The 72,089-nt window shown below is 46.5% G+C and overlaps 1 protein-coding gene across 1 annotated transcript; it reads right to left on the bottom strand.

Annotated features, from left to right (window-relative positions):
• Positions 1–302: 302 nt before the first annotated feature.
• Positions 303–52,634, bottom strand: CAPN13 (calpain 13). The gene is given in 20 exon segments (XM_078057422.1): positions 303–329; positions 890–945; positions 1,961–2,089; positions 4,114–4,189; positions 6,035–6,103; positions 7,672–7,730; positions 7,842–7,899; positions 11,189–11,240; positions 11,596–11,640; positions 12,643–12,845; positions 16,710–16,722; positions 18,341–18,479; positions 20,093–20,238; positions 21,432–21,506; positions 25,144–25,229; positions 29,377–29,451; positions 30,255–30,391; positions 30,394–30,422; positions 35,421–35,557; positions 52,437–52,634. Coding segments are annotated over 20 exon segments (1,809 nt in total).
• Between the last annotated feature and the right edge of the window lie 19,455 nt (positions 52,635–72,089).

Consider the following 72,089-nt stretch of genomic DNA (forward strand, 5'->3'; position numbering starts at 1 on the left):
AAATAAGAATTTTAAATCCCTCACTCATGACTTTCAGGCCACACTCTTTCATAAATGTCCACTGGTCATTCCACCCATGGTTTGAATGAAGCCTGCAGCATTGGCCTTGAAATTCAGAGGCCCTGAGAAGTTGATCCCTGGCTCACACAGATAAGGGCTCTGTAATCTCTAGGGAGGCTGCTCTTGGGGCAAGAGTCTTGTGTGCAGTTCCTGGAGGACACAAGGAGTTGTGCTCCTAGAAGGAAATTATTCTAGAACTGCCATGTCTTACCTGGACTCTGGAGTCTGCTCTACTCCCCGCTTCAGTTGTACATGACCAGGTTCATCCAGTGAGAAATAAGCATCATCATTATGACATAGCTTAAAATTTGTTCGCTTAATACAGAGCAGGGCAAATGGTACCCCCTTCCTTGAAAGATCTCAGTCTAGTCTCATCAAACATTTCCAGATAATTCCAACCCAGCAGGGGGTCTCAAAGCCCCCATCACAGCATATCTTTTGCTACTCCCTGAGTAGCTAGGCAATGAGAGGGATAGCTGAGGTCGACCAGCTGGCTGGGCCAGGAGGCTCTTTCTAAAGCTCAGTAGGAATAAGTTTAATGTACAGTGAGCTCAGCAGGTGTTCTTCATTCCCTCTTGGATTTATGACTCCCACATAATCCTCTGCTTTACTAAGCTATTGGAAAAAAATAAAATCTGTCTGCCAAGATCCTAAAGCAGCCTTGGCAGCCAGTAATATATAAAGGCCATAATTGGAGGCGGGGGGACAGCAGCTTCGCTGGCCTTTGACAGACTATCCAATATCCTCAGGGAGAAAAATTCCCCCTGGAATCAGGAGAGGAGAGGTGGCCTGGGCTTTGTCCTGTGTCTGGGGGAGGAAAGTACCTCACCTCCATTTCTGTCAGGTAGAGTCATTTTCCATCCTCGGAGAGGTTCCGGAAAGTCTCTAAAGAGGAGGAGAGGAATCAGGACAGGTCAAGGGAGATAAAATCAAATACAGTGATTCTATGTAAAGTACTGTCTCACTCTCCACAGTGTGCCCAGCCTCCCTCCTGTCTCTTCCCAGCCAAACCCCACACCTGTGGGACAGCTCTCTGTGACCACTCTGGCCCACACACGCCTCTCCCTCTTCTTGTGCCCTTGCACTCTGCACCCTTCCACATACAGCTGAGGGGTTGTATGGGCCTGTCTTATCAAGTGTTCTATGGGCACAGTTTGGGGAACCCCCCTTGTCCAACTGAGAATTCTCTGGAGGTTTATGCCTCACCCTTCTCTTTTATGCTCCCAGGGCTCTGTTCTCTCAGTCTTTATTAACTGCCTGGCTCAGAGCTGTGGGGTTTGCAGAGGTGCCTCATGCCGGGGATGGGATGAGGATTAGGATGAGGCCAGACCCCACTTCTACCCCCAACACAACTCTTGAGCTATAGTATGGCTTGGGGTTTCACATAGGATTTCATTGGAAAAAAGGGGGTAGGCTGCTAAGAAGTGTCCAAACGTCTGACCTACATAGTTGAATTTCTGGAGCCTTGGGAAAGCCCCCCCTCTGCCCCCACCTATTCACTTGTGTGTGAATTCCTTCAGCAGAGACCCTAATCATTCATTGCAAGACTATAGTATAGGTTTAAATGGTAAACAACATGAAGAGGGGACACAGTGAGTTAAATTAACCTTGATCCTAAAAGATGTACTAAATAGGGTGATGAGGAAATGAGAGACCTGGGATAGGGGAATGTCCTGGACAGAAAGAGTACAGAAGGGATGCAGGGGACCCAGGCTGACTATACCATTACACAGGCTAAGGTTGGCTCTGCCTCTTGGAGCAAGGGCTCCTCATGCAAGACTCCAGCTCACCCCGCTACTGAGGCCTTGCCTAGGCCTGGGGCAGGATTGCATTCCTGATCCTCTCCTATGTTTCTTGGTCATTGTGAAGGTCTCCAGGATGTCACCCAGGTGACACTTACTCACCATGGCTTCAAGTCGCAACAAGAGGTAGACCAGGCTAGGGAAGCTGACCCTGCCACTGTTTTCACTGTACCAGAGGGTCATGAGATCCAGCAGCTCGTTGCTGATGGAGGTCCCTGCAAGGAAGTCTGGGCCATGGGGTGGGTTAGTGAGCCGGAGGAAGCTGGGAGCAGGTCCGGTCCTCTGACATGCAAAGTCTGAGAAATGCGCCTGGAGTGGTGGCCTTCCACCACTGTTTCCTATTTAGTCTGGCCCAGGTGCCCATTCATTCCACTTCATATTTTTAATGGTTCTCTTGTTGCCTCCTTCTTCTTGGCTGCTGGGCCCCAGTGACATTGTTGTGGAGTTTGGCCAGATACCAACTCCAGATACTCAAGACACTGACTGCTCTGGGGGTACTTCAGCCTTCATAATTATTGGATAATTCCCATGTGAACAGGGAGCTTCCAGGACACCTGGAGTTTGCTCCCAGCCCTGCATCCATCAGGCCTCTCCCCGTTGGTGACCTGGTGAAACCACCTTGTTTCCCAACCCCATGACTGCATGTGGGTCTTAGGTGTGAACGCCGCTAGTGTGAGCAAGTGTGGTCCCTGGAAGTGGGAGATTCAGTCCTACGTTGGTGGATTAGGAAAGAGACTGGTCCTCAGAGAGGAGACCACAGTCAGAAGGTGGCCACAGGTGGGTGAGACAGAGGCACCTTGCTCTCTTTGGGCCTGGTTGTCCTACATGTCTAATTATGAGGTCTGGGGGGCACCAACCCCACAGCAGACAACAGCAAACTGGCAAATGGCCATGGCTGCAAGCTTTGGGGGGCAAGCAGAACCTTGCAAGCCAAACCATCCATCAAGGGGGTGAGCCTGGTGGCCTGTGGGCCTCATGCACCAGAGATATTTGGTGTCTCCAGCAGCATTAATAAAATAAGAATTTGAATGCCTTTAGATAGGCCAAGCACTCTCCAGCTCACCATATTCAAAAATCACCCTCTTTTCTTATGGTCAGCTCCATGGCCCATTTCAGTTATCTGCTTGGTCTTTGAAGAATTTTAGTTGGATTCCAGCTATTCTCTATCTGTCTCCCTTTTATTATCCTGGAGTCATCAGTGTGGTCTCCTATCAGATTTCGTTTTTTCTGTAGCTATTCAGGGGTTTCCAAAGTGCGGTCCACAGACAAAGAGCATCGGCCTCACATAGAAACCTCTTAGAAATACAAATTCTTGAGCCCCACCCAAGCCCTCCTGAATCAGAAGTTTTGGGTGAGGGGTGAGGCTCATCAAGCTGTGCTTTAACAAGCTTCCAGAGGGTTCCGGTGCACGCTCAAATTTGAGAACCACTGCCCTCTGGTATGAAGAACAAAGGGGAGGACAGGTGCTAAGGCAGGAAGATGCTTCTCCCTGCTCTCCAGGCTGGGGGCCCGCGGGAGGGAGAACTATGGAGCATCTCCTTCCGGTGTTTACCTGGGGGGACTCTGATCTCACATTTTCTCAAGGAAGGTGGCAGTTTTCTGACTTAACCTTTGTGTAATCCATTTCACCCACCAGTATAGGGCAGATCATGACTCCTGATCACAGGGTAGTTGAGACAATCAAATGAGATGACATGAGTACAAGTTCTCCCTGAACCCTGAAGCTCTTAGGCGTCCTACAGTATCCTTATCATCATCCTAGGACTGAAAGCTCTTGCCTTCTTGAAGCAGACAGATGACATTTGATTTCACTTAGCTCCAAACCCTCTGTGAAGACAGTGCATCCACCTGCTCATGAGGGTTGAACCCTGACAGCCCAGAGGTTGAGATGGAAGTGTGTTTAAGGCAAGCTTGAGTTCTGAGAGGGTATCAATGACATGGGGTTGTTTTCACACAGAGCTGTTTGGAGACAAAAGGTGACTGGGAAAATTGACTGTCACACAAGAACTCAGGTTGGGGAGGATGGAGTCTGAGTCCTGAGCCTGGAGGCCCATAGAGGCTGGTGTTAACTGGGGAGGACACAGAGCCTACTGCTCTGCTCTCTCCTGACTGTCCAGCTTTGCTGCACCAGCCTTGCCTACAGCATGCGAGGGGTGTGCACTGCTCTCTCTCTCTCTCTCACACACACACACACACACTCCACCATCACCACGGCCCCAGTCATGATGACTCCAAATGGCCCCTGCTTTACCTGTATCCTTTATAGCCTTCCACAAATCCAAACTCAGGAAAACTCCAGAGCGATTCTGGGTGTTCTGGAAAACACTCTGATTTGGGAAAGGAAGCAAGAAGTCCATGTGAGTGCCCTCACCCATCTTAAAGAGGAAGTCCTGGGGAGAGAGAAGTCCTGGAAATCCCTTTTCCACCCAAGGAAACTGCTTCAATAAACCTTGAGTGGATCGGGCTCAGGGGCAGCTCAGCTAAGGCCCCAGGGAGGCAGCAGGGGGAGCCACCTGGTAAAGCCAACCACCCTGGCCGCACGCTGTGGGGCTGTGGGTTCCTCTCCCAGGCCTGCACCTTCCTCTCTCCCAACCTCCTTTCTGTCCTTCCCCACCTCCTAGACTGGGCTCCCGACACATGGCAGATTCCTGTGTCCGGGAGGTGTGGAGCTCTCTCAAGACTTTGCATAGGGTGGTGGTTAAAAGCACAGAATTTGCAACCACACCACTGGGTTTAAATGCTGGCTTGACTATTTACCAGATGTGTAACCATGGGCAAGTGACTTCATCTTTCCAGGCCTCAGCTTCCCCACCTGCAGTGCAGTGCCAATTACAGTACGTGCCTCATAGGATTGCTGCTAGGGGTCAATGAACAAACGGTTAGGAAGAGCTTAGGAGGGTGCCTTGCACGGTAGTGAGTACATGTAACAGGCAGGTGGGGACCGCGTCCTGGGTCCTGGCCCAGCTGCAGGAGGTAGTGGCCCTAACACAGCCTTGTCCAGGGCGGCTCTCCTGCACCCCGGACTTTTCCTCCTCTCCCTGGTTCTCACCCGAACCCTGATCAGCCCTGCACTTCCCGGGTGAGAAACAGAAGCTCGGGCAGGTGACTTGCTGGGAGGAAGCATGCAGCCGCCCCGCGACTGGACTTGGGGCTCCCCGGTTGGGCCTCTGCTCAGCCGCCCCACAGGAATTGTTCCAAGGCAAAATACCCCCAGCAGGTGTGTGACCCACCGATTCCTGGGGGCAATGATCACTGTGAAATAGCAGCCCAAGAACGTTTTCCGGCCTTATTTGGCTTTTGGTGAGTATATAGAAAGCCCTCGATCGGGAGTCCCTCACTCATTCGGTAATTTATTACTTTGGTCATTTGTTGGGCCTTTTTGAGTGCCTGCTGTGTACAAGACGCTAAGAAAGGTGCTGGGGGAAGCAGATGAACATGAGGGTGCCCCTGCTCTGCAATCTAATGGGGTGGGGGGGATAGATCAGCCATTACAATGCCCTGTGAGTCCCCTAAGTCAGGGACTAGGTGATACATCCTGGGATAGCCCCACGAGAACACCTTATCTTTTATTGTGGGCTCAGGGGGACGTAACCGGGCCTGGGGGCAGGCGAGGCCTCCCAGGGAAGATTCCTGAAGCTGGACAATCAGGGTGCTCGGTCCTGGCCGGGATCCAAGTCTCACAGCTGGGGGCTGAAGGAGTGAGTGGGAGGAGTCCAAGGGCTCCTCCTGGACCCAAACCAGGGTCCCTGCTCCAGGGTCTTGTGTACAGCTCTGATGAGCTTAGACCTTGTCCTGAGAACAATGGAGAGGCCACAGGCCACATCTGTGATCTTGTTGTACCTGGCAGATAGGACGGCGAACAAGTGCACAGGGGTAATGTCTCAGGGAGCGGGGGGACGGGGGCACTGGGGAGGGGTGACGCTGGCTGGCAGTCTTAGCTACCATCCATGGTGACCCCTCTCTCCTTCAGCCTCCTAGAGTACCCTTCACCTGCCACTTGCTTGGGCATTGCCTCGTGTCTTCTAGTGGTGCGTGTAGTCTCCCTGAACAAAATGTGAGTCCTCTTGAGGGCAGGGCTGGGTTCCTCTTCTTTCACGCCCCTCAACCTGTGCAGGTAGGGCAGCACCCAGTAGAAATTTGCTAAATGGGACACAAAGAGAAAATGCCGGTACCTGGCAGTGGACAAGCCGGCCCCACAGCCTTGCAAACTCCTCTTGATCAAGCCGCCCGTTCACTTTCAGCTGGAGGGGAGTTAAGAGTGGACTGTGCGGCGCGCGGGGGGCAGAGGCCCTGCCCACAGAGCCAGGAGCAGTTCCATCCATCAACTAGTAGCACCGTCAGTGCAGTGTCACCTGGACGTGGCCCCACCCCAACTGGCCCCCCCTGTGTCTGCAGGGGCCTGGCTTAGCTTCATTTTACAGAGGAAAACGGGCAACTGGAAGGGGAAAGAAGCCCTGAGAAAAGGGGGCCAGCATCACGTGCATCCAGGGGAAGAGAGAGCCTGGAACACAGCCTGCACCGGGTGGAGTGGGGCCCCTGGCAGGGGAGAGTGGGGAGGATCATGAAGGGTCCCTGCAACCCCTGAAGCAGCATGTGGGTGCAGCTAGGTGGAGGGGAGGCGGTACAGCCGGCCCTGGTCACCCCGTAGCACTACAATGGGTTTAACAAGAGCTAATTCGAGGAAAAGAATCTATCTCTGAGTGCTGCAGGGGAGCAGTGGGTGGGTGGGAAGAAGGGTAGAACAGACCTGTCTGCTTTGCAGGGCTCTGGCAGACACCACCTCCCCCGGGGTGACCCGCCCTGGGGTTGTGGGGAGCCATGGGGCCCTTCTGATTCACCTGTGGGGGTTGGGCAGTGTCTCCAGGTGATTCCAAACCAGGGCCAGCAGAGACAGGGCTTGATTTGCGATTTCATCAAGAAGCACTCTTGTTCAACAATGGCCGGCCTCCCATTCCCACTTGGGCCTTGTTAACAGTGGAGGAGCCCGATCGGTCTCACTCTGCATACACTGAGGGGTGGGTCACAGGGCGCAGCTGGGAGCCAGGCTCTCCGGGGGCGGGCAGGGGAGAAATAGCTCCTTGGAGGTGGCGGTCAGGACGGGAGTCAGGAGCCCTGGGCTTGATTCCCAGCCTGGCCACTGGTGCCCACGGACAGCTCGCTCCTCCCGCCCCGACCTCCGCCACCGTGGCGTGGTAGCACTAACGGGGTACGGCTCTCTGTAGACCCAGGCGTTTTCTCCAAGTTCCAGTGGTTGTTCTCTTTACTGAATTGGGGCTTGTTGAACAAGGGATTTAGGGAAGATTCATCCAGGGTAAGGGGAGGGTGAGAGGAAAACAGCCCCCATCGGTGCTGCCAGGAGGCAGTGCAGAATGATGTTAGGACACAGATTTGGAGGCTGCAAACTCTTCAAATCCAGGCACAACTTCGGACTGGCTGTGGGATTACTTAATAAGCTGCCTAGCCTCTCCGAACCCCTCTCTCACCGTGTGATAGATCATACTTCTTACATCATAGGGGTTATTGCAAGGACTACAAGGAAAGTATATATCCCAGTACAATTCTTGGCATGCCAAGATGCTTGATAAATGATAACCATTGGCACTGTTGCTATGGTTGTTCGGGACAGGTAGTGAGTTAGCATAGAATCCACAGGAACCCAGGCTCTTGGGTGAGCCCTTAGAACCAAAGAAGAGAAAACACTGTGAGTGAAAAGCATTCCTAATGTCCTAATGAGACCCCCAGGGAAGCCCAAAGAGCAGACGGGCTCATAGAGCTGCCAGAGAAGGGGAGAGAAGACTGCAAAGGATACATCCATCAGAGCCACTGTGCTCCGGCACTCATCCAAAGAGAACGTGTCCCCTGGAGTTCCTGGGGCTGGAGAACGGGAAGGATGGAAATGTTGGGGGTGGGGGTGACACTAGACTGGCTCAGCAGTGGGGATGAGGGTGGGGCCAGTAGGCCTGTGGGGTCTGACCTTACCTTTCAGGAGCTCCTGGTTGAGAAGGCTCTGAAGCTGGGTGGCATCCATGTTCAGTCCCTGATCCAAACAAGAGAGGAACGCAGAAATCCCGTCAGTGCTCAGGAACTGAGGGGCACACCTGCCTTCCTCTGTAGAAGTGCTCAGACTTCCAAGCCTTCTGTTCCCACCCAGTGCCCATCTAGCCTGTCATGAAGCCTTTCCCAATTGCTCCAGGTCATGGCGATGCTCCCCCCCTGAACGTCTGTAGTGCTCATCACTCCTGACATTTGATACCACGTGTGGGTCGCCTTGCACTTCTCTCTTCCTTTACTGTTGGACAGAAAGCAGTAGTTTCTTCCTCTCCACCATACATGGCACTTGGGAACCCCTTGGGAGAAGTGTTGAATGAATCAACTCAGCCTTGTAGGTGTGTTTTCCCATCTGCTTCCAGAAAGGGATGGAGAGAAAATAGGACTGTTGAGAGAGTGAGTGTGAGCATGAGCATGTGTGTGCACGCAGAGGAGATGAAAGTGTCAGGAATCTAGGCTAAGAGAAGCTGATCTAATTGAGCACATTACTTAGCATTAGTCTTCCTAGCCACTGAACCATAAAGGAAGACAAGGTTTTCCTTGGATTAAAAACAGGAAGCAATGGAGGCTGAGGGGAGAGAAACTTTTCCCAGCCTGAACTTCTGAAGTTGTTAACTGCATTCAGTTTTCTCCCAGGGACATTGAGCAGCTTTGTGGGGGGCGTCTTCCACGATGATTCCACAGAGAAGAAGAGCGGTGCTGCGCACGGCCATTTCTCACATGCAGGCTGGTAAAAGCTGAGGGGGTGATGTGACGTCAGCACTCTGGGAGAGCTTCACGTGGGGGAAGGAGCCAGAGTGAGGTCCCTCAGCAGATGGCTTTGCAGAGTGGGACTGGGTCAGGGGGAAGAAGGTGTCTCTTTGGGTTCTTCTGAGAATAGACACCCCACAGACCCACAGACATGCTGTCCTCGGGGTTGGTTGGCCTCACCACCTAACTGACAGCAAAAGCAGCCCCACAGCCTGTCCTCAGGGGAGAACCCCTTTTATTGCCCCTGAGAAAAACATGCTGCCAGTGTTTGAAATTGGCCCTCAGGCCATGCCTCCAACATCTCATTGGCTGGGTTACATCAGAACAGTCACAGTGTGTGCCCACTATCAGCAGAGTTTTTCCTCAAAAGAATCATGGCACCTAACTTGCAGAGCAGTTGGCAAGGAACTCTAACTTATGTGGAGTCACCAACTAGACTATAAGTAGCTTTGGGACATGGACCATGTCTCCTTCCTTCTGCATGTCTCTCTACCCTAGGACAGTCCCTGACCTGGACCAAAATGTTTGAGGAAATGAGGATAGGAATGGAGATGAAGATTGCCTTAAACAAATACCCAAAGAATTGCACGTCTGTCTCCAGCACCTCAACATAAGATTCCCTGAGGACTGATGTTTTGCATTCCCAAAGCTTAGTGTGGTGCTTGGAATATTTGGTACATGTTTGCCAATTGAATAAATGGATAGATGGCCATGACTTGACTCAGAGGCTGAGCATGTCCTTCCTTTCTCCCAGGCAACCCCTGGGTTATAGTACCATCACCACTGTCATGGCTGATGTAGGTAACTCATGGTAGTGGTAGCGTGTCATTGAGTTCACTTAAGGCTAGTTAAACAGATACAAGAGATCAGGAGAGAGGACTCAGTGAGTGCGTGCACAGACATTTTGCTTTCAACTTTCCTTTGCGGATACAGCCTTTGAGGACAGTTCACAGGTTGTGCAGAATGATGCCAGGTTGGCCCTGTTCAAGGGTGCTCAGCCAGGGGGTGAAAAGGGGGCGCAGTCCAGTCTATTCCACTTCTGAGCTGTGCACCTTGGCACAGAGCTGCATGTGTCTTTTAATTCCTACAAAGGCCCCATCTAGGCTACCAGTTACCCTCAATGAGGAGACATTTGGTGGTTGTTTGGAAAAACCCTGATTAGAGGGAATCTGTACCATTTGTCATATGACAAATTATATTTTTTAATTCAGATGTGCAGGTGCATGAACCATGTTGCGGATTTTGCCATCTGCCCCTGAAGGAAGCCTGGTCTCAGGTATCCTAATTAGGTCCTGCTGATTGCCTCGGGGCAGTAAACTTAGTTTGGACATCTGCTCTGGGGAAGCTAATCTGTTTTAATTCAATGCAGATTGCCTGAGCACCTTCTCGGGGCCAAGGACAGTGATAGATATTGGGGACAAGGAATGCATATAATGCCATCCCTGCCTTTGGGAGCTCACAGACTGGGGATAATCATCTGGGCAGACCTTGTCTTGCATCAAGTGAAGTGCCTTCTGAATCAGCCCAGATGTGGACCTGAATCCTGGGCCCATATTGATTTCAAGGAGGTCCATATTGAGCGGCTCCTTAAAACATATTCCCCTCACGACAGGCACATTCTTCATTTCTCCTTGCTTTTCCCTCTGGGCCCAGGCTGTCTGAATAATTTCCTTTTAAGCTGCTTCCTAGTTACCCCATTAGCCCTCTGAATGCCTGGCATCCTTCCTGTCCTTGGCCTCTGCCTGGCCCAAGACTGGCATGGTACACATGGTCATATCTATCTATCTATCACTTTGCACTTCCCAAACCAACATGACTATTAATGGCAAAAGGCCCATTGTGCAGAGCCCTTGGCAGCTGTTTTTATCCTGGCAAGTCAAGGAGTTCTTTATAACGGTTTATTAAACCATTAAGAAAATCCTTTGTGCACATAGGTGGCTTGGCAGGAAAAACACGGCTGGTGTTTTCTGAAGCTGGCTGGCTCCCGGGAGGAATGATGCCAAGGGAAGTGGCAGAGCAGAAGGAAAGATTTCAGGGGGTATTGCCAGTTATTTGTTTAAAGATTTATTTATTTATTTATTTTTTAATAAAGATTTTATTTATTTATTTAACTGACAGAGAGAGAGAGAGACAGCTAGAGAAAGAACACAAGCAGGGGGAGTGGGAGAGGGAGAGAGAGGCTTCCCACCAAGCAGGGAGCCCCATGCGGGGCTTGATCCCAGGACCCTGGGATCATGACCTGAGCTGAAGGCAGCCGCTTAACCAACTGAGCCACCCAGGTGCCCCTGTTTAAAGATTTAAAATACCCCCCACCCCCATCATTAGCCCCACCCTCACCAAGCTCTGCATTCCAGCCCAGATGTCACCCAGCTAGGATGCCACTTCTATCCAGGGCTTGGTAACCAGATCGGATCTGGAGACATCCAGGGAGAGAGGTTGACAAAATGACCCACCAAGTCACTTTTCTTCTCTGTATCCTGATAAGGGCCTGGTGGCTCCATCACTCATCCCCGTGCTAAGTACTGTACCTGTTGATCATATCTGTGGAAGATGCTTTCTTGGGAGCCATTTTCCGGAAGACTTGCCCGGATCAAAGGGAAAAGAGTCAATATCAAATTTCTGAGGAAAGAAGCTATCTGTCTGGTACAGCAAAGGCACAAGAACCACTCCCCACACCTGGATCTGAGTCAGAGGCTTCATCCAGCAATCAGATAAAACTTGTAGGGGAATGAGAACACCAAAGTTTGTGGAAGGAAGATGACTGGGTCCAGCCTGACCTTGGAGGCTTGGTCTTTTCCCCCCTGCCCCGCCCCTTTGAGCCATCATCAGCCCATTACGGTGTCTCTGTTTTCATTGGTCAGTGCTGAGGTAAGAAGGAGACAGAAGTTCTTGGGGATAGGATGTGGCCAATGAAGCTGGCCAATCAAGCCTTCACATACCTACCTTTGGTGCTGTAAGGTTGAAATTGCTGCCCAGATTCCTAGAAAAACAGGGAAACAGTGTGACAAGGATGAATGGCTCACTATTTAAAGGAAGCTTGTATATGGAGGACACCCTAGGTGGCACTGGACATTTACACCAAGGATCTGAGTGAAAGGCCCTCAGCACAGTGGGATGTGACATGGGCAACCATGACAGTCAGCAGACAGGTAAGCATCATAACCACTTGTCCAGTCTTTTGACTGGCCACCATCTGGTCTTCAAACTATTTAGCAAATGGTTCCTTTCACAACCAGATACACATGTACAGTGACTCCCTTTGCCAAGACAGCAGATAAGCTTTGTCTTATGTTCCAACCCTGGTGGTACAGTGGCCATCTGGCATGCCAGACTGAGGCACCATCCATGCTCACCTGTTAAGATGGCCATGATTATAGCGATGTCTGCCTCAGGCCCAACAGGGGATCAGGTGCCCAGCAGGATGTGTACTTGTTGATCCCAGTCTTGACCATGGACTTAGCACTCAAGACTCTCCATGACTGGCCTCTGTCTTTCAGGCCCATATTTCACGGTCTCCCTGATGTACCCCACCCCACCCCCTGGTCACATTTCAGACAACTGCCATGCATGCCATGTATGATCTTCCCGGGCATACGGCTGACATTGTGCTCACCCACTTCCCTCATGCTTTTTTTCTTCTACCTGCACTACCTTTTCCTTTAAGCATTAGACTATGTTTTCCATCAAGGACTAGCTCAAATGCCATTTTCTCCAAGAGGCCTTCCTCAATCCCTTTTGCCTGAGGTGGATCCCTCTCCTCTGTCCTCCCATATGACTTTGCACTTCTCTTGAGCAATGGCTCCATCCTGTTCATGGTCTACTTGTTGGTTCGGACTCTCTCACCACCCTTTGTGGTGAGCTTCTTGCAAGCGAGGCCCATGCCATGTCCCCTACTGACACAGTACCTGCTGCACAGGATGACACAATGTGTTTTTATAAAATTAAGTGGAATCAAACATTCAGAAGCCCAGCGTTTCTGTACCTGTCACCATCTGGCATTTTCAGGAAGATTCGGAGCAAAAACTCAACTGCTTCACTGTGGGCAGAGGTGACCACCATGTAGGTCCCAGTGCTCAGACTGAAGTACTTTGTGAAGTTGCTCTTGGTTTTAAAAACTATGCCCTCGATAGCATTTCTGAATTGAGCAAAGAAGGTGGGTGGCAACCTCTTCCAGAAGGGCTGGAACTGGAGGAAAACATGAAGATGATCAGAACACCCCCTGTGTGCATGGGCCCAGCCCCCAGAAGAGACCCACCACCTTCCAGACCCCTCTCCATTCACCAAAACAGCATTACAGTCCCTGAAAAGGGAGACAGTGCTTACCTGGATTTTCAAAATGCCACAGAATTCAGACTGGTATTTAATATAGATGCTGACACCACAACGAATGCAAAAAAGATATGGTACATGGTTTTATCTCATTAAGTCCCATAGTATCCTGGGTTTGGGTGTTACTCTCTCTGCTAATAAAGACTTCCATGGAAACCAGTGAAATTGTTCCGACACTGAATTACTTTTGGAGCCCCTGCCACCCCTTCTCTCCTGAACCTTTTACAGTACTCTTTGGACTGTGTAGCTCAGCAGAGTTGGACTCCTCCCTTTCCTCCATTTTGTCTCCCAGCAGAGCCCTGGAATTCCTTCTCATTGGAGAATAATAGGCTCTGATCATTTTCCTTTTATTTCAATATTTTCTTAAAGATAAAACAATAAATATAATGCAGTTCCCATTACCAGATGTCACATGCATATTACATAATAAAAACCCCTTACTAAATAAATTTTCCCCAATACAGTCGAGCATGGGGATTCCATTTAGAGTGGTTACGTAGCGTGAAATGATTATTTGTGAGCTCTGCCCTGGGAAGAAACAGGGAGAAAGGGAGAGTTTCTTTTCAGAGGGTGGGAACAAGGCTGGGCTACAAGATGAGACAGGAGATAGGTCACTGTCCCAGGTATGCAGCAAGGGCTGGGTGCGACCTCCAAAGTGACTTTGCTGATGTTAACAGCGGCCCCAGCAGGTTTGGAGCCTGACTTGTGTGAGCCCTTCTGGCAAAAGCAATGATGAGAACAATTCTTCTCTAGAAAGCCAGTACTGTCCTATGTCTCTGGGTTTGTATGTGTGTAAGCACATGCATGTGCACACGGGGGACATTATGTACAGAAGATTGTGTGCTTCCTACAATCCAGAATTTCCCTGCTTCCCTGCTCTCCTGCCCTCCTCTCTCCATTGGACTCCTGAAGCCTTGCCCAGGCTCCCTATCCTCTAGCGCAGACTTGCTCAGTGGCAGCCAGAAGTATGAGTATGTGGCATGCCGGGAGGCTCTTGGTCTAGCGCACAGAGACCCAGCATCAAATTAACGCAGGCCTACTGGCACACAGACCTGACCCTGTAGTTCTGGGGATGGGGCTTGTGCCTTTTCTTGGGTCAAATCCCCACTCCTCACTCCAGCTCTGGAGATTTGTTCTTCGCACTTGAGTGCCTCCCTTGAAGCCCTTCCAGAAATTCTACTCCAATGACCAGGGTGCTGGAAATGAAAATCAGATCCTAAACCCAGCTCTGTGGCTGGGCCCCTGGTGTCAGTGGCCTCCTAGCTGCCCAATTTATGCCTGGGCTTCTGAGTATTCCCTGCTTAGAAACCCCTTGTCCTGGCCTCTGTCTACCTATTGGGGCACCCCTGGAAGGCCAGGAAGAGCTTCCCTGGACCCAGAAGCATGCTAGAGGTACTACCTGTTGGCTGTGGTTACATCCTTGGTCCCCAGGCATATGCATCTCCCCCGGCAGCCACAGCCCCCATCCATTTAAGGGGTCTGCATGCTTGTAACTCCATCTGTCCTCCATCCTTACTCTTAAATCACCCTGTACCAATGCCGAGCCAGAATATCTGCTCAGGAGAGGTGGCTATTTGGTTGAAAGAGGAGCTAGATATGCCCTGAAGGTGCATTTGCAGAGCATGCATCCTGTTTGTGGTGGATTCAGGGGCTGACAAAGAATATGAGGCTAAAGTCCCCCTAAGATGCCATTAGCTCTGCTTCTTATCTTAAATAGGAAAGAACGGGCTGCATCAGTCTTATCTGTCAGAGGCCAGATTCTTGAAGATGGTTTCACGGTTGCAGCCCCTCTTAGATTTCAAACCAAAGAACAGCTCGAGGGGTCCAACATTTAGACCAGGACAGCAAAAAATATGTCCTGCACAGTTGATCTATTTGGAGATTCTAAGTTTGTATCTGTTACAGGACAGAGCAAGATTGAATTTGCAGCTGCTGAACAGCAAGAGACGTGCCAAAGTTACAGGTGTTGGAAGAGGCAATAACAGTTGCCAATGCACGGCAACAGAAGCATGAGTAGGTGCTGATTCATACCTGAGGGTCGACCTGTAGGGCAGAAAAAGAAAGGCAGGTTCAGAAACTAAACAAAAACATGAAGGCAAGCAGATCCCAGCAGCCCAGCTCAGGACCTTGCATTCCTTCTTCCTACGGTCAGCCTGTTCTCTGCACACCCCGCCGGATGGGAGCATTACTCATTCCCTGTGCAGAGATGTGAAAAGAAAACCTAACCTGTTGTAGGCTGTAGGGAACTCAAGGGGGAAGGATACAGAGGAGGAGAGTCTCCCTTTGTCAGCTCAGCCACATGTGGTCACTTTTTATAGCAATGATGATAAAACCAAGGGAAGGGCGAGATGTCAATAGGGCGGGGGTAAGATGGAACCTAGATCAAATGTCAGTTTCCCAGCATCAGGAGTTCCAATGCGAGGAAACGTCTTTTATTCCATCATGCCACTATAAAATATGGCGGGAATTTGTTCTAGGCTTCCCAGTGTTTGTAGGGAATGTATGTGTGCATCCAAATAGGGAAATACCAACATTCTGTCTTCCCACGTGGCAGAAGGAAGCACTGAGGATGCAGTTTTTAAGCCACTCTGCCATCTGCAAGCTGCTTCCCTGTAACCCTGAAAGCAGACACTAGGACCTGTTTCATGGATGTGGAAACAGTCCCAGCAGTCTAAGGAGCAGAGGTAGGAATAAAGTAAGCTGCTTTGCTTCCTTGGTGATTAAGACCCATCACCCAACACTGTCTTCCACTGTTGGTGTGGGTTTTGGTTCTTTTCCCCTGCTGATCCCCCGGCCCTCTGCAACCCAGACAGATTTTCTGGAGACCAAGAGTGAGCTGGAAGGGAGGTGGAAAGTCCCAGCCTTGGCAGGGGGGAGCTTTGGGGTGAAGATGAAATGGCTTGTCCACCCTTATCCTTTTTCTCTGCCTATTCGGACACCACCCATGTTTGTTGTGATGGAAGACAGAGCGGTGCTCCCGTAGGAGTTGGGAGTCACAGGACCACATCAGGGCCAGAGCAAGCACCATACATAGTGGTCATACAAGCAGCACGTACCCACAAACACCATCAGAGCCCTGCAGACTTCTGAGAATCTGGTGGCTCCAGTCACATAGCATATTTCTTAGCTGAAGTGTGAAAGGAACCCAAGTGTCTCTTGAGTTGCCATAGTCTGGACAGTTCTTTGGTGTTTAACTCAATCAGGATCCTGAAAGATCCACTGGGACCTCCAGGGAGCCTGAGGAGACCTCAGGTCTTAGTGCCTTTTTGGCAAAGTGTACAGCTGAGAAATGCATCTCTGGCTAAAAAGTAGATAAATGGGCTAGACAGCATTTAAAAATAGGTAGGATTACAATTTGCCAGGCTCCTGAACTATAAAAATTTGGGGCAAATCAGTTAACACAAGGCTGCTGTGATGCCCAGCTCTGGGGCGCCAGACTCACAGATGGCAATGTGAACAGCATCCCCAGTCGTGCCCTGGAGCAGCCCTCTTCCCCTCTCTGGGCTTCTGTCTCTCATCGGAAGAGGGCAGTAGTCTTCATCAGGAGAGAGCAGCAGGACTACCTGTCCTGCTACTCTTTCTTGCTGAGGGAGAACTATTCAAGCCTGGCTGGGTAGACCAGATGCCTCAATTCCTCCCAAGCCCCTTTCCTTTGTTCTTCTCAGAGGTGAGTTAGTAGACTCCGAGGACAAGAGTCCTCTCAGAAGGCACCTGAATCACTTGGGATTCTTGGCTGGAAGCAAGGGAAACAAACCATGGTGGGATGAGCAAAAAGCCATTTATGAAAAGTCTAGAGAATGCAGCTGGGAAAGTGGGTGGGAAGCAGTGGGGAGAGCTACACAGCTGGATGCCAGCCCAGGATCTGCCTGCACTGCTGCTGCCGGGCCCCAAGATTTGCTGTGGATAATCCCTTGGCTGGTCCTACCTCAAAAGTCCAAACCCAGAGTGACCGAGATTGTGGGGATGGGGGAGGCGGACATGAGAGAAGCATCTAATTAGACAAGCCTGGCTCACACATCTACCTCTTTGCATCCAGGGGCTGGGGAGAGGAAATATTTGGCCTCTTTGGTTGCTGCAGTGGGAAACTAGGCCCTGCCTTCCACCAAATGGAAGAGTGTTCAGGTGCCTGGTAGTGAGGACAATGACAACTGCCCATTGCTGCGTCTTTCAATGTTCTTTGATGGCCTCAGCAGGTTTCAGGCCCCTCAGAAGTACTGTGCCAAACCCCAACCATTTCTTTCCATTCATTTCACGCAACTGGGAAGTAGAAATGTGCTCAGCCTGTCACACATGGGCTGACCTATGGTTGTGACTGTTGCTTTAGGCTCAGTGAACAGGAATGAAGATTATTACTAGAGATGCTAAATTCAGAGCCCCAGACACAGAGGTGATGGTTACGTTTGACTGAGGGCTTGGGGGACATCTGGTGCCCAATCCCCAGTTCTGCCATTAACTCTGACCATGTCACTTCACCTCAGTTCCTTCAGTTCCCCCATAAAGACAGGGTCTTTGTTATATCAGTGCAGAGAGGGTGTGGAGTATATGATTTAAGAACCATTCACTTTATCTTTGGGATGCATTAAATTATTTGGTAAAGGAGGTGGGAGCAGAGGTATCAGATTTTCTTTTGTAACACTTTTAAATAGTATTTTAAAAAATGAACTCCCTGATTACCTCCTCACAGTGGGGTGTGTGCAGACTTGTGGGTGGAAGGATGGTCCCTCAGAAACTGCAAAGCTTGTTGGGAGTGCCATGGTGGGAGGGGAGGCCAGGTGGAGAGGAAAACCTGACCTTGGATGAATGGCCAAGCAGATGCTTGCAAGCCAACCACCAAGCTATGACTGGATTTTGGTTTAAATACAAGAGAAAAACATACCTCCTGGTTTTATACCCAGGATTGGTTTTTTCCTTAAACTCCTTTCAAAGTTTAGCCAATGATTCTCTTTCATGCACATAAGCAGCACCCAGGGAGCTTGTTATCATGTGGATTTTCAGATTCTGTCCATGGAGGTTCAGATTCAGAAGGTTTGGGATGGTCCCAGGAATCTGCATTGTTACAACAGCTGGTCTTGGACCAGACTATTTTTTGACTAACAAGCATTTGAGCCTGCAGCATACCAGGAAATGCTGACAAGTGACACTGGAAGGAGGTGTGTCCCACTGCGAGCCTGGTCAAGACTGCAGGCCCAGGTTTTCCTGTAAATTTAGAGTTGAACCAGGTGAACTCTAGAGCCCTTAGGGTTTGATCTCTGAGGTAGTTTAGTGAAATCTCCCAGCCTGGTCAGCTGTTCTCTCTGCCCAAGGACTGCACAAGTGTCTGAAAGGGTAAGCCCTGATGAAGGCTGCCTTACCTTGAACACCTGAAGCTTAGTGGAAATTTGTCTTTTGCCTTTAAATTTTGCAGCCTGACATTGACGGATATGATGACATTGTTGCTTTCCATGCCCTCTGGCACAGAGAAGATGTACTGCGTGTCCCTCGGAAGTCCTTCTGCATGAGAAAGAGTGGTCAATGGAGCTCAGCTTCACTTCTATGACTCCTAGACCTGGGCCATACTGGTTCAGAAAGCTCCGGTGACTTGTGTTGGAAACCCTGGATTTGGAGACCTAAGGCTCAGTCCCAGTTCCCACAGTTACTAGTTGTGGCACAAGCTTCTTCATTTTGTGAGCCTCTATCTCTTCCTCTTAAAAACAAGGAGGGGAAGTATATTCCCCACTTGGTGAAAATGTTTCCTTAACTGTAAAGATGAGGGCTACTTTTATCATAATAAGTGGAATGTCAGAATCCTCGGGTATGTATGAGCTTGTGCATTGGCGATAACCATCAGAGCCTTGAAAGGACGTCAGTCCCCAAGCACCAAAGGAGACACAGGAAAACAGGCAGAGAGATGGCGACTCATAGTACTCTACTACCCAGGTGTGCTTATCAGAGCCAGAGCAAGAGACAGAAGTAAGGTGATTAAGTAAGGTAGATTCAAATATGTAGAAGAATGAAGATAAGTCAAGACAGAGATGAATCAATACACATCAGCAGGGTCGGATCACAGGTTGGGAAGCTCTGAGAGGAGAATGGGGAGACACAGAGGCTCCTCCTTGCGAAGGTTGAACAAGATGATGCATTCAAGTGTACCTAGCTAAGGAATTGCTAGAATAGACCCAATATATCATTTTGCTTAGTTCGTTGATATGTGCTATATCCAGGGAAGGGGACTTTGGCCCCACAGTCAGACAGATGAGGCTCTGGAAGGTGAATCAGTAAATTTACTGCTCAAGTGTGACTTGGCAGTTCCTTAGAGTCCACCCATGGCCTCCTGGTGCCTAGATTCTCTGACCGGCAGAGTGAAGATCCTGGAGGTTGAAAAGAGGGGCACCTGTGGATCATTCCAGCAAGCCATTCTCAACAGGCAGGTGCCAAGGAGAGGGAATGGTCATGTCTAGGTGCAAACACACACACACTCATACACACACACAAACTTGTTTGCATAGCTTCTCCTCTCGAGGATGTGTAAGCATACTCAGGTTCATGTTCACGGGGAACTATTTCACTCATCTGTGTGGCAAATGGGGAGCAGGAGGTGCAGTGAGAATATGTGACCCTCCCAAGGTCACACTCAACAAAATTCATCTCAGGGGAACCCAAAGACAGGTTCTGAGGTGCCCACCTCTGGGATCTCTCTGTGCTGCTGCAGGATACACCAACCAACATGGGGCAGGAGTATTCTCTCTTATGTCTGGATGGGGCTTTATGGGGCAAAGTGATGGCTTAATCCAATCCCTGACTTTTGTCCAGTGTTCTTTCCACAGCTCCGCACCATCCTGGGTAATTACTGAAGAGCAGTGAACCTGTCCTCCTCCTGGGAGACAGGTGGAGGTTAGTAGACAGTGGGAGAGCATGACAGGGCAAGGGAGGCACACTTGAGATTCTCCCACCCAGCCCACCAACAACTGTTTCCCTTGGAGAACAGCTGTCCCTTTAGACTGGCTGATTCCTCTCCTTTCAAGTTCAGGCCAATGGTGTAGAATCAAAGGCCACTGAGACTTGAAGCCAGGACAGGGCTAGGGCTGGCGGCTTCCATCTGGCAGAATTACCAATGTCATAACTACCTGTGGTGTTTCCTGGAGTTGCATGGTTCTTAAACATCATTTGGGACCATATTTCATGAGGCATGTTTCCTTGGTTTAGGCTGACTGGAAATTGGTTACATATAAACAGGCAGGAGAAGTTGTCTTGGAAATCTTGACATGACATCCTGTTATAAATAGATACACATCATTTTACTGGTTTTGTTCCTAGGATGGGGGTTCCCATCACTCCACTCTACCTTTGTCTATCAGTTCCAGTATTCATGGACTTACCCCTGTCTTACCCAAAGACCAGAGCCTTGTTCTGGCTCACTCACTGTCAAGTATACTTCTCCCTCCTATGGTCGGAAAGACAGGACTGAATAAAACTCTGGGTTCTGCATGTCCCTCTCATGACCATGAAGGATGGCTGTCATCTCTCTCTGCTCTGGGTCCTACATGGTGCTAGGAAAACTGCTGTTCCCTCGGATCCTTCGCCAAATTCATTGTTGAGATCCTTATCAGAATAAAATGGCTTCAACATCTAAAATCCCACCTTGTATAACACCCAGTGCTCATTACATTATACGCAACTGATAAATTGTTGGGCTCTACATCTGAAACTAATGATGTACTTCATTGGCTAATTGAATTTAAATTTTAAAAAAGGGCAGAAAATAAGAAAAAAATAAAATCCCACCTTGTGCTTTGATTAAAGTGGAGACATTGGAAATACTTTTCCTTTCTACTTTACATTTGTCTCTCTGCTTCTTGATTCCTTAGACCCAGCCTCCTTTTCACACACGCTAAATTCATTTAAATATGTTACTAAGTAAACCATACAACCTCTCAGGAAAATGTCCTTATTATCCTTTAAGAAGTGAGCACATGGCTGAGAATGTGTTTTTAAAACATCTAGTCCTACATGGCTGCCGAGCAAGGACACTGATGTCTCACCCAGAGCTCTAGAGTCAGGGCAGGGAGATTAATACCGAATTGCTCTTTTGGAAGACTGTGGGCTCCAGGGGGACACTGTGGGTCCTAATAAGATGGTGTGGAAGACACAGATGTGATAATCAGGCATCCTGGCTTTCAGGAAACTATTGATTTCAAAGCTTTGGGGCCAATATTCCCTTTTACCATTAACATTTCCTAGAAGTTCCAATATTTCAGAACTGAAATACCTTTCACACAAAAAGAAAGCACACAAATAATTTCCCATCCAAAGCTTTTGTGTCTTGGTGGAAAAAAAAAATAGTCTCCTCTACATAGGTCTCTGCAAAGCTAATCTCTAGTCTCACAAAAGTTTAGGGAAAGGGGTAGGGATTGAGGGTGTGGCCAATAAGTAAAATTTTACAATGTAATTTTAAAAGAAAAATACCAAAACTCACCATCTTCCTTATTCTCATACAGCAGTCTTTTTCGTTGGCCGTGGGTTTTCTGCCATTCCAGAGACCTGAGCATGGAGAGACAGACCACAGGGTGAGATCTTCCAAAGCACTGTGTCTCAGCAAAATGTGCCCCAGCAGGAGGCCTGTCCTCCATTAGTTCTGGGGGTACATGTGGAGGGTGTCATTCTACGTAGTGATAGAATTCCTCATTCTCTGTACGCTGGTGGCTTCTGAAATGGTCTCCAGCCAGATCCTCTTCCCTGAAATGGATACATGCTACGGGCCAAGCCATGTCTCCACCAGAGCCCCTGGTGACCTGGAAACCAACCTATCCCACTCTGCACCTCTGCCTTCTCCCAGTGCCTGAGTGGGACTGTGAGAAGCCACTCCCTTATATCCCTTATAGGCAAGCAACCGCCAGATTGTGACGGTCTATGAGTCCACCTCTGGAACCCCTCTCAAAGCCATCCACTAACTTCCATCCCTCCTGCTGCTCTCCTGGTTCATGAACCCTCATCCCCTTCTTGGACTTCCCACTAGTTTCCCACCACACAGTCCTGCCCACTTCCCTATCCACTCTCCACACTGCCATCAAAATGATCTTTCTGGAACAGAAGTCAGATTCTGACATCTCCCTGCTGAAAACACATCAGGGGTTCCCTTTTCCTCTCAGGATGAAGTTCAAGCCCCCGAAACAGAACCTTAGCTTCTGCCTACCTCTCCAGCTTTACCTGAGCAGCTCCCTACTTCCCCACACACCCCATCCTTGAATTCTACACTCAGAACATGAATGCCTTCATCTCCTTGGAAATACCTGTCCTGACCCTGCCTTGGCCTTCGCCATGAGGCTCCCTCTGCCTGGGATAGTCTTCTTCATTTCAGTCCTGTAACCTGAGGATGTCACTCATCTTTCCTCCTAAAAGCCACCTCTGTTGGAAACCTTGCTTGTCCCCCTGTGGTATCCCCACTCCACCTTAAGAGTCAGTGCCCCTCCTTGGAAGCCCCATGGTGCCCCTTACCACTCCTGTCTCAGCACTTAGTACCCCGTGTTTCTAGTGCTTCTTTATTTCTTGCCATCCCTCACTGGACTCCTAGCTCCACGAGCTCAGTGAAGCTCTCACCATTACATCATCACAGGGGTTAACCCACTGCCTTGGCACGTGGGCCTGTAAAAGTTTTCTGCTTGCTTCATTAATAAAGTTGTCCAGTTCCTTGGGATAATGTATTCCAGAAGCTAGTCCTCAGGTCTGTGGTGGAGGAAGAGGCCCTCATAGGCAGAAGGGAGCAGCTGTCCCTTCTTTAGCCCGCTCCTCATAGCAGAGACATGCTCATAAGCAACAGACCCCAGAGGCACAAACGTGTCATGGATCTCTCTCTAGGAGTGGCTTGCGTCTTGCATCGAGGGAGAGCAAGGCAGGGACCACCACCCAGGCTACGGGCCGCAGGCTGGGCCAGTCAGATGTGTTATTGTAAAATGGCAATTTTATAATTAAGGGATAATTACATTTTCTGCAGTGTGTAAGGGAAAATAAATGTAGTGTAAATCAATATGCTTTCGATTCATGCAAGTTTGCCTTTAAGTGTGTGCATCTGAAATTTCAATTATGGCCGAGATTAGGCCATCCGGCTCTCTCCATCCATCTCCACTCTTTAGAGAACAGGGAGGGCATCGACCACCTGCATGGAGATGGTGATCATGTGGCCTTGTCACTTTCTTCCGGCCCCACTTCTGGGGGGACGTGGTGAACCTAAACACAGCCAGGTGCGTGGCCCTCAGAGTCAGCACTGCTTGGCACGTGTCTCACCCTGCTGAAGGGCGTTCGGAAATCCCTTGCCCGTAGTGTTTAAACCCAGATTCTTAAGCTGGCCTTAGTCTCTCTGGCCCCGGCTCCCAGCACTTCTCTCCCGGGTTCCTCTGTTGGCCCTGAACAAACTGTTAGCATTCCTGGCTCAGCACAGTGGTCTACATGTCCCCGCCTACCTGCTGATCTCTTCCCAGCTGAATCATACTTTTTTTTCCCGCTTGAACTCAAGTTCAACTCTATCCGTGAAGCTTGCCCTGAACATGCTAGCCCATGGGAAGCTTCTCTTCCCTAATGTCTGGTACCCCAGCTGCCTTCACCAGTCGCGTGATATTTAGCACAGGAGACGAGGTGGAATCTGTTGCCTCTTCTCCTACCCCAGGCAGATGCGTCATTGACATTTGCCCTTCCTGCACTCCAACCCCAGCAGCCAACCCCGAGTCAGGGATTCTGCTAACCACATCGCCCCCTGGGCCGTACTGGCAGCTTGGGGTAATGACTGAGAAAGAGAACTGGAGAAGGCCGGAAGTTGCTAAGATTTACATCAGAAGAGGCAAAGGATACCCCTGGGAAGGAAGAAGGAAGAGAGGCAAGATAAAAGGAGAAGGGGGAAGAGTGAGTGGAAACACAACACTGTCCATGGTTCATGGTGTTGCATTTTCATTCCCCTTGTGTGGAGGGATTCAGCTGCTCTGTGCTCCAGGGGGCATCTGAGGTCCCACCGGGATCATTCTATGAATTCATGTTGCTTGCTACCCCCCTTCCGCCTGCTCCCCCTTCTCTATCCCTAGCTCCAATGCACGTTCATCTTCCATTTGCCAAGTGCCCACTTAGAGCAGGCACACGCCAGCTGTAGGGGCTCAAAGGGGATCAGAGTGGGCCCTGCCACAGCCTAGCCTGTGGCGTCAGGCCAGGTTCTGGGCAGCCCGGAAGTAGGGCAGGGTCACTGGCCAACTCTGCATTGGCCTTCCAGAGCTCATTTCTCACTGTATTGATTTTCACTGCTGTTGGGTGCTGTTCACCTGTTTGTCTGAATGCTTTTGCATTTCAAGTCTTATACTCTTTCCCACCATCGCCTCCACCTGACCTGCTGGCTGCCTGAGGAACAGGTAAGCTGTCCCCAGTTGGCCCTCTAGGGACAGTCATCTCATTCTTAGTCAGCAAGGGATGGGGACCGGGGATTAGTCTTCTTGGCAGCTGGGAAATGCTGGCCCAGCCCCAGGGAACCACCGACCACAGAGCTGCGTCCCCACTGACCAGCTGGGGCAGAGAGCAGCTGTGTGGGATATGGCCAAGGGGCCTCCGACACTCACTCAGCTCCGTTCACTCCTTCTATGAGCAAGGTGTGAGTCCAGACACCAGTTATACATCAGAGTCCAGATCAGTAGGGAGGATGGACAACCCAGGTAGCCAGATCTTTGCCTCAGTTCCCCAACTCCCCCCCAAATGAAATCTTTTCCTGATGGGGTCATCAGGATCAAAATCCCATGGGGTCCCTTATGGGATGAGGCTCCTTCTCTCCATCTCTCTCTGCCAAGTAAAACTTAATATCTGTCCCACTCCTTCCCCAACCCTTTAAAAAACAACAACTAATTCTGGGTATGTGGGTTCACAGTGCTAAACTGTAGCCTTCTGGGGGCCAGACACTGCATCTTGTCATCTGTACACACCCCACAGCACCCCAACACAGTATACTTAGTGGAGAGAGCACACAGTAGGGGTCTAATAGAGGCCTGGTGAATGGCATCATGGGAATGGGAGGTGGACGGACAGCCACACATAGGTGTGAACTGGACAGTGAGATCCACAGCAGGTGAGACAGATGCCGCCCTCCTGTGGCTGGGGCTCTCTGCACACCAGGCCTTCATGAAGGCTAGAGAGACGTTTTCAGAAGCTATACCTATCACTCCAGCGTCCTCTCCATTCGGTGTTGCCCCAGGGGTTCCACAGGCAGATAAGGTCTTCCCACCTCCTCCCGTACTGAATCTGCAAAAAAACAGAAAAAGAAACTCTCAGTGCTCTCCAGCAAAAGTCAGCAGAAAGAGGGGATATGAATGCAGCTGCTTTTTACCTCCAAGGACTAATTTAACTTCTGACCTCATTTGGCTGCAGCCAGAAAAAAAAAAATGAAAGGAAAAAAATCAATGTGTCTCTGCTGCCTGCATGGAGTTAGAACGAGAGAGGAGAAAATGGCCCCTCTTTCTGCTCAGCACCTCAAAGGGTAGACACAGCTTCATCATGTCGGACGAGCACCTCTTGGAATGTGGGCGAGCTGAGATGTAATGGCAGATAAATAGCATGCGATGTTGTTGTGGGCTGCAGAGGGGAGATCTTGATGGGTCCCCAGCCTCCCGCAAGCTCTGTCCCCACCAGTATTCCTATTCCACAGATGTAGCTGCTTTCCTGCCCACAGCCCACTGGGACCTGCGCCGGGGTCTCCACAGCGTGGCCCTGAGCGAGGATGTGGAGGAGGCTGATTTGAGCAAGAGTGGGACAGCCTGGGGGTCAAGACAGCCCAGGTTAGCCCTCTTCTACCCACACCTCTGTCGGCAAGCAGGTACCTTGATGGCCTGAACTTTTCTTCCTTCCCTAGTTCCCAGATATGGAGGCTGGCTCCTTCAGACCACGGAAGCCAGAGGCCAGGACCATTGATAAGTTATAACAAAACAAACTCAACCCTTTGAACCCACGTTCCCAGATCCAGGAGCCCTCAGCCTGGTGAGAGGAATTAAAGCGTGGTTGCGTTTAGCTGGACACTGATGAGTGCTGAGGTCGTCTGTGGAGGCCGAGGCCTTGCAGGGGTGAGGGAAGGGGCCCACTTGCTCTGTGGTTCCAGACCAGAGGCAACGGAGACAGCCCCGAGTGCAGTATCATCACATGGAAAAGAACCCCGCGTGTGGAGGTGGGGCTCGGAGACTGGTGCCAGGGGAGTGCATTCTGTCCTTCAAACTGCCCGTGGGTGTTTATACAGCCCTTGTCTTACACAGGAGGAAAGTGAACACCAGAGAGGTTAAGCAACTTTCCCAAGGCCACAGCGTAAGTGGCAGAAGAAGAATTCTCATCCCAGCTACTGCCAGTCTCTGAAACCCAGGCTCTTAATTTGGAGATGAGAGCAGATAAAGGATACCGCTGCTCCAGGGCCCAGACCACTCTCGGGTATGGCCACAATCCTGACCTTGCATCTCACCCCTGGGCCACTTGGCCAAGGCAACATCGTGCAGGAGCAACGCAGTCAGACAAGAGCCAAAGAACGCGGCTTGGATAAGGTTCTTTTCCATCCACTTCTATCTGGCTGGTACTGTAGGGGAAGGTGCTTTGGCTTTTAATGCTACATGGGATGGGGGGGCTCCTGACACAGACCCGGGTTCCCCACCCCTCCCTGCCCCACCCCTGGGCACTCCAGGTCTTGCACACAGTGTATTTATTAACTGTCAGTGCCTGATGGAGCCCATGGAGGAGGGATGTGAGAAATGGTTGCCCGGTGGCCCAAAAAGCTTAATGAGCCACCCTCAGTGCCTAACATAGTTGGGGCTCAGATGGGCACAAGGGAGAAGAACAGCCAGCGAGTGAAGGGGCTGAAAGCAGGGCTAAATGAGGCATGCAGATAAACACTCACCCCCTTGCCCAGGGGAGTCTCCGACCGAGCCAGGTGCGTAATAAAAAATGCCAATTTCATTTATCTTCCTGTCTGTGTCCCGCCCAGAGGAGGATGAGCAGATTAAGAAACACACTGCATTTACGGGTTGGTTTAATCTTAGCACTTGTGGTCAGTTGTGACCTCTTTTTGGAGGAGAAATCTTTAGCCAAGTCAAGTTCCTGGGCCCTGGCAGAGAGGCTCAGGGGTCACACTCAAGGCCAAGGTCACAACTACCTCTATGAATGCACACTTGCTTGCTTCACCCTCCTGGCTACTCATTGTACCCTTGGTCCTGGTCAGCTGAGAAAGGGTACCCCCGGGCAAGAGGTGATCCAGGTTATCTAGTCTAGGATAATATTTCCTCAAATGCATCTCTTAAATGCTAGTCCCGCAGGCTGTTAATAATTAGTCCTAGGAGAAGTGGTTTCATGGCTCACAGCAGATTAAAACCAAAGAATTGTGCAAGACTGTTGAATCACAGATCTGTACCTCTGAAACAAATAATACAATATATGTTAAAAAAAAAAAAAAAAGAAGATAGCAGGAGGGGAAGAATGAAGGGGGGGAATCGGAGGGGGAGACGAACCATAATGATGGACTCTGAGAAACAAACTGAGGGTTCTAGAGGGGAGGGGGGTGGGAGGATGGGTTAGCCTGGTGATGGGTATTAAAGAGGGCACGTTCTGCATGGAGCACTGGGTGTTATACACAAACAATGAATCATGGAACACTACATCAAAAACTAATGATGTAATGTATGGTGACTAACATAACAATAAAAATTTAAAAAATTAAAAAAAAAAAACAAAAAAAACCCCAAAGGCTGTCTCAATGTATAAAGGGCCTTTCCCAGGGATGGCGGAGACGTCATGCAGGTGCCCTGGCTCCTTCCACGTCCAGCACAGATCACTCATCGATCACAGCTCTTTCCCCAAATCTGGAAGCAGTGCCAGAGTCTTGTCAACACAGTCATCCAAGCAGCATTGCCAATGGATCAAGGTTGGCGCCCAAGGAAACCAATTTGTTATCCCTAGCCTGGACTTTCCACGTCTGGGACGAGGAGTAGTGGGAAGCAGCGTGTCCCTACGTGGCCTGGTGTGACAATGGCACTGGCTGCCCCCACTGAGAATTCTGAGACGGGCTTGGGAGAATTCAGAGAAGAGAGTCTGGGGCCTCTGTGACTGCGATCTCTCCTGGCCAGGGTTAATCAGGGTGATTCCTTCCGTGCTCGTGGGAAAGGTATTTTGAGCTCCTCACATCCGTTCTGTGATGGAGGCGGGGGTTCAGTGATGTCATCTTCACAGGCCAAAGATGGATGCGTTTATTCACTCACGCAAGCGCACTCATCCGTTAATCCCACGAGCATTTATTAGGTGCCTACTGTCTCCCAGGTACTGTGCAGAGGAAGCATTTTGTTACGCCTTTCCTTAAGGAGAAAAGCAGGAGGCAGAAGATATTGTCTCTATTTTGTGGAAAACTCTCCAAAACACAAAACAACAGAGCACGTGGCCTGAGGTCACCGGACAGGAGACAGACTGATTCAGAGAGAAGGAAGGCAAAGATGAGAGCCCATGCCAGAACCTGCCCCCGACGCTCTGCATTCTATAGCTCCTAAACACCTGTGGGAAGTGTACCCTGGGGCTTGGGACACTGTCTCTCAGGGCCTGGAGGACATGACTAGACCTCAAGAGCTGTGGGAAATATAGAGATGGGGGGACGTGTGTGGGGACTGTGGGAAATCGTCATGCGGCCAGGGGCCATGGTTACCACACAGCTGGTGTCGAGTAGCTGTGTTAAGCCCGACCTCCCCCTCTCAGGCCTCAGCTTCTCACTTGGGAATGGAGGGGGCTGGACTTCAGTCGTGTGTTCTAGACCAAATGATAATGCACACAATTTTGTCCACCCCAAGTCCGTTCCTACATCAAGGGAAACACTGTCCTCCAATAACTGCCCTCCTCTCCTCCATGGGAACAAAGTCGAGCTGGGCACAGGGAGGCCCAGCTACACAGGATGTTTCCCAGACGCCCTTGGGCCTTGGTGTGGCACATGATTAAGTTTGGACTAATGAGAGGAAATGCTGTGTGTTTTCTGATGGGTGCCTTCCATATGAACGTATAAGTGTCCCTTGGTTTACCTGCTTACCTGAGAGAGAGATGAACTTGGTCTTACTTGAGCCGCTGTCTTTCGGAGTGCATCTGTGGTGGTAGTTTAGTTGGTACCTAACCAACAAAACCCTTCAGGGCTTGCCCCAGTGGATTCGGTGGTTCTTTCTGCTTTCTTTTTGGGCTCATCCCACAGTCTAGCTGGACACTCAGCCTGAGATCAGCGCAAGCATAGCAAGAGCTCTGGTGGGTCCCTGGGGGATGAAGCTGCTGGGCACCAGAATTTCTGGATGAATAGAAGGAATGAGGCTGGGTGGGGGCTTGCCGAAGGCATGTGATGCTGACTCTTGTTTCAAGGAGCAAGAAAGCCCGGCACAACCCACGGGAGCCTTACCCGCTCGGCTCCAGTCACGGTGTAGGCATGCTGACTGACCAGGCCGTTCTCCATTCTCCTGGCCTCACCTGTCGGCTTCAGAGGAGGAAAGCAGACCAAGCATTACACATTCACAGGTTCCTCAGAGAAACAGAAAAGCACAGTTCAATCAGCAGCTAAGCTGTGGCAGGATGAGAGGCGTCCCACGGACTCACACTGTTCTTGGAACTCTTTTCTAGAGGGACAGAGTTTGAAGGCTGCCAGGTGGTTGAGGCCCCGGAGACTACCCCATTACTGACAGAACCCCACTGAGTCCTGAGGCCAACCTGGACTGTTTCCTCCTCCAATCGGCTGGGCGTCTTGTAGGAGTCGGGAATACCCCACCACCCCCGTGCTGTGAGCAACTGGGGTTTAAAGTGCATATCAGTTTTTGGGTGGCATTTCAGATTAGGGGTATGTGACTCAAAGCCCACATGTTTACAGGGTGCAGGAAATACCCTCATGGATAGGGAGCTGGCTGTCTCAGACTCCAAAATAATTTGGAGGGTCGTCCAGTCTTCTCAAAATGGGACACATTGACCTTGGGATGCTGCCTTTGGAGCCGGGGAGAATCAAAGGGCTGCCCAGGCCCTCTGGACCCCACTGCGCCTGGTCACATGGGAGTGCTAGGCAAAGGCTTCAGAGTCAGGCAGCAGGCATTTGAACCCGACTCAGCCACTTACTGCTGGTGTGATGCTGAGCATTTTCCTTAGCCTCCCTGAGCCCATTTCCTCTTCTGCAAGTGAATTCTGCAGCCCCTATGTCAGAGGGAGGACTGCTGTGAGGATGACATGAGGCACGGTGCCAGCTGAACGGGCTGGTCGCTAGATACTCCTGGGCGAGGAGTAGAGTCTATTCACCTCGGCCAGGGTGGCACAGGCCATCAGGGAGCCTGCCTTGGCTGCTGTCTTCACCATCACCAGGTCAGAAGGAAAGTGCAGGTCGATGCTGGTGACCACCCCTCCCATGAGGTCCACCAGGGCATCAGGAAGGAAGCGTAGTGCAGGTTGGCATAGGATCCATGAAACCTGGAACGGGGGAAAGTCACATCAACCCCTGTGGGGACTTTGGTGAGACACTCCGGGAAGGGAGGTTGCACACCTGACCTCGGCATGTTGCCCAGTGAAGGGCTGCCCAATCTAGCCCTGGACTATGGCTACCTGCCTCCTATTCACCTGGACGAAGGTTCCGGTGAAGTGCCACCATCCTTACCCTGGTCTCCCGGGGCTGGGGATCGAATCCCAACCTCTCCACATATTTAGCTGCTTGACCTGAACAAGTGGCTTAACCTGGCACATGGCAAGCCCTTAATAGACATTGGACATAATGATGATGAATATCCACTGTTTCCTATTCAGTTTAACAATAGTGGTCAGTCCTTGCTGTGTGAGGGGTACTGTGCTAGGCACGGAGTGCTCAAAGATGGGCAAGACCTGCCCTCCAGGAGCTCAGCCAACAACCCCGGTGCCTACTTCGGCCAAAAGCAGCCTCTCTTCTCTTGCAGTGCGAAGTGTGGTCCAGAATCCCCGCTCTCAGAACCAACCCCCTCATCCCAGGATCATCAGGGAGGCCAGTCGACTGTGCCGAAGGTAACCTAGGTGAGGACGATTACACAACACATCCTCCAAGCAAACCACGTGGAACCCTCATACGTGTCCTCTAAAGCACCTCTTCGCACTCTTGCGTGGGGTTTCTGCCCCATTTCCCCTCCTCCCTGTTCTCCTCCAAACCTGAGCAGCCCCAGTCACTCACTAGGGAGGCCGAAAGATTCCAGATTCAAGAGCCAAACCACTCTGGTTCGACGCCCCGTTTCCCCCCTCGTGAGCTCTCAATTGTGGGCAGGAGGCTGAGATTTCCTACAGCCCCCTTTGTCGGCTGGGGAAGTGGCATGGGACAGTCCCCGCCTCCACGGGCTGCTGTGACGTGTGGCTAGCTGTGGCCGTGCTCACGGCTGTCACCGCTGCGCACAGCAAAACCACACTCGCCCTGCTTCAACCTCCGCAGTTGTCACTCCTTCCCAACCGCACTCTGCCACCGGGACACTCTCCTTAGAATGACTCGTCTAGTTTCTTTGCAGCCCTTGGGGGTCTATTTGCTAGGAGGGCCCAGGGGGGCCTCAGGGAGGGGCACCTCTGAGCTGAGTTTATCCAGGTAAGACCAGTGGGACAGGCATTCCAGGGAGGAAGGATCCCCAGAGGGGAAGCGCATGGTGGGACCGGGGCCTAGGACAGTGCTCCTGGGAGACAGGCTACGTTGACCACTGAAGCAGGGCCAGACAGGGGCAGGTTTGTTTTGAGAACTCGAGTTCCTGTCAGTGGGGTGAACTGGAAAGCCTCCCGGGGAACCCTAAAATACAGACAGGGCAAACCAACAAAGGACATGAAGCTGAGGCCCGGCGGAGAGAAGACCCTGCCTCCTGGTGTCAAAGCTCCTCAGTGGGAGTCTTCCTCACCACTGTCCCGGTCACTCAGGCTTCTCGCCGGGGGACACTCTCATCTGTCCCACTGTCACAGGCCAGTGGCAGTAGGGAAGCTCTGACCAAGGCTTGCTTTCTGGTAATGCAGATCCGGCAGTTCCTCCCTGCTGCTCCTCTAGGGGGCCTGCAACCCTCCCTTCTGGGTCTTTCGCCCCCGGAAACAGCAAGGTTGACTGGGTAAGCTCGTGGGGCCCCTCAGTCTTTTCTCCCGTATTCCCACCCCTGCCACTCTTTCTGCCCGGGCACCACCCCGAATTCACGTAAATTCACTTGAGCAAATACAGGTCAAACAGCCACTCAAAGCAGGACAACGTCCCAGGCACAAATGCCATGGATGGCTTAAATGTCCCTTATAACAGAAAGCTAAGGATACACAGAAGGCCATTCTACAGAAACTGCCACGTGACAGATTGATCTCAACTTGTTATAAAACTGGTTCTAAATCTTATCTTCCTGTCTCTCCCTCTCCCTGACCCGGGGTTATGCCTGGTACTAGACTCTTACCTCTGGGGTATTTACTTAGTCAAAGGCAAAGCCTGCCTTTGATAATGGTCATGTCCAGTTGGGTCTGAATGCCTGACTCTTGATTTCCCACAGGTATTCTGGCTCTGGTCCGAGATTAGGAGGGGCTTTGTTGAGAGTCCTGGAATTTCACAAAGACTGCGGTTCTGGAACCCATTCTAGAGCCCACCAGCATGACCTCCCACACTGCAACAGCCCCTTCTTGGTGAGGCACTCAGGGGCCCTCCCTGGCTTTAAATGGGGCTGCACCAGGGCCATTCCAGAAAAGCAGCCAGGCCCTGTCCCGGCACTTCAGGCCCACTGCCTCAGTGTCTAGGGGCCCCGTCTGAGGTCTTGCACTCACACCACTCTGCAGTTGCCACAGAGAGACCCAATGCATGGGGAAGGCCAGCAGCCCCTCTCTCACTGTCTCTCCACAATGCCCACAAAGCCTGTCTCAGCAGCAGCTGGGTATTTTGACAAAGAGCTATCTCTCTGCTTCACAAACACGAGCTCACAAATCCTGCTGATGCTTCAGGAACATGGCAACTATTCTTAGCCCCCTTTGCTGACAGGAAACAGAGAGGGAAGGAAAGATAGAGAGAACTGTGCTCACCACACCTGTCACTACGCCTTGTCACCTGAGCCCAGGAATTCGGAGAGTGCCTTGTTCTCATCTCTGTGCTTCAGCCTCATTTGGGGGCAATGTCTACCTGCCCAGCAATGTTAGGAAAGAGGGAAGAATTCAGACATCTAAATCAGAATCAGAAAGGATGCTAAAATGCTGGGATTCTTAACTGCCCAGATTCTGTACAGGATGATATGCAACCTAACGGATTTTGTCCGACCATCTCCTATTTTATGACCTCTGGGGGGGGAACACCTGCCAATGTAGATCTGACCGACTCAACCAATTCATTTCCAGACTTCCCAGTTGCAAGGATATTTGAAAGTTTGGGATGCATGTGTTCACTGGTCTACATTCTTGGGGGTGAAGTTGGGTCATCTCCATGGGGATGGATGCGTTCTCCAGGTTCGTGCTGTGGTTGTTGTGTGCCCGACACTGAGTTCCAAAGAAGCAAAAAGACAAATCTCTTTCCTATAAAACTGACAGCATCAAGGGATGATGGAAAAGCCCACAACAAGGGGAACGGTCCTCATCCCCGCTTGGCCTCGAACACCACGTGACCTAGGGCAACTCATTTCAGTGCTCTTCGTATCAGTTTCTTCATCTTTCAAAGGAGGAGGTAGGACTCGAGGCTGACAGCGGTCCCTTCCAGCCCTGATAGCTCTAATTCCATTACACTCACTCCTGCATTCTATGATCCCCTTCTTTGGATAGAGGGGAAAGCTTTTAAAACAGCTTACTAGTTTGAAACATTTTATCCTCCACTAGATTTCTTTAGGCGGTGGAATGTAGATTCTGGGTCCAGTTTCCCATTTTCTTTTTAAGCTGAATGACTGCTTTAGGTCGACTGTTAACAAAATGGGGTCAAAGTCATCATTTCATTCCACAAGGTTTCTAATTCTCCAAGTGAACTGGCACGCTCCCCCTTTCACAGAAGGAAAAAACGAAGCCCTGAAATAGTGAGAGCTGAATCCATACTGGAAAGAAATGGCAGTGTTTGGGTAAGTAGCTTAGAAGCAAATTAACCTCCCTGAACATATGGATCGGTTCAACAACCTTGGCTGTTAGCTGGGGTTCCTTCTCAAATGCTAATGAACAGCTCTTCTTGACACTGGAAATGAGCAATAGCTTTAGTTTTCCACAAATGGGCTCAACAGACAGAATGCAAAAAAAAAAAAAAAAAGAGAGAGAGAGAGAGAGCTCTTGCAATGCTTGGCTGTTCAGATTGTGACCTCCGGAAGGACAGGGACTGGAGTGTTGGGGTGGTCTGTGGGGTTGTTAGCATCCTCATGGCCCAGGACTGGACCCAGCAGGGTCTTCAGTCTTATTAAATGATGTCCCTAGGTCAAATAACTGAAAACCCCAGCAGATTCAGGCTAGTGATTACTATCACATGACTATTTAGAGTCTTGGCTTCCCAATCTGTAAAATGTGGCTGGTGATGATGATTTTTAGGGAACCTGATTTGGTGACACTCCACTAACTCATTTTCTCCTAAAGGGGATTGTCCCTTTGTCTCCTAACATTGATTTCTAGCTCTGATATGTCTGCACCTGTGTAGGTCTCTGTGACAGTGACCTCTTCCACATAACACATACTCTTTCTCACACCCACTTAAGCCAGTCCCAGAGTCTTTATCCCAGTGCCAAGCACAATGCCTGGCCTATGGTTAAATGCTCAATACACATCTTCTGAATAGATGCAACTCAAAGAGTCTAAATAAAACATATGAATTGGGGTGTTTATAAGTCCTTGATCTTGTTAACACTAGAAGGTAGTCCTTGAATCACGGTGCTTGGACCATATAATAACCAGCAACTCCTGCCCTGCTCCCCCCCTCCCCAAATACAATCTCATAGTAGCCATACTGGGCCCCCAACTGCCTGATCTCACTTTGAACTGTCCTGTCCCTAGGTCTTCGCTTGAATCATTCCCATGGTTGGGAATAATTCTCCAACATATCCCCTTTCCCCTTGCTGAAATTCTACCCATCCCTCAAGGCCTCACTCAATGCCCCATCCTCTATACAGCCTCAGCCTGACTCTCTGTGAGTCAGAAAGTCAAGAATGTTTTCTCTCTGTTCTCTCACCAGACTTTGACCATCAACCATGATATTATATTTTATTTGGGCTCTTATCCCAGCCCTTGCAATAACAGTGTTATTAGTACATACTTCTGTTCAGTCCTGCCCTGCCCACCCCTTGCTATGTATCTCTGGGTTCCTCCCTTGGCCCCAACACAGCCTTGCATACAGTGATTGTTTATGGGGGATACCCAGCCAGGTGGCAAAGGCTCTGATGCTCCCAGGGCATCACTTGCATGCAGAGCTGCCGAAAATCCTAGGGCTAGCTGCTGTGCAGCATCCATCAGGGCAAGCAGCTAGGCAGGCAAGGCCTGGTCAGAGGGGCGGGCCACTCTTACTTGGCATAAGCTTTCTCCAGCAGGCAGGGCCAAAACTCTTGGTTGTTGTTGTGAGGATGCACAAAGAGGTACTCCTTATCCAGGACAGGTAGGTGATCATCAACCACCACTTCCACCCACTGGCCACACTGCCAGAACTGGAAGAGAGATGAATATATGCCTTAGTAGAGCCGGGGCAGAAGGGACCCCCAACCCATGCCAAATGATAACCACTGTCATGACGTGACCTCATTGATATAACAACAAACTCTATCCAGAACAAAATCCCAGCCCAGTCAGTGGACAGGGGCCTGGCATGTCAACTGCACTGGGACAGATGAGTCACAGATCAAGTGAGTCAAAGAAAATACAGGCTGGGAGGAAAGAGACTTGGGTTTTAGTTTGACTTTGCTACTATCTCTGGCCTCACTTTGGCAAGTCTTTTAAGAGCTTCACACACACATGAGACTTTCCAGGTGTACCTTGTGCACAAAATGGCAATAAAGGGAACAGACACAGAATAACAAGGAGAATGGTAGATACAGAGTGTTATAATGGGGGACAGGAGAGCCTACTGGGAGCCGAAGGCTTGAGGGAGGAGGCAGGATTTAAACAGGTGGCAAGGAGGTAGGAAAGGCATCCCAGATGGCAGGGACAGTGTGGGCAAAGGCCTGAAGACCAAATGATGAGGATTCCTCAGGACTGAGCAGTGACAGCCTCGTTCTGGCCCTCTTCAGCTCATGTGAAGCTGGCCCTGCCATCAGAGCAGCAGATATGAAACTGGCTGGCACCGCTACTGCTAAGAGCACAAATGAACCAGATGTTCCTCTCTAAAACAGACTGCTTTAATCTTCGGTGTTCAACTCTTAATCGTTCACCCGGGGACATCACCAAATGAGGAAAATTCATAACAAAGCCAGCCTTTTGGAGTTTCTTCGTTGGTCTCCCCTGTGCTGGATAAGCAGCAGGGCTTCCAGCTTCAGTCTGAGCCTTGATGAAGGCAAGTCTCTGACAGGGACGCTCGGAGTAAAGCTCGGGGGATGTGATCTCTCATCTGTTTGGCAGTGACGGGAAGCCATCCACATGGCCTTTTCCACAGCTGGATATCCCAGATGTTGGGCTGTTGCATCCAGCTGAGGACACACTTTCCAAGTAGAGATGGAGACCGAGACAGAGATGGCAGTGGAGACAAAGCAAAGAAGAGGTTTTCATGGTCATTAATGAGCTCAGTGCCCTGCAGCTGGTTCTGGCACAGCTGTGGATTTGTGTCCCTAATGTAGTAAATTGTGTAGACAGATGCAGTTAAGAACCAACGGGGTGTTACTAGGAGGGAGATCATGAAACATGTTTGACACGCCAAGGAAAACTAGAAGTGGGGTATTGGAAAAACAGCCTGATCTGGATAGCAAAGTGTAGTAGACAGTGGCCAGTCACTGGAACTGTGCTTGAGTCCTGGTTTTCCCTTTACCCAACAGACATTGGGTAAGACACTGAATTCTCTGTCTTAGTTTCCTCATCTGTCAAATAGTGATAAAATAAGAACCTCCTCATAGGGCTGTGATTGGGGTCAGATGAGATTGTGAAAGTGAGATCCAGTTTTGAAAGTAGAAATTGTTTTTCAATAGCTTCTTTGTTCAGCATCTAGGATAGTGCCTGATGCAGAGTAGAATATCAGGAATGAGTGAGTCCTGACTTGAATGAGCTCCTCTGGTTGGTTTCCATTTAGAAATCACTGTCACCCCAATATTCCCACATGAGTAATGCTGACCAAACTTGCTATCCTTATACAAAGGGAACACAGATAAGATTGTTCCCAGAATGAGGTCAAGAATGAGGCCACCAATCTGCATTTCCTGGTTCACCTCCCTAGGTGAGGAGGGCTGGCATCTGAATAATGTCTGGACACTCTAAGAAGCATGCTGGTGCCATTTTGTCAGCACCCAAGTGTCTGAGGGAAGGCAGAAGTGTTTTGGGCAAAGGAGCCCTGGGCACTGGGCTCATTCCGAAGAGTAGTACCCAAGCTCAGAGCGATGAGAACAGATGTACAGAAGTCAACACCTCAGCTCTTTTTGGAGAACTGTGGAACTTTCTCACCATCCAGAGGGGCAGAGGGTGTTCTGCCTGGGCCTCAGTTTCTCCTAACCACGTGTTACTACCAATACTTGTAGCCTGAGGTGAGCTCAGACAGTAAATCTTGCATCTTCTAGCTCACTCCTTAGTCAGTTTCTTGGACCACCAGCATCAACATCCCTTGGGAACTTGTTAGAAGATCTAGTATGCAAATAGTTGGACTTCAGGAAGAGAGAACAAAATAAAGGAGGACACCCAGAAATAATGAAGGGAAATTTAGTTGAGCAGAAAAAGGAGACAGGTCTCCAGAATGAAAGGGCTCACTGAATTCCAGACAAGATTAATTTCAAAAAGGCACACATCTGGAACTATTCCAGAGAAATTTCTGAACACCAAGGCGACAGAGTACCTCTCCTAAACTTGCAGTTTGAAAGAACATGTTGCCAACAAAGCCAAGAGCATAGATTAGCATTGGATTTTTCTTTTGCAACATTGGAAGCTATGAGACAAAGGAATAGTTTACAGATATTTGAGGAAAGGGAATGTGATCCAAGAATCCCAAACCCAACTGACATATTATTCTTAAGAGCAAATGAAAAACACCCATGTGATGGAGGAAATTATCCAAGGAACTACTTACCTAATAAGGATGAAATTAGAACAAAAATCTTAGGAGGAAATGAAGGGTGAAAGCAACAATGGTGGGCAGTGAGTCTTAAATATTCTTTGTACAAGAAACATAGTGAAAGTGAAATTGATAATGAAAGGATGAACAAAGATGTAACAGGAAAACGCAAATGACAGGGAGCTGAAGTAGCAATACGAATATCAGATAAAGAAGAATTCAAAGCCCAACACATTAAATACAAAAAGGAGAGATATTGTGTGATCTTTATTCCAACAACCAGATAGCAAGAACATAAACATTTAGGCACCACAGAATATAACAGGAAAAGTTTAAAGCTAGAACATCTGAAAACCTAAGAGGAACCCTCCAAGGTATAACTTTGGGGGAGAACTTCAATTCACCTCTTTTAGAATTTGATAAATCAAGCAGACAAAAAATAAACTAAGATAAAAAAGTTAATTGCAGAAACAACAATCTACAAATCAGAAAGCTTGATTCCATATGTAAAACTTTTGCCCACTGGGTATTCTCATATGTCCATGAAGCATTTGCAAAAACTGTTGCAGACTTGGACATAAATAAAACTTTAATGTTTCCCCAAAATGTAGAGATTTTATGAATATATTCTCTGATCATAATTTAATTAATCTAAAACTCTACAACCAAAACTTAACCAAAACCAAAAGTATATTATCTTAAAATTAACACAAGACATTTTATATCTAAACCTATAGATATAGATAAGATCTCAGAGGAAAAGTTATAGTCTTAAAAGCTTTTATTATTAAACAAAAGAGACAGAAAAGTGAACAATTTCAGAAAACAAAAAACAATAAAATTAACAGAGAAAGTAAAAGGAATTAATAAAAATAAATTGAAAATAATTATATAGAAAAAAAAACCAAAAGAAAAATAGAAAGAATAATGAAAATCAAAAGTTGACTTGTTAAAAAACCAATAAACAGATTGGTTTGGTTAAGAAAACCTGGCTTAAGAAGAAAAGGAAAAACAAGAACATAGCACAGGGATTGGTAAAGTAGATTTAACTATACATCAGAAGAAACTAAATGAATTTTCAGAGAATCACATAATCAACTTTTAGGCAATAAATTTGAAACCACAGAAGAAATAGTAGGTTTTCCTGGCAAAATATAAATTTCAAGAATTAACTCCAGAAGAAATAAGAGACACAAGCATTTCAATAGTTGCTGAACACACAAGAAGAGTTAAAGAAATCATGTCGAAAAAGGAAGTAGTTCCAGATGATTTAACTATTGTTTGTTTTACTTTCAAAGAACAGATAATCAGTGATTAACAACCATTGTTCAAATTATTTCAGATCAAGATATGTAAAACTCAGTGGGTTCATTTTAAAAAGCTAGCATAACTCCAACATGGCCAAAATAACTAGAAACCAATTCCATGTATGATATAGATGCAAAAATTCTAAGAAAATTTTTATCAAATTGAATCCCACAGGCATCAAAAAAAAAAAAAAAGTCACAGCAGGAGAGTACATCACTAAAATCAGGAAAAGGCAGGACTTTGCTCTTGTCATTCTTATTTAAGATTGTGACATTCTGGGGCACTTGGGTGGCTCAGTCCGTTAGGTGTCTGCCTTCAGCTCAGGTCATGATCCCAGGGTCCTGGGATCGAGCCCCGCATCGGGCTCCCTGCACAGTGGGGAGTCTGCTTCTCCCTCTCCCTCTGCCTGCCACTTTGCCTACTTGTGCTCTCTTTCTATCTCTGTCAAATAAATAAATAAAATCTTAAAAACAAAAACAAAGTTCTCTACAATCTGCCTTAGTATCGCTTGTCATTAAAAAAAACAAAAGATTGTGACCTTCTAACGAATGCAACAAAGAGCAAAGTAAGTTCTAAAACTATTAAAAATAGAGACAAAGTTATCTTTTTTTTTTAAATTTTATTATGTTATGTTAGTCACCATACAATACATCATTAGTTTTTGATGTAGTGATCCACGATCCATTGTTTTCGTATAACACCCAGTGCTCCATGCAGTACGTGCCCTCCTTAATACCCATCACTGGGCTAAACAATCCCCCCTTCCCTCCCCTCTAAAACCCTGTTTGTTTCTCAGGTCCATAGTCTCTCATTGTTCATCTCTCCCTCCAATTTCCCCCGCCCATTTTTCCCTTCCTTCTCCTAATGTCCTCCATGTTATTCCTTATGTTCCACAAATAAGTGAAACCACATGATAATTGACTTTCTCTGCTTGACTTATTTCACTTAGCATAATCTCCTCCAGTCCCATCTATGTTGATGTAAAAGTTGGGTATTCATCTTTTCTGATGGCTGAGTAATATTCCATTGTATATATGGACCACATCTTCTTTATCCATTCATCTGTTGAAGGGCATCTCGGCTCTTTCCACAGTTTGGCTATTGTGGACATTGCTGCTATGAACATTGGGGTGCATATGGCCCTTCTTTTCACTACATCTGTGTCTTTGGGGTAAATACCCAGGAGTGCAATTGCTGGGTCATAGGGTAGCTCTATTTTTAAATTTTTGAGGAACCTCCACACTGTTTTCCAAAGTGGCTGTACCAACTTGCATTCCCACCAACAGTGTAAGAGGGTTCCCCTTTCTCCACAACCTCTCCAACTTGTTGTTTCTTTCCTTGTCCATTTTTGCCATTCTAACTGGTGTAAGGTGGTATCTCAGTGTGGTTTTGATTTGGATTTCCCTGATAGCTAATGATGATGAACATTTTTTCATGTGTCTGTTAGCCATTTGTATGTCTTCTTCAGAGAAGTGTCTGTTCATCTCTTCTGCCCACTTTTTGACTTATTTGTTTTTTGGGTGTTGAGTTTGAGAAGTTCTTTATAGATTTTGGATACCAGCCCTTTATCTGTAGTGTCATTTGCAAATATCTTCTCCCATTCTGTGGGTTGCCTCTTTGTTTTGTTGACTGTTTCCTTTGCTGTGCAGAAGCTTTTTATCTTGATGAAGTCCCAAAAGTTCATTTTTGCTTTTGTTTCACTAGGTTTTGGAGATGTATCTTGAAAGAAGTTGCTGTGGCCGATGTCAAAGAGGTTACTGCCTATGTTCTCCTCTAGGATTTGGATGGATTCCTGTCTCACATTGAGGTCTTTCATCCACTTTGAGTTTATCTTTGTGTGTGGTGTTAGAGAATGGTCGAGTTTCATTCTTTTGCATGTGGCTGTCCAATTTTCCCAGCACCATTTATTGAAGAGACTGTCTTTTTTCCATTGCATGTTTTTTCCTGCTTTGTCAAAGATTATTTGACCATAGAGTTGAGGGCCCATATCTGGGTTCTCTATTCTGTTCCATTGGTCTGTATGTCTGTTTTTGTGCCAGTACCATGCTGTCTTGGTGATCACTGCTTTGTAATATAGCTTGAAATCGGGCAACGTGATGCCCCCAGCTTTGTTTTTCTTTTTCAACATCTCCTTGGCGATTTGGGGTCTTTTCTGATTCCATACAAATTTTAGGATTGTTTGTTCCAGCACTTTGAAAAATGTCATTGGAATTTTGATCGGGATGGCATTGAAGGTATAGATTGCTCTGGGGAGCATAGACATTTTAACAATGTTTATTCTTCCGATCCATGAGCATGGAATATTTTCCCATCTTTTTGTGTCTTCTTCAATTTCTTTCATGAGTGTTTTGTAGTTCCTAGAGTATAGATCCTTTACCTCTTTGGTTAGGTTTATCCCGAGGTATCTTATGGTTTTTGGTGCTATTGTAAATGGAATCGTTTCTTTAATTTCTCTTTCTACAGTTGCGTTGTTAGTGTATAAGAAAGCAACTGATTTCTGTGCATTGATTTTGTATCCTGCCACATTACTGAATTGCTGGATGAGTTCTAGTGATTTGGGGGTGGAGTCTTTTGGGTTTTCCACATAAAGTATCATGTTGTCTGCGAAAAGAGAGAGTTTGACTTCTTCTTTGCCAATTTGAATACCTTTTATTTCTTTTTGTTGTCTGATTGCTGTTGCTAGGACTTCTAGTACTATGTTGAACAACAGTGGTGAGAGTGGGCACCCTTGACGTGTTCCTGATCTTAAGGGAAAGGCTCTCAGCTTTTCCCCATTGAGGATGATATTCGCTGTGGGTTTTTCATAGATGGATTTTATGAGCTTGAGGAATGTTCCCTCTATCCCTATACTCTGGAGAGTTTTAATCAGGAAAGGATGTTGTATTTTGTCAAATGCTTTTTCTGCATCAATTGAGAGGACCATATGGTTCTTCTCCCTCCTCTTATTAATGTGTTCTATCACACTGATTGATTTGCGAATGTTGAACCACCCTTGCATCCCGGGGATAAATCCCACTTGGTCGTGGTGGATGATCCTTTTAATGTATTGTTGGATCCTATTAGCTAGGATTTTGTTGAGGATTTTGGAATCCATATTCATCAGGGATATCGGTCTGAAATTCTCCTTTTTGATGGGGTCTTTGCCTGGTTTGGGGATTAAGGTAATGCTGGCCTCAAAGAATGAGTTTGGAAGTTTTCCTTCTGTTTCTATTTTTTGAAACAGCTTCAGTAGAATAGGTATTATTTCTTCTTTGAATGTTTGGTAGAATTCCCCAGGGAATCCATCAGGCCCTGGACTCTTGTTTTTTGGGAGGTTTTTGATCACTGCTTCAATCTCGTTACTGGTTATTGGCCTATTCAGGTTGTCAATTTCTTCCTGTTTCAGTCTTGGCAGCTTATAGGTTTCCAGGAAGGCCTCCATTTCATCCAGATTGCTCAGTTTATTGGCATATAGTTGTTGATAATAGTTTCTAATAATTGTTTCTATTTCCTTGGTGTTAGTCGTGATCTCTCCCCTTTCATTCATAATTTTATTAATTTGGGTCCTTCCTCTTTTCTTTTGGATAAGTCTGGACAGTGGTTTTCAATCTTATTAATTCTTTCAAAGAACCAACTTCTAGTTTCATTGATCTGATCTACTGTGTTTCTGGTTTCTAATTCATTGATTTCTGCTCTAATTTTAATTATTTCTCTTCTAATGCGTGGCTTAGGTGTCGTTTGTTGCTTTTTCTCTAGTTCTTTAAGGTGTGGAGTTAGTTGGTGAATTCGGGATTTTTCTATTTTTTTGAGTGAGGCTTGGATGGCTATGTATTTCCCCCTTAGGACCGCCTTTGCAGTATCCCATAGGTTTTGGACCGATGTGTTTTCGTTCTCATTGATTTCCATGAATTGTTTAAGTTCTTCTTTGATTTCCTGGTTGACCCAAACATTCTTGAGCAGAGTGGTCTTTAGCTTCCAAGTGTTTGAATTTCTGCCAAATTTTTTCTTGTGATTGAGTTCCAGTTTTAGAGCATTGTGGTCTGGGAATATGCAGGGAATAATCTTTTGGTATCGGTTGAGACCTGATTTGTGACCCAGTGTATGGTCTATTCTGGAGAAAGTTCCATGTGTGCTCGAGAAGAATGAGTATTCTGTTGTTTTAGGGTGGAATGTTCTGTAAATATCTATGAGGTCCATCTGGTCCAATGTATCATTCAAAGCTCTTGTTTCCTTGTTGATTTTCTGCTTAGATGATCTGTCCATTGCTGAGAGTGGAGTATTGAGGTCTACAATTAACGTATTGTTATCAATATGACTCTTTATTTTGGTTAACAGTTGGCTTATGTAGATGGCTGCTCCCATGTTGGGGGCATAGATATTTACAGTTGTTAGATCTTCTTGTTGGATAGACCCTTTAAGAATGATATAGTGTCCTTCTGTGTCTCTTATTACAGACTTTAGTTTAAAATCTAATTTGTCATATAAGAATTGCTACCCCAGCTTTCTTTTGAGGTCTGCTGGCATGGAAGATAGATCTCCATCCCTTCACTTTCAGTCTGGTTGTATCTTTAGGTTCAAAATGAGTCTCTTGTAGACAGCATATGGATGGGTCCTGTCTTTTTATCCAATCTGCAACCCTATGCCGTTTTATGGGAGCGTTTAGGCCATTCACGTTGAGAGTGATTATTGAAAGATATGAATTAATTGTCATCATGTTGCCTGTGAAGACGTTGTTTTTATAGATTGTCCGTGTAAATTTCCGTTGTATATCACTCTTGGAGCCTTTCTCCTTTTATAGAACCCCCCTTAATATTCCTTGCAGGGCCAGCTTAGTGGTCACATATTCTTTCAGTTTCTGCCAGTCATGGAAGCTCTGCATCTCTCCATCCATTCTAAATGAAAGCCTTGCTGGATAAAGTATTCTTGGCTGCATGTTCTTCTCATTTAGTACCCTGAATATGTCTTGCCAGGCCTTTCTGGCTTGCCAGGTCTCTGTGGATAGGTCTGACGTTATTCTGATGTTCCTCCCTCTGTATGTAAGGAATCTCTTCCCCCTAACTGCCCTTAAGATGGTTTCCTTGATTCTAAGATTTGCAAGTTTTACTATTACATGCCGGGGTGTTGGCCTGTTTTCCTTGATCTTGGGAGGGGTCCTCTCTGCCTCTAGGATGAATGTTTGTTTCATTCCCCAGATTAGGGAAGTTCTCAGCTACGATTTGCTCAAATACATCTTCTAGTCCTCTCTCTCTCTCCACTCCCTCCGGGATTCCAATTATTCTGACATTGGAACGCCTCATGGTGTCACTTATTTCTCTGATTCTATTTTCATGGATTCTGAGTTGTTTTTCCCTGGCCTCCTCTTTTCCCTTTTTATCTATTATATTGTCTTCCAGGTCGCTTATTCGCTCTTCTGCCTCAGTTACCCTAGCTGTTAGATTATCTAGATTGGATTGGATCTCATTGATAGCATTTTTAAGTTCTGCCAATTCACCTTTCATTTCTGCCCTTAGAGACTCTATGTTGCCATTAATTGATTTCTCCATTCTAGCCATTGTCTTCACAATTGCTAGCCTGAATTCCATCTCCGACATCTTGGTTATATCTGCATCCATTTGTAAATCTGCAGCATAAGTCATAATCTCTGAGTCTTTTCTGTTTTGGGGGCTCCTCCTCCTAGTCATTCTGTTGATGGGTGTTTGAGGGAATGTATAGAGTCCAAATTATTGACTAGAACCCAAGCAAGATGCACCTGTTTTCTTGGGACCTTAGGGTTGCTGGCCTCTTGTTTTCCCAGCCTGTCTTCTGCAGGAGGGGCCTGCCGCACTGTTACTCAGGCAACCCTGTTCGGGCGGAGTTGCCCTGCGCCCCTGTGGCGGGGGATGGGCTCAATGGGAATCAGTTTTGGGGGCTTTTGTTCTCTGGTGGCTTCCCTGGCGGCTTTCTGCGTCTCTTCCGCGAGTCAGAGCAGAAGAGACCGTTTCCAACCCTCTGCCTCAGAGCAGAGAGACCGCAGTCTGTACTTCAGTGAGCTCTCCAGGCCACACTGTCTCCGTTTCTGTCTGTGCTGCTATAAACTGCAGCGTCCTGGGTTGTGCGCCCCTCAGCAGCGCTCCCAGTCCTGCCTCCAGGTCGGGCACGTCTCTGCCCTTTGTGCTTCTAAAACCGCCAGCCACACCCAGATCGCGCGCGCCCGACCCCGCTGCTCCAGGTTTCCACCCTGGGGACTGCAGTTCACAGGCGCGACCCCGCTGCTCCAGGTTTCTGCCCTGGGGGCTGCCCTAAAGTCCTTTCCCCGCTGCTACTGGTCTGCGAGTCTGTGCCCCGTCCACAGCGCGGAAGGCTGTCGCTCACCGGTGGTGTAGGATCCCCATGGCCAGGCACCCTCCCACTGCCGTTTATCCTCTGATATCTGCCTGTGGAATCATGGCTCCCTGCTTTGTACCTCAAAACCAACCGCCTGCGATACTCTGTAGAGATCCAGATCTTCTTACATCTCAGGCTGGTTTTGTGGGTGCTCAGAGTGGTCTGGTAGATATCCAGCTCAATTCCAGGGACCAGTTGAAATAAGGTCCCCTACTCCTTCCGATGCTAGATGATCTAACAAGAGCAGAGGTAGGGGCACCTGGGTGGCTCAGTGGGTTGAGCATCTGACTTTGGCTCAGGTCGTGATCCCGGGATCCTGGCATGGAACTGCTCGTCAGGCTCCCTGCTCAACGAGGAGTCTGTTTGTCCCTCTCCCTCTGCCCCAGCCCCTGCTCATGCTCTCACTTTCTCTCTCAAATGAATAAATAAAATCTTTTTTCTTTTTTTTTTAAAGAGAAGTAGGAAGAGATGGAAATTATACCTAGAAACATTTTAGTCTGCTGGGCTGACTTGCTGAGAGAATAGGTAAAGATGAATGGATAAAGAAGATGTGATACATATATATGATGGAATATTACTCAGCCATCAAAAAGAATGAAATCTTGCCATCTGCAACAATATGCATGGAGCTAGAGAGTATTATGCTAAGCAAAATAAGTCAGTCAGAGAAAAAAAAGGGGAGGAAAAAAAAGAGAGAAGCAAACCAAGAGACAGACTCTTAACTATAGAGAACAAACTGATGGTCACCAGAGGGCAGGTGGGGGGATGGGTGAAACAGGTGATGAGGATGAAGAAGGGCACGTGCTGTGATGAGCACCACAGGGTGTTGTCTGGAAGTGTTGAGTCATTAAATTGTACACCTGAAGCTAATATTACACTGTGTTAACTAGCTGGAATTTAAATTCAAACCTAAAAAAAAAAAAGAGAGAGATGGCCATGCTCTGCAGCTGTCACCAGGTGGGACGAGCACACCAGGGTAGTGAAGTGGGACAAGACTGGCAAAGAGCAGTCTCCACCCTGAGTGTGACTCAGAATCAGCTGGGACCTTTGCAGACAGGCAGACTGCTGGGTGCCTCCTCCCACAACCTGGATTTAGTGGATTAGCTGGAGGTGGCATTCAGGATTTACACGGCAACACCAAGGATTCTGAGGCCCCACCAGGGCAAGGGGGCAGGTTCAGGGAAACTGAGCAATTTGTTCCAGACTTCACAGGAATGGGCTGTGAAGCCGGCAATGTGGCTCTATAGTGCCTAGCTCTTCCCCGCTGACCACATCAGCACTGTGGGCTTCTCTGGATCAGTGTTTTCTGATTCTGTGAGGTGGGCTCTTCAGGGGCTCTGAAACATCATTCATACAGAAAGCAGTTGTGATGGTTAATTTTATGACTTGACTGGATCATGGGGTCCCCAGATACGCAGCTAAACATTATTTCTAAGTGTGTCTGTGTTTCTAGATGAGATTAGCATTTATTTGAATTGGAATTTAGTAAAGCAGATTACGATCCCCAGCGCGTGAGGACCACCCAATCCGCTGGGGACCTGAACAAAACAAAGGGTAGAAGAAGGGAGAATTTGCCCCTTCTCTGCCTGACTGCAAGCTGGGACTTTAGTCTTCTCCTGCCCTTGGACTGGGAATGACACCATCAGCCCCCAGTCAGACTAAACTACACCACTGGCTTGATTGGGTCTCAAGCTTGCAGATGGCAGACGCATGGGACTTCTCAGTCCTCATAATCACGTGAGTCAATTCCTCACAGTAAAAACATCAACGGGCTAAATCTATGTATTTCTTATTGGTTATATCCTATCAGATACATAGATATATAATAGATGCATACACACACACACACACACACACACACACACATATATCTTATTATTTCTGTTTCTTTGGAGAACCCTAATACAGAAGCCATCAGCAATAGTCCTACAAGTAATCTTAGCAACTTCTGCGTTGAGAAGCCCTTTCTCAAGGCAAACGTTTGGGGCAATCTGTATTATATTAGGATATCAGAAGCACATGTAAGGCAAGAACCCCTGGAATCTTAGAAAATACTAGCTTAAGCACTGGGTGTTATGCACAAACAATGAATCATGGAACACTATATCTAAAACTAATGATGTAATGTATGGGGATTAACATAACAATAAAAAAATTAAAAAAAAAAAAAAGAAAATACTAGCTTAATTGGTACCAAACCAGACACTCTCCTGCAATCATCCCTGGAGATGTCTCTTCCAATGCAACATCACTCTGTATATTTTGGAGTGATTATTGCATTCATCAAAGGCTGCTAATACACTGTTCCAGATGGTGTGCTGCCTCTTGGATGAGGGAACACCAGGTTTAGCATCTTGGCATTCAGACACAGGCTGAATATATCTTTCAGAGGGTGGCCAGAGTTCAGGCTGGGCCAGGTGGCAGTGTCACTCCCTTTCTATTTTTGCTAGAGAGCTTTGTTTTATTGGCGTCAAAGTTCTTTGGCTCAGTGGCATTTGGCCTGGCATGATCACTTTGTCACCTTCTGTTACCTGTTGCCTTCGTAACCTACACACATATGTCCATTTGTTAACCCCTTCCTTTTCTGAAGAACCCATTTTGGTCCCAAGGTGAATCATTTCTAGTGAATGATCCTTTTAGAAACTCCACTCTGGCTACTTAAAAGATGAAAAGTTGTTACCTGGGGAGGCAATACTTCATTTTGGGATGGCCACAGGCCAGAATCCACAATGGAGTTGGGTTTGGAGCTCCAAGCACCCATCAGAGAACATGTTGTGGGCCCGCAGCTCATTCTTCAGTTGAGAAGTGAAATGTTTTTCACGAGAGAATGGGGGCAAAAATGAAACTGCAACCTCTCAATCTGATATATCTTGGTGACTCTGCTATGAAGATCTGTATCTATAATTCTGTGATGTCAGCCACAAGTCATATGTGACTACTTTAAATTAGATTAAAACTTCAACCCCTCAGTTGCACTAGCCACATTCTAAGTACCCAATAGCCACATATAACTAGTGGCTACTGTACTGAACGATACCAAAAGACTCTTGCTGCCATCATGGAAATTCTATTGGACAGTGCTCATCTATTGAATAAGGATAATAATATTATCTACCTCACAGGACTATTATGGGAATTAAATGAAATGTCATATGTAAAGTGCTTAGATTAATACTTAATGCATGCACATACTTGATAAATGGGATTTATTATTATTTATGAAATTAAAATTCTAAAAGTCACTCTAACATCAACTTTCATTCAGGGAAATAACAAATAGATACTCCATGTACAAGTCTAATTCTCAGCATTGTCTCTTGCTGACATGGGAGGTTGCAGGCAGTGCTGAGGCTGATGAGGAGTTGGGGCCCATCAGTGCCATTTGCTCAGTGCAGGGTCACAGGTTGTTCCAGAACCTGATTGCCTGCCAATGGGGAGAGTGTGAGGGGTGGGTTGGAAATTTATTAAACAAAGAGAAGCCGAATGAAGCAGGATATGAAGGAGCTTCTATTTCAAAGTTCCAGCAGCAAAATGGATTATATTGACTGTTGGAGGGAGGGAGGGATCGAAGGAGAGACAGAAAGTCCGAGAGACAGAGAAAGAGAGGGAGAGGACATTATGGGACATTAAACAACTTTTTTGCACTAGGCATAGAAAACTGAGTCTAGTTTTATGCTCCTGACTCTTGGGCTATTAGTGAATCTACCAAGCCCAAGTGAGTACTCAAGGTAGAATCATATCCATGATGGTTTAGCAACTGCCTAGAGGATGGAGGTTCCCTATTGTCTGGAAAAGCCTAGGATGTGAAGATGGCCTCAGAAACCTTGGTGCCACCTCAGCCATTATATAGTTGAACTTTAAGGAGTGCCAGCCGGACCTCTAGACAGTGACTGGGCAAGCTTTAGATTGGGAGGCAACCTTCTGCAACTAGTGACAGGCAGCAGAACATGAGAAGAAAGTCACTCTCCACACTCCCTGCCAGGCTCCCCTAGACCTTCAAATGGTTTCATCTGACCTACATTTCTCCCCTAAAAGTGTTTGTTGAAATTAGTTGAGGGCTGAAACTGACTTGACTGTGAAAGCCTGAGGGATCCAAAAGGACAGTCCCTGAGGCTGCTACCCTATGCCATCCCTCCCAAATTGAATGTAGTAACAATAGCTAGTGTTTAGTAAGTGTTTACAATGTGCTAGACACTCTTCTGAGTATTGTCTTTATTTAGTCCTTAAAATAATCATGTGAGGTATACATAGAATATTTCGTTTTTACCCTCATTCTTTTTCACCTAAAAAATGGAAAGAAGGACACAACATAGACATTGATTCCTGGTTACCCAGACAAGCTAGGAGTCTATTGGTGCACAAAACATTTGTGGCAAATAGGAGCCCAGAACACAACATGAGCTTATGATGAGGCCCAACAGAAGACAGGGTAGTGTGGTGATAGGAGGACAGGTCTTGGAGACAGAGTCCAGGCTTAAATCTCAGCTGTACCACTTCAGGCATGTTACTTAAGTCTGTTTCTATTTCACATCTGTAAAATGAGGTTAATAACAGTACCTCCTTATAGCATTACTGTGAGGATTCAATGAGTCAAAGCCCCTAAAGCCAGGCCTGCCATACAGTCAGCAGTATGTAAGTATTGGCTTTTACAACTAGGATTGAGCCACACTGGCCATGGCTCTTCCTCCAAGGCTCTTTTCAGGAACAACTATAAGCTTTGGCAGTTGAGGATGTCACCATGTTGGAAGGGTGAATTCACTGGCCTTCTTGTCTACCATCCTACTTGTTAAACAAGTCGACCTACAGATTCTCAATTGCACATATGGAGCTTGAAATCTATGTCAAGGACCTGTAGATAGAGTCATTCCTTCATCCATTCACACACTTATTCATTCATTCAAATCCTAACAGAGTCCTATTGGGCACACAATCCCATGTGAAGAAAAGTGCAGCGTGTGGAGTCAGGAATCTTAGTTTAAATCCCAGGTCCTTCCCTCACTAACTGCCACCTTATGCAAGTTGCATCACCTATCTAAATCTGTGTTCTTCTTAATATAACTGGGAAAGAACAAAAGAGACAAAGTAAGAGAAGACACATGGAAAACTCAGGAAAATACGAATGTAAATGTTGTAAGGGACATGAAGACATTTGTCTCAGCTTTTGGCTGAGAAGAAGAATGGGAGTAAGACATATCTGCCTCTGGCCACCCCTGTTTCAGGTTCCCGGCAGGATTCTGTGGAAGTCATCTCATATCTATTTGCCTCAGTTTCTCCTTGCCCCTGAAATACAAAATTTGAGATGCTGCTAGAATCAGATAATAAGACACTCTCAACCCTTCCTCTGAAACCCTTCCATTTCAGCATAGAGATGTTATAAATTCTTTAACACTATAAATATGGTCTCACATCTATTACTCAGCACCTTGAAAAAAAAAAAAAACTTTCTAAAAGAATCTCAGCTCCTAAAAATAACAAAGGGAAAAAATATAACCCTTCCAAACTTTAAATAGTGTTCTCTGTTCTGCTCTCTGTAGGAGAAGAAAGCCAGAAGAGAATCGTTGCTGGGGACTTAATACCTCTGGGTGGTGAGATGGACCCTAGAAGCCTTGTGTACCACCATCTGATTGTGAGCCCTAGCTGATCCTCACTCAGCCTCCCTACAAATCTGTCCCAGGGTAGGGCAAGACTTGGCACCTCCAGAGTTCAATGTCTTGTTGTATACGTCATCAGAAAATGCCCTTTCTGTATAACCTAACCTGGGTTTATTGAAAGTAGAGTGCTTGGCATTTAATCAGTGCTTGGTAACACTTGCTGATATTGTAATTATTAGCTTTTTAGACATTATATTATTTTCTCTTGTTCTAGGCTCTGCTGGCTGCTTTTGGAAGCAAGAACAGGAGAGTTGGTCATTAGGGCCCCCGGAGTGGTCCTCACCTGGGTTCTTTGCATCAGTAGTAGCCCTGATGAGATTATAAGAATGTTAAGTGGGCTGAGAAATTTTTCTTGGGGGTTCATGCCCTGGAGTGACTATAGTTTAGAAAAATCAACAGGGCTTATCTCACCACAAGGTTGAGTTAGTGGCTATCTGCTGTAGTAGTGGAGGAGGGGGTTTTGAATGTTGCCCTGAAATATCTCCCTAATTTTACAGCTAATGTCTGAAATTCTTTTATAAATGATCAAGCCTTTGCAAGACTGAAAATGCAAGTATAAATGAGAGAGGTGAGGCAATTATTTAAATTTATCCTATTGTATAAGTGACTGACGTGATATCTTCCCTTTGAATAAATTCCAACAGGGAAAAAAAAAAGGAGGACAGTGATAAGGAAGAGAATGAGGAGTGATGGAGACAGATGGGCTCAATTATGGAGATGAGACCAACTACTACAATCTTCAAACCCATGGTTTCCCATTTTTCAGATGAGAACATGAGGCATGCAATCTAGTGATGTGCTCAGTGATAGAAATGGGTTAGGGCACAGGGGTCCTGGTTCCTGGTACAGGGTCCTTCCATCCCACTAAGGGTAGGTACAACACTGTAGCTGAGGGACCAGATAAATCTCATTCTCCTTCCAACTTGGTTTGGGCCATCCTTGAAAGCCAGGGCACGGGCCCATTCTTGTTTCAGTTGAGGCACCATGGCAGGCAGCTAGGAGGACCCTGGAGCTGGGTGTGTTCCTGAGGGGCTCACTCACCTTTGGCCGCATCCACCTCAGGCTGGAGAGGTTTTTTCCCTGGAGCAGCTTCAGACCTATGGAAGAAGTCTCTGCAGGGAATGTCTCATCCTCAAATGGTAGGCTTCTGCTTAGGCAATGATCCCGCAAGGAGTTAAAGTCCTGGCTGTTGAATTTGATGACAGGGGTCTTGTCTAGAGGCTCCTGGTTGTATGCCATGACTCTCCTTAGAAGATGTCTAAGGCCTTTTCTTTCTGGTAAGAAAGAGAGGTATTTTTAGGGATAAACTGTCAAGTCCTTTGCATCATTAGATGTGAGCCTTGGAAGGGCACTCAGATGTTCCCCACCCCCTTTTACAAGTGATGGTACTGAGACCCAAAACACTTCTCTCCCCAGTGACACAGCCAGTTGGTGGGTGAGCCCAGACTAGAATTCAAGCATTTTTTTCTCCAGTTCAATTTTCAATCTGCTGTACCAAAGAGCTACTCAGTATGTTATTATGTACATGAGAGACTATGGGGGGTATTTGTACATTAATGAACATTTATTGAGGGCTGACCTCTGCCAGGCACTTTTCTGAATGCTGGCAATTCAAAGATAAATACAACATGATCTTTATCCCTTAGGGGCTCATTATCAAGTGGGAAAGATAGATAAGACATTTCAACAACTTGCTATCATTCAACAGAAACTGTCTGATTAAAAATGTGTACAAAACCCTGTGAATATAAAGAGGGGGAGCTATGAACTGCCAGGGAAAGTCTGAGATGACTCTCCCACAGACAGTGACATTTGAATGGGGCCTTGAAGGAAGAAGACTATGCCAGGTGGAGAACTGGTGGGTGTATATGTATAAATTATTCTCTCTCTATATAAATCTGTCCAGGTTCCCTGAGTAGCAAGTGTGTGGAGGCCCAGGAGTTGGATTGGAAAGGTCATGGGTGTTAGAATTCGGGGGCAGTCTGGCGGGGTCAGTGGGGTAGGGGTTGGGGATAAGCAATGTTGGCAGAGATGGCCAGGAAAGTAGATTGGAAAGTGGGACTGTGACATGCTTTATGCCCTGCAAGCACCACAGGGCCATTGAAGAGGTAGGTCATGATCAGATCTGTGTAAAGGATTGTGGAGTGAGTTGGAGGCCACATGGAGGGAATGGGTAGGGACTGAGACAGGGAGGAGGTTAGGATGCTGCTACACGTGTTCATGGTAGAGATAGTGTTAGACCATTAGTAGTGAAAATGATGGAAAACAGATCCTAGTGTCATTTTATAGGTAGAACCGATAGGATTCCATGATGAAAAGAATATGGGGGCAGGGAAAGGAGATGGGGGGCAGGGAAAGGAGATGTGGGGCAGGAAAAAGAAAAGGTAGTATAGTGAACAATCAAAGAGTTTTAATATTTGCTTTCTGCTCTCACCACCTTCATACTGGTTCCACAATATGGAGTAGTATTCAAGCCTGTGAACCCACTTCTCCATCTGTACAGATGAATGATACCAACCTCATAGAGTTTGTTGTGGTATTAAATGAGAAGAATGGTTGGCATACAGTGGGCACTCAGTAAAAGTTGGCATCCTAATTTCCCTGAAGAGATGTCAAGGGAGTCTGGGATTTCTTGTTCAGGAAGCCATAAGGATATAACTGATGCCATTACCAAAATGTGTATCACATCCTCCATCCCTCCATCTGTGAGGGGAGCTGACTTGCATCTGAATCCTGAATCCACACTTACTGACTGTGGGACTTGAAAAGCTTCCTTAGCCCTTAAAGTAGTACATTTCAAGCTTCTTTGACTAGGGCACGGAAGACCCCAAGGTCCATAGGTCCTATCCATTCCCACTTTACAGTGAAAAAGGAATCAGCTGACGATAAAGAACTAAAGAGGGACATAAATGAACAACTCATGAAGAAAGAATATGAGCTTACAATCGAGATCTTGGATCATACAAAAAAACATGCAAACTTAAAATAACTTAGCAATGTTCTTACAGTTAACATATAATAATAGTATGTTTTGAATTAGTTAGATAACACAAATTCATAGGCAGAATATCATCTATAAAGTGTCACTGTACACACATATTTGGAGGGAATTACACACACAAATGTCTAGCAAATGAGGTAAAAATAATTTATATTTGAACTATTATGTTGGACCATATAAGACTGTCATTTTTTAGGTCAAAAATTATTGAATATAGTCCATTTCATATGGCTTCACCTAAGGTAAAAATGTTTGAATGTAGGCCATTTGGTTTAACCCAATATGTTATATGCATTTCTTCAATCTAGTTCTTGGAAAATAATAGTGAAAATATGTCAATATACCTCACCACTCACTATAGGGTTAAGAGGAGAGCCCACAACAAATTATATAGAAAGCTGAAATAACAGTAAGGTATCATTCAAGAGCAAGAAAACAGTAATAGAAATTGATTGCCAACTCAGGACCATGGCAATGACACCTGATCATGGAGAGCTGTGAAAATTATGGGTCTCCCAACTCTGCACATGCTCGTCGACAGTGGAACCAGTACAGCATTGCCAAACCACCCACCTTTCAGTAAAATATTGAATTAGAGTGTGTGATAAACTCCAGCAATGAGCTAATTTTAGTTTAGGAAAACCAAATAGTAGTTACTCTTAATAACACAATTATAGGATGTAAGAGGGAGTCTCTATGTAGAAGTGAGTCTGAAGAATTTGGCTTGACTTTTCCATCAGATTCTTGCAAAGGCCTTACTTACCTTTGGGAGTCAGTTCCCAGGCCATCTGTAGGGCCCTCACTGCTCACCACTGGGTAGTGGACAGTTAGGAATCCCCGTGTAAGACTCGCTTTCCTCATTTGTGAAATGATGACAATAATGTGCGTGTTGTAGAACTGTTTTAAGACTCAGATGAATCCATGCTTGTCAAGTATTTAGCACTGTGACTGGTACACAGAAAGTGGTCAATAAATAATGGTTATTAGCAGTATTATCATTTTGATTATGAAAGGACTGCAGAAAGCCCTACACCTTCTGAGATGAGGACTTGTTCTTATGAATGACAGCTAGTCTCAGAAGGGCCTGCAGGGGTGAGGGCTAGGTGTAAGACATCACGTCCATGTCCTCAGTTCTGCTACTGCTCTGCACTCGCTAATTGAGAACCCAGGAAGGAAAGACTCTGGGGGACAGGTGGCAGGTCTGGGTGTCTGCTGGTGGAGGAGGTGGTCTGCTCTTCTGGGAGAGAAGAGAATCTTGATGGGAAAAAAAGGCAGGCAGGAAGGGGAGGGAGCCTCCCCACTCTAAGCACAGACCTCACACCTACCAGATTCACCCTGTTGCCTCCTGGATTGCTTATAGCTTTGCCAGGAAACGGCCTGTAGACTCACTTTCTCAAGCAGGAAGTGTCTACAGAACTTGACATTTCACTTTTGTATGCAGCAGAAAAGGCCAACCAACTCTCCTATCTGTCCTTTTAGGGAGGGCTTTTTGGCTTATTTTTCTGTCTTGCTTCACTGTGAAAGGTAAACAAAGGCGAGAGAAGACTCAACTGCCTAGGTAAAAAAAGAGAGAGTGAGATGGAAGATCTTCCTGATATTCAGGATAAAAAGCTGTCTTACTACTGGGATATCTCTTGAGTCTACAAGAAAAATGGCACAAGAGGACCTAGAAAAATGGCAAAAAGAGTTTATGTAAAGTTTCTAATGTGAGAGACCGTGTGAGCTAATGCATCAAGCCTCAGAACTAGAATGAGAAGTAGGCAAGAGATGCAGTTGGTGGTTGTAAAACCTGTTGTACTCCCTGCAATGTCTACAAAGTAAGCTTGATTCAGTCCTTCCTTCTGTCCTCTGCTGAGTTGGGTGACTGTCTTAGTCTGTTCAACCCACAACAAAATACCATAGAGTGGGGGCTTATGCAACAGACACGTATCTCTCCTCACCATTCTGGAGGTTGCAAATCCAAGATCAGGATGCCAGTATGGTCAGGTTCTGGTGAGGACTCTCTTTCTGCCTTATAGACAACTACTGTTTTGATGTGTCCTCCCATGGTAGGGAGAGAGGGAGGGAAGGAGAGAAAGAGAGAAAGAGAGAAAGAGAGAAAGAGAGAAAGAGAGAGAGAGCTCTTTCTCTTCTTATAAGGCCACAGTCCTGTTGGGTTAGGTCTTTAGGGCTTTACTCTTATGACCTTACTTGACCTTAGTCACCTCCTTTCTGGGCCTTATCTCCTGAAACAGTCACAGTGGGGGTTAGGGCTTCAAAATATGAACTTGGGGGGGAACACAATTCAGTCCATAGCAATGACTAACCCCATACTGTCCCAACAACTTGTCTAGCCCTGGGTGCATATTTTAGGCAGTGTGCAATCAAAAAGGAATGGGCAACTAATGAATCATTGAACACTACAACAAAAACTTATGACACACTATGTGCTGGCTAACTGAACATAATAAAAAAATAAAAATAAAAAAAAATATGGATGGGGTGCCTGGGTGGCTCAGTTGGTTAAGCGACTGCCTTCGGCTCAGGTCATGATCCTGGAGTCCCTGGATCGAGTCCCGCATCGGGCTCCCTGCTCGGCGGGGAGTCTGCTTCTCCCTCTGACCCTCCCCCCTCTCATGTGCTTGCTCTCTCTCATTCTCTCTCTCTCAAATAAATAAATAAAAAATCTTAAAAAAAAAAAAATATGGATGAAAACCTAAAAAAAAAAAAAAAAAGGAATGAGGGCATATCAATTAGGACTTCGGGGATTAGATGAAGGAGGTCAGTAAACACAAGTTAAAATGACCCAACAGTGCTGAGTATGTAAACATTATTGAAATTTATGGAAAGATGATGAGGGCTCCTGAACGGCAGAAAAGTCTTAGATACTTAAATGCTAGTATCTTTGGTCTGTTAGCACCTAGTGCCAGACCACATAGTAGATACTCTATAAAATTCTTACAAGTGTTGGTGGGATGAATGCCTCAAATCAGCTCTTTTCAAGTATGTTCTGTGGAGCAGAAGCCTCCATAAATAACAGATTATGAGGTCAAATGGTTTGGAAAATATTTTATATCAAATAGTCCTTATGGAGATTCACAAGAGCTTCCAAGAAGTCCTCAATAAAAAAAACTTAAATAAGTTTGCTTTCAGGGTTTCACACTTATATAACCAGCAAGTCTTTTTATTGAAAAATTCTTATTAACATATGGGAAAGATGCATAGAAGTTAAATGACTCTAGGAAAAAAAAAAGAAAAGCCCCAAAGTTAAATGACTTTAGAAGATCCCAACTCAAGTCCTCATTCTGCCCCTTATTAGCCACATGATCCTGAGAAAGTTTTCTAAGCACTTAGCACCTCACAGAAAGTGCACTTGAATGTATAGTCTGAACTTAATCAGATTGAGTCCTGTTTTTTTTTTTTTTTAAATCAATGTTCTCCAGAGGATTATAATAGAACACAGATTCTACATAACAAAACACTCACTTTGCCCAGGATATAATCACAAACTACTCAAAATTAAAGAATGATGACACTATGATCTATTCTCAAGAGAAAACACAATTGACAGGTGGCAGCTTTGCAATGATCTAGATGTAGAAATAATCTGAAAAAAATTTTAAAGCAGCTATTATAAGATAAAGGAAACACACTTGAAATGAATGAGAGGATAGTCTCAATGGAGAAATGGGAGTTATAAAAAAGAAACAAATGGAAACTTTAGAGTTGCAAAATACAAAATTTAAAACAAAAATTCACTGGATAGGCTTAAGAGCAGAGTGAAGATGACAGAGGAAAGAATAAGTGAAGTAAGAGGAAAGAATAAGAAAGTATCCAACTGAAAAGAAAAGAGCCTTAGGTGGATATGTGATACAATACCAAAAGGTGTGACTTATGTGTAGTTGCAGGCCCAGGAAGAGAAGATCAAGATATTAGAGCAGAAAAAGTATTTGTAGAAATCGAAAACTTGGTGACAAATTTATGAATTCAAGAAGCTTGAAAAGTCAAGAAAAGAATGTCAAGAAAACCATGACTGGCACATCATAATTAAGCTGTTGAAAACCAGAGATAAAGAAAAAAAAATCTTGAAAGAAGCTAGAGAAAATGAAACGTGAAATCGAAGGGAACAATGATGCAAAGGACTACAGATTTGTTACCAGAAGCCATGGAGGACAGAAAAGAGTGGAATAATTTTAAAATTGCTGAAAGTGGAGCACCTATCCCAGGCTCAGTTAGCTGGGTGTCAACTCTTGCTTTCAGCTCAGGTCATGATCTCAGGGCATGAGATTGAGCCCTGCTTCGGGCTCTGTGTTCAGCAGGCAGTCTGCTTGAGATTCTCTCTCCCCCTCTCTCTCTGCCTCTCCCCAACTTGTGCTCACTCTAAAATGAATAAACCTTTAAAAAATAATAAAATTGCTGAAAGAAGGACATGTCAAACCAGAATTCTGTATCCAGTGAAAATGTATTTCAGGAATAATAGTGAAAGACATTTCAGATGAACAAAAACTAAGGGAATTCATCATCCAAAGACATGCTTCAGAAGAAATGATAAAGGAAGTTCTTCAATTTGAAAGGCAATAATAACAGGGAAAACTGAATTTGCAGGAATGGTATACAGTAAATATACGAGTAAATATGTAAGACTAGTTTTTTCCTCTTAAATTCTTTAAAATGCACATATGTGTTTAAAGCAAAAATTTTTGTCTGCAGAGGTTTCAAAGTATGCAGATATAATTCATATGACAACTATAACATAAGCAACAGTAGAAGGGAATTAAAGGGGGCTAGATGGCTGCAATTGTTCTGTATTTTACATTAAGTGGTACAATAGAATTAGGAAGATTGAGTATGTGAACTATAATCCCTAGACAACCACTAACAAAATGATAAAAAGAGATATAGCCCAAAAGACAATAGAGAAGTTAAAATGGGATACTAAAACATATTCAAGTAATCAAAAGAAGTCACTAAAGGGGAAACAGTGGATAAACATACAAAAAATAGACATATATCCAACTATATCAATAATTATATGTTAACTTTAATTAAAAGGCAGAGATTTACAAGGGAGATAAAGTAGCAAAACTCAACTATACGCTGCCCATAAGAGACACTCTAAATAAAGGCACAGATAACTCAAAAATAAATGGATAAAAAGAAATGTGCCATACAAACAGTAAGCATAAGAAGGCTGGGGTGGATATTAGTACATTGATCAAATAGACTTCATAACAAATGGTATTGCCAGGGATAAAGTGGGGCATTTAATACTGGTAATTTATCAGGAAGAAAAAAATCATTAATGTGTAGGCACCTAAAAATAGCAACAGAAAATATGTGAACCAAAACTTAACAGAATTAAAGTGAAAAAGAAACAATCCCACAATTATAGTAGGAGATTTTAGCACTCATGTTTCAGCAATTTCTAGGCCAACTAGACAAAAATTTTAAAAATCATCTTTTTTTAAAAAAAAAAAGATCTGGATGACACTATCAATCACTTTGATGTAATTGGTACATATACTGCACTATATCTAAAAACTGCAGAGTATACATTCTTTTCAAATATATGAGATACAGTCACCAAAACAGACAACACACGGGGCCATAAAACCATGTATTTCCAAGGACTGAATCACACAGAATATTCTCTAACAACAACAAAATTAAAATTAGAAGGTAATACCTATAAGATAGTTAGGAAACTGCCAAATACCTGGAATTAAACACACTTCTAAATAATTCATGAGTCCAAGATGATATCATGAGGGAAATAAGAAAACCCAACACAAGTAGAAGGAAGTAAATGATAAGACAAGAGAAGAAAATCGTAACAGAGAAAAACAGTAGAGAAAATTAGCAAAGCAAAAACTACTCCTTTGGGAACATCAACAGACAAATCCAGAATCGAGTAATTCAAGGACAAAATAGTGTGAACACAAGTCACCAATATCATCAGTGATGAAGGGTTTATCACCACAAACCCTATAAATCTTAAAGTGCTCATAAGAGGCTACTATGAAGAAACTAATGTCAAAAAATTTGCTATGACACGAAATGGATGACTTTCTTGAAAAATACAATGTATCAAAGTTGACACTAGAAACAGAAAATCTGAATAACCCTGTATCTAATCAAGGAATTGAATTTGTTAGTAAAATCTTTCCCCAAAAGAAACCCCCAGACCCAGGGGGTTTCACTGGTGAATTCTCTTACTCTTTCTAGGTCAAAATAGCCCCAATCTTGCACAAACTTCTTCAGAAATTGGAAGAGAAGGGAAACACTGCTGAACTTATTGTATCAGTTCAACATAACACTAACAACAAAGTCTCATGAAAGAATCTACACCACAGGAAAAAAAGTTACGGATCACTATCCCTCATGAACAGAGACAGCAAAGATCCTTCACAAAATTTCAGCAAATCAAATTCAACAATGTAAAAAAGAAGAGAAAGAATAGTACAGCAAGGTTAAGAGGGATTTATTTCAGGAATGTAAGGTTGGTTTAACACTTAAAAAAAATCATCAGTGTAATTAACCATATTAAAAAGATTTTTAAGAAGCCAATAATTAAATTAAACCTATTTTGACAAAATCCAACGTATATTTATGGTAAAAACTCTCAAAGGAGAGTTACCTAGAAAAAGTAAATAACATTCTCAAACTAATGAAGGGCATCTATAAAAGAAATCTACAGCTAAAATAATCCTTAGTGATGGAAGAGCATTTTTCCCTCTTATGATCATAGTTAAGGCAAGAATGCCCATTGTCACCTTTTTTTTTTTTTAGTGTTATCACTTTTATTTAACATTGTACTGGAGGTCCTAGACAGCTCAATAAGAAAAAATTTCTAGAATTATTTTATATATTTATATTTAGCAAGATACAAGGTTAATATAAAAAATCAGTTATATTATTATATACTAGCAGCAAACAATAGGAAAACAATAGCATTCTATTAAAAATACTTGGGAAAAATATCTAACTAAAGACATCCAAGCTCCCTACAGCAAAAACTACAAATCATTGCTGAGAAAAATTAAAGAAGACCTAAATTAATTGGAAGGCTCTGTATTGCCAAGATGGCAATTCTCTCCAAATGAACCTATAGATTCAATACAATTCCAACAGAAATTGTAGAATGCCTCTTTGTTTTTAAAGAAATTGATAAGCTTATTCTAAAATTTACACTCAAATACAAGGGACCTAGAATAACCAAAGAAGTTTTTTTTTTTAAAAAGAAGATGTTGGGGTGCCTGGGTGGCTCAATTGGTTAAGCATCTGACTCTTGATCTTGGCTCAGGTCTTGATCTCATGGTAATGGGTTCAAGCCCCGCACTGGGCTCCATGCTGGGTGTGGAGCCTACTTAAAAAAAAAAAAAAAAATAGAAAATGTTGGAGGACTTAGCCAACCCGACTTCAATTGGCAAAAAGATAGACAATTAGATCAATGTGCAGAGAGGAGAATCCAGAAACAGACCACAACATAAATCATCAATTTTTGACAAAGTTTCCAAGGTGATTCAATGGAGATACAAACACCTTTCAAAAAACAATGCTGGATCAATTCCATATGGAAAAAGCTACAAAACAAACAAAAAAACATGGACCTTTACTTCATAACATAAACAGAAATCAAGTCAAATGATTACAAATCTAAAAATAAAATTATAACACTTTTAGAAGAAAATACTTGCGCAGAGGAAGACATAGGACAAATGTTTGCAAACTTAGGGGTAGGAAAATGTGTCTTTGACAGGATGCAAAAATATAAGCCTTACAAGAAAAAAAAATGGATCAATTAGACTTCATCCAAAACATGAAAAACACCATTAAGAAAACAAAAATGCAAATCACAGACCAGGAGAAAATATGTGTAACACAAAAATCAGGGAAATGACTTGTGTCCAGAATACATAAAGAACTCTTTTAAATCAATGAGAGAAAAAGAACCCATTAAAAACCATCAAAAGATATGAACACTTTACCAGAAAACAAAAACAGGCAATTACCAACATGAAAAAATGCTTTACATCTTAAGTCACCAGTGAAATGCAAATTATTACAATAAGATAATCACCACACCCTTTAGAAAGGCTAAAATTTTAAATGCTGACCATACTAAGTGTTGATAGGGAGATGGAACAATGGAAACTTTCATCTGGTATATTGGTGTGTATGTGAAGTGGTAGGACCACTGAGTAGAATTTCTGGGTTTAGTCTATGCATATTTTCAACTTCACTAAATATATCAGATTATTTTCCAACGTTGTACCAATTTATAATCTCACCAGCAATGCTCTATCTTCTCACTAGCACTTCGTATTGGCAAGCATCTTTTTTGTACCCATCTGGTGGGAGTAAAATGCCAACTCCTTGCAGTCTTAATTTACGTTTCCCTGATTACTGGTAAGATTGAATATCTTTCAATATGTTTGTCATTTGTAGTCCCTCTTGTGTGAAATGAATATCCGTATCTTATGCCCATTTGTCTACTGCGTTGTCTTTTCTTATTGATTTGTAGGAATTCTTTATTTACTCTGGATAGTCATCTTTTCTTGGTCATATGTGTTGCAAATATCTTCTAGTTGGTGGCTTATCTTTTTACTTCCTTGACAGATATTATACTCTTCCTTGACAGATATTGTTTACTTTATACAAATAGAAATGTGTTATGACTATTTGCTTGGAAGTTTAATTTTTATAAATTGAGCCAAATGTTAATTTTTTTTTAAATTTTATTTTATTATGTTATGTTAATCACCATACATTACATCATCAGTTTTTGATATAGTGTTCCATGATTCATTGTTTGCATATAACACCCAGTGCTCCATTCAATAAGTGCCCTCTTTAATACCCATCACCAGGCTAACCCATCCTCCCACCCCCCTCCCCCCTAGAACCCTCAGTTTTTTTCTCAGAGTCCATCGTCTCTCATGGTTCATCTCCCCCTCTGATTTCCCCCCACCTTCATTCAAATGTTAATTCTTTTGGGAACTTAATATAAGAAACTTTGGGAGAGATTCTCTTTTTAAAACTGGAAGTTTATTTGTAATTAACAGTCATTCCCCCGAAGCATTGATTTAAAAATTGTTTATAACTCTATAATATTTTTAAGACGTAGGATATTCACAGCAACATTCTGAAATGGACTTGCAAAGAAACACTTTGAACACTTAGGAAATAACGTTTGGGTTTCTAGAAGCAAATATAGCCTTATCAAAACCAATTACTTAACTTTCCTTCTCTTTTTCTTTTTTCCCTTCCAAAAAAAGAGTTCTGACTTTAGAGGAACAGAAGAATGCCCCATCTATGTGGTCATGTGTATTGAGATACATAGAACATACCTTGATTTTTTGAAAACTATTTGATAAAATTTCCCTTTATTCCCTATATATACGGTGGTGAAACCAGACCAGACCGCAAGACTGGGTAGGTTGTATCCTATATTATGGTTCAGCAGAAATACAGTATAATATATAGTACAGGAAGAGTATACAGAATTCATAGTTTGCACCAGAGATTATGGATGAATAATTTTGGATTATCTCAAAATCACTGTACGGTAATAGCCACAGAACTCCGTCCCTTGTCCTGGCCCGTTTAACATTTATATCTTGATCCTGGATGAAGATGTTGAAATGAAAATGAAGACACTTCTCAACTTTTTTAAAAATCATTTTTAATGATATAAAGGAAGAGCAATTATCCAAGCAGATGGCAGAATTAAAATTCTAAAGGACCTCAAAACCGAGAGGATGGAAGTTACCCAAGGAAACTGCAAATCTGTCTTCTCATTTAAAAGTTAACTGTGCAAGTAAATAGTGAGTGGGATTTGCCTTGGCTCAGTTTCATTTTGAAAAGATTTTGTACGGCTTACTTGGCTTCCTGTTGTAAATGGGGCAACGTGGTGAAAGATGTCCCCGCTCCAAGGTGCTGCCACCGCAGGAAGGCGCTGCCGTAGACCCCACGGGAGCTCCCCCCAACCGTACAAAGCTGCTCTCAACCCCTGCTGGACATCCAGTCCCCTAGCGTTCAGTTCTGGGGGCCACACAGCAAGCAGCACATCAATGGTAGCCAAAGCAGGGTGTTAAGGTCGCACAAGGCACCTGGCCAAGGCAGAGCCTTTTGCATGCAAGCAAGGTTTCCTGGTGAGCAGTTATATCTGCCAGGAAAAAGTGGGGATTTTTTTCTAATGGCACAAAAATGCCGTCAGCTAAACACACAAGGAACCTAGAGATCACTTTCTGGGAAGTTGGAAATCTAGAAAGGTTTCCTGGGAGAAAGACAGACCATGGGACTTACAGTCACTGTCAGACCCAGCTCAGAAGTCCTGTTCTCAGCCCTCCAGAATAATCCTTGTCGGAGAGAACAGGGATTTAGCCATCCTGGTCCCACAATCAGGCTCCCCCTTGCTGCTTCTCTGACCTCCCAGGGTTATGTTCCTGTTCAGAAAACTGGGCTCTGCCTCGTCCCTTTAAAAATTAAAAAAAAAAAAAAAAAAAAAAAAAGACATCATAGGATGGTGATCAAGAGCATGGGGAATCAACTTGAAACTTTAAACTTAAGTTTGGTATCAGATGTTGCTTAGGGACTGAGTGATCTTGAGCAATGCTCTTACTATCCGAGCCTCCTTTCCCCACAAATAAAATGGGCTGGACGTGGTGGTAATAAACCAGCCTCAGAGCACCAGGTGGGATTAAACGACATGATCCTTATAAAGGGCTTGGCTTGGGACATAAGAAAAGCTATGTGGTAGGTCCCCTGATGATCAGCCTGTCAGGATCTCCCCAGGTGCCCACTGACCTAGCCCTGAACCTGAGCCCGGGGGCTGGGGCCCTGTAACAGGTGACGGGCATGCCAGGCCTTGGCCAGCTGCCTCCTGGACTTCCCACAGTAGGTCTCTCCAGATCTGCCTAGCACATGTGGCTATTGAGCACTGGAAATAGGGCAAGTGCAACTAAGGAACTGAATTTTAAATTTTATCTTATTTTAATTAATTTACATTTAAGTGTAAATATCTACACAGGCCGGTCACCGCCTTATTGGAGAGTGCCGAAGAAAAGATCTGCCGATGGCATGAATGACTATGGGCACTCTTCAGTGGCGATGGTCAAGCTGAGGTCGAATAATCTTAAAGGGGGGCGGGGTGCAGAAGAATCCTTGCATTGGGCGGATCCTTTCCACTTTGACCTGCTGGGGTCCTCTCCACCTCTCGTCCTCCACATCCAAGTTTTGCCACCTAACCATGCCGTCACTTTGTGCCAGGGGTCCGAAAGGACCGGCCAGCAGGTCCACAGGCTTCACAGCGACAGGTGCAGGGCCTGCACTGGCGTCTGCGCCTCTAGGAGGAGCTTAGCCTGTCCCAGCAACAAAGGCTGACGCTGTTTGCATTTTGTTTTCAATCAGCTAAGAAACAGGAAGCCCGAGTTCAATTGTTCCCTGCCCGGGAGTGATGCACACAGCTCTCTCCTGGCTGGTGTTTTTCAGAACAATGGAAATAAATCTGATGTAATGTAGCAGAACATGACAAGGGATGGTTTTCCCCTTAACAAATACTCATTTGAAATGGTGCCCAAACCCTGCACGAGGAGCGATCTATTTCCCACAACAGTGTTCCAGCAAAACCCATTACTAATTCCACAACTCAAATTAAAACTAACAGAGCTTGAAGGCTGGGGCTGACACTCTCTCTGCTGACAAGAAGCGAGGCAGGAGGGTGGGGGAAGGGGCCCGGCGCCCTCGCGTGTGTATGTGTTTAATTACACTGTTTAACACATTGAGAATAATTTAGCCACCCGAGTGGAGAAAATAAGGCACTTAACTGCTCTCCGGCGGAAAAAAGCCCCATGCAAACCACTTTCAGCTATCTGACACCCAGGCACACCTCAGGGCTCTGGAGAGAGAGAAGAGGGGAACGGAGGGAGAGGCAGACAGAGTATGGAGAGGCAGAGGGGGAGGAAGAAGGAGATAGGAGGAGGGGGAGAGGGAGAGATGAAGGCAGTGAGAAACAGAGGGGAAGAGAAGGAGAGGGGAGAGGTAGATAGGAAAAGAAAGAAAAGGAATTTTGTACATATACAAATTGCAAGTTGGGAAGGCACATGCCTATTTCTCAAGGAGACCTAGTATGAGGTGGTGTAAAGGTGAACATGAACATGAATTTTAGGGTTTAGAAAGGAGCTTAACACCTAGACCCGTGCCTCCCCCACTTCAGCGTCAGCTCAGTGAGTTTCCGGCCTTTGTGGCCTGAAAGCTGTGAGTGGGGTGTGTGGCCCCTAGAAAGGCCTCAGAGGAAGACTCTGTGGGCTCGCTATGCAGAAGGAGAAACTGAGGCTTAGGGTCAGAGAAGTGTGGCCAGCACTTGGCAGACACTCCTGTCCAGCCCCCAGCTTCAAGGTGGGCGATCTGGCCTACAAGCCAAGCAGGTCACTGTCCCTGCCAAGGGGCATCTTCTTTTCTGTGTCTGGGCTGAGAGGGGTCTGAGGTCATCTCTAACCCACAAAGGGTCATGGGAGCCAGAGAAATGGAGGAAGGCTCTAGCATGGCTTCAGATTTGGAAAGCTCCCAGACCTGGAACCGGTAGCAGAGGAGTAAGTATTCAGAACAGAACCACCCCTTGCCTTGCAGGGACTCTGGGTTCAGCACTGGGGCTGACAGCCAAGGGGATGCGCGGCCTGGTGAGGGAGAGGCAGAAAACCAAAACCACCCTCTATGGCCCCCAGACAGTGCAGCCCCAACCTCCTGGCTCCCTGGTGCCCTCACCGTGTGGACCCAGCCTCTTCCGAGACCTAGGGTCTCAGGGAGCTCAGAGACCTCAGCTGATGGGTCCCTCGCAGGAGCGCCCGTGGGGTAACAAAACCATTGCTTGCCAGGCAGAGGGCAGTCTGTGCCGCTCCACTGAGGCTGTGAGTCTCGGGCACTCTGCCCCCCTCCCCTTGCCCGTTTCCCCTTTGGAACTCTCCAAAGGCTGGACTTTCTTGTAGCTGCTTTCCAACTGTAAAGTTGTGTTTCTAGAACGGAGATCGTGGGTTCTTATGTACCCTAACTGATATTGCTGGGCAGACAACAAAATAGGAACCCACTGAATATATTATTCCTTTCAGTTAAATTGGGTTCATCATGTGCAAACATAAAAAAATGAAACTTGCCTTTGCATGAAAAGACCCTCCTTCCCATTCCCAGAGTTCTCCGATCCTCTGTCATTTAATCACAGAGGAAGCCTAGAAAGGTACTAAGTTAGACTGGTGATGTGTTCTGAGGACAAAGTAGAGCTTTCTTTCTGGGTTCTGTAACTATATGTGCCCCAGAAACACTGTGTAATACTTGGTATGATCTTGGGATTTCAGGGCATGGATTTTTTTCTACCCATAAAGAAAAGTCTACTTTCTACTTAGCTAATTCCAGCTCCTTCTTAAGCAAATTAGGGGGCTTTAGGATATTGGGGCCTGTCATATATAATCTGGGTCTTACGAGCTGCTATTTCTCACCCATCCTCCCCAGGTAGCCCAGGCTCCAGACTGCTCACCTCCCAGAGGCATGAACCACAGAAGGTGTAGGCAGGCCCTGTGGGCCCTGGGTCTTTAAGGTTCTTTGGAAGCTGATACCACATTTAGATAATCCATTTCTTCTTAAAGGATTTCCTCTTGGCCTGTCTTCTTGGGCTTTCAGCAGACGCAGACAAAGAGAGGTAAAGGAAATGGATGAGACAGACACAGAGGGACAGAGAGCCCCGACGGAGAGGAGCAGGGAGACGGAAAGATGGAGACCACTGGTGGGTCGGTGGGTACGGAGATCCTGAGGAAGAATAGGAAAGCAAGGAGGCCAAAACTGGCTACGTAAAGTCCTTCTCATGCAAGCCCAGCATGCTGTGGTGTTGAAACAGAGCCCAACGTCGCTGGCTTTCTTACCCCTCAGATGTGAGCACTCAGGCATACAGTGGCGGGCCCCCCACCCCCCCGCAAGGACTGCTCTGAAGTCCCCTCCTGTGATAACAGGTCTGTAGGCCGAGATCCAGGGCACGGCTCTGGCCACAGCACAGGGACACCAGCAGCTGGAGCTCAAACATCCCAGTGTGCGCCTGGCATTTCTGGGCGTCCCACGCCTGGGGAGGCCACGGGGTCGACGGGGCGGAGTGTGGGACTGGGAGTGTGGTGCTGGCTCTGCCAATGGCTGCCCCCCACTCTGGTGAGGGGGTGGCAGGGGTGGAGAGAGAGGGTCAGTAGCACCAGCAGCCAAGCACGCTAAGGGAGAGAGTCCCTTGGCCAGCCAGCTCCAGGACTTCCGACCATGGCATGTCCCAAGAAGGCCCAGGTCGAGGGGCTTGCTCTGAGCCTTTTCTGAAATCAAGGTTCCACCCAGGTGGATGGGTCACACTCGTGGGGACAGGGACAGGGCATGGGTCAGTGGGAGAGGAAAAATCTTTTGAAAAGATCTTCTGAATTAAGCATGTCAAAGAGCACCATGAAAGAAAAGAAAGTTAGAATGTGTGTGTGGAAAGGGGAGTAAAGCAGAGAAGAGCAGGCTGAGGGGGGTTTAGGCCTCTGTGAGTTCCCATGCTCCATCCTTCCTTCTTTCTCATTCCACCCTTAAAAAAAATCCAAGAAGGGGCACCTGGGTGGCTCAGATGGTTACGCTTCTGCCTTCAGCTGGGGTCATGATCCCAGGGTCCTGGGATGTCTGGCTCCTGGCTCAGCAGGGAGCCTGCTTCTCCCTCTCCCTCTGCCTCTCCCCTTGCTCATGCTCTATCTCTGTGTCTCAAATGAATAAATAAAAAAAATCTTAAAAAAAAAATCCAAGAAGGCCAGAGCATTGGAGGGGGGTTGGGATAGGCAGGGGAGACGGGAGAAAGAGGAGCAGAGGGTCTAGGAGCCTGCCTGCAAGGGGTGTGAAGAGGCCCTGGTGGGAAGGGGAGGGGCAGGCCAGGAGGGGGAGGGACCGTGCCTGAAGAGCCTCAGCTTGAGCCAGGAGGAGATGCCGCCCCAGGAAGCCTCGGCCTCCCTCCCGCTGCCTGGGCTATGTACCAGAACAGGCAAGGCCCCAAGGGAGCCATGGGGAGGCCTGTGCCCATCTGGAGAAAGTGACGTGGCCACAGGAAGAAGGCAGGGTTTGCAGACAGGGTCAGAGGGAGACAGCAGTGCTGGATCAGGACGGTCTCATAGTCGAAGGAATGTGCCCATGGTGGCCGGCAGTCAGAGTCCTAGGAGCCAGGCCATCCTGATTGCCTCTGCCCAGAGTTTCTCCCCAAGGTAAGGCCATCTAAAAGTTTCTTAACTTTAGTACTTGAAAGGATGCTGGGGATTTGGGAGATGGAGCATAATGATGTAGCTTACTGGTTGGCAGCCATTTCTGGGTAAGGATTAGATTGGGGACAAGATGTGATGTTTGGTGAGGAGAACCGAGGAAACAGTCCTAAGACCTCTCCTGTGCCCAGCACTGATCCAGATGTGGGTCACTGGCCACATCTCCTGAAGCAGGTGTGTGGTCTCTTCTGGTGGAGACACACCCCTTGGGGTCCGTGGTCCACAGGCTGTGATGGGGTCCGGCTCAGGTCTCTGAGCTGCAGGAGGTCCTGCTCAGGCCTGATCCACAGCTATGGGAGGCGGGCACAGCAGGGCTGACCCAGCCAGGGAACAGAAGGCAGAGTACTGCCCGAGGGACCATCATTTCAGAGAGAAAAGAACCAAAGGTCCTGGCCACTCTCAGTTCTAAAGGTCCCTTGTGGCTGTTTTGGCAGAGTGAGAATGGTAATCCCAGAGCCCAAGGGCTCAGAGGCAGCCCCTCTCCAGTCACTATCTCAGGACAGGACACGGTGCATCCTCCCTACGACCCCAGCAGGAGGCAGCCGAGGGACCAGCCTTCATTTCCATACCCTTATGCCAGCTCTTAAAGACCGCCATTTGTTTAATAGCTAACCAGATGGTCTCTGAGCTGGACGAGATGACCCTCAGCTGCCTTTTAGCAGGAGCAGCTCAGTTCACAAGGGGCTGGAGGGATCACCTTGTTCAACTAGCTTAATTATTTAAAATGAGGAAATAAGGTTTGGCCAAGCTTTCCTAGTTGTTTATTGGGGGAACCAGCTTTGCAGACTGGTGAGCATGCACAGCCTTTCCATTAGATCCCAGAATTTTTTATTCAAAACGGTTTGTGCAAAGCAAAAGGCAGTGCATGGTAGAGAAGAGTCCTGAGAATTCGGGGATTAAGACAGAAGCCAGACGGAACCCCAGGGTGGCCAGGGCCCGAAGCAGGACTTCCAGCCCGGCTTTGGGGATTGGAAGCGCTGGCCCTACTCAGTTTGACCAGTTTCTTTGTTTGGCCCTTCTCGGAGCCTTCCTATGCGAATCTGCCTCAGGACTGTCCCGGGAGGGAGGGGACAGCAGGAGGCACAAACACCTGTGGTGGATTAGACTCATCACCCAATGTGTTGAGTATTGAGTCCTCCTGAAGCTATCACCCCCCCCCAAAAAAAAAGTTTAGGTCCAGCTGGGAAAGGTGGAGCAATTCAAGAAGATAGGCCGAATCACTCTCCTGTTTATGCCACCTGGGGGTCAGCGAAGTTCGGTTTCTGTCCTGGGACAAGCAGGGCAGTTGGCAGGTCTTAACCCACTGTAACTACAGAGGGAAAATGTCTGCACTTCTCTAGTCTGATTAGCTTGGGTTTAAGCAAAACAGCGAGAGCTCGGTCTCCCTAAGAACAGAGGCTCATCTCAAGGATGACCCGGCCTGAGCAGCCCCAGAGGTGGGGGCACTGCCTGGGAACAGCTCCTGGTCATAGGAGCCGCCTCAATCTCTGAAGTGGTGATCAGTCTTGTGGTTAACCCGGATTTTTCAACTTTGTTCTTGTAATTATTAAGCTAGATCATCCGAAAACAAAAGGCAAGCCCTGGGCCCTATTCCTGCCTTCCACAAATATGAAACATGTACTACGTGTCAGAAATTGAACACGGGTGAACAAGGAGACAGGATTCCTCCCATCAGAGTATCCCTTATGGCCAGTGTAGCCCTCGAGGTTGGGACTTGGAGCACAAAAGCAAAGGTGACTCGGTGTTAGAGGACATATGCCAAGCTTAGATGATCTTCTCTTAGGGAGTCAACTCATCCTTCACCCTGTTTTCCTTCAAGCCTAACCTTGGACCATTTGTACCAGGAGTCCCAGGTTTTTGGAGCTACTGAGTACTCTCTGATGGGGAGACTTAGAATGTATGTAATTAAGACACTCTCTGGGGGAATTCATATGCCCACTGAAGTTTGGACCACTACTGTGGTCCAAAGTGCAGGGAGGTCACCATTCACATCCTACCTGCTTCCTAGATGGGTGTACCTGATGTCAGCAGTGTTCCCGTGGGAGTCAGGTGAGGGCTGCCCAGCTCCCCGTGCTCAGCAGCAGCTTTGTGGGATGGAGAGTGGTGGTGGCAGAGGAGGGTCACAGTCTCCGGAGAAAGCTCAGGCAAGCAGGATTGGCAGAGCATGTGCTCCTTCCCGCAGCAGGCTCCTCCTTATATGGGCTCACCAGGGAATGCCCCACTTTAGTTAAACAGTGACTCCTGGACCAGACCTCGGGGCCTCCTGGAGAAAGGATATTGTTTTCAACTGCAAGGTCTTCCAGTCACCTCCTAATCCCAGCTCACTTCCTGGAGCTCCCAGCTGAGCGGCCAATGTCTTGGCTGCCTGGGGCGTGTTTTTTTCATTGTTTCCAAGTATTTACACCAGGAATC

Source organism: Halichoerus grypus, chromosome 10 (assembly GCF_964656455.1).
Source record: "Halichoerus grypus chromosome 10, mHalGry1.hap1.1, whole genome shotgun sequence".
NCBI classification, from domain to species: Eukaryota; Metazoa; Chordata; class Mammalia; order Carnivora; family Phocidae; genus Halichoerus; species Halichoerus grypus.